Source organism: Pogona vitticeps, chromosome 4 (genome assembly GCF_051106095.1).
Source record: "Pogona vitticeps strain Pit_001003342236 chromosome 4, PviZW2.1, whole genome shotgun sequence".
Lineage (NCBI taxonomy): Eukaryota > Metazoa > Chordata > Lepidosauria > Squamata > Agamidae > Pogona > Pogona vitticeps.
Genome location: NC_135786.1, coordinates 17,851,629 through 17,923,717, shown reverse-complemented (window position 1 = coordinate 17,923,717; position 72,089 = coordinate 17,851,629).

Sequence of the window (72,089 nt, the reverse complement as noted above, 5' to 3'; positions counted from 1 at the left end):
AGGAGCTGGAAGGGTGCATTATGCTCTAACTTCTAATGTATATAAATAAAGGATTTGGGACTCTGTATGATTCCTGACTCAGAGACTGTTTTCAGGATCAGACGAGCCATATTTTTGTAACTTCTCAGGTTGTTTACTGCATCCTTTGTGAGACCATCCTTGAAGATGTTTCTGTTTATAGTTAGCTTTTAATTAGAGTTGCTGTTTTTATTGTGGGCACTGAATAGCTGGATGTGCAGCTAGTCTTTCTTAGAGAAATGTGACTAATCTAATTCTCATTGATTCCAGTCTGTCTACTTTAGGGGTGTGAATCCAGATGCTTCTCAGTTTCAGAGCTTTCTATGGAAATTTCTGTCGATTCTCCCCTCCCCCACTTCCTCCCCCTGAGATTTCCTGGGCAACAAATGTCCTCAGATACTGTTCCTTAGACACAGCCCAGAAATTGGTGCTTTTCCTCTACACAATTCCTTATCAGTGCCTACGTAAGGCTTACCTACTGCTGTGCAAGCAAACAATGAATGTTAATAAGATTGCCTGAGCACCAGTTATTATGGACCATTGCTTGCAATATTAAAAACAGAAAAGCAAACACTGAATGTGGTGTTTGCTGTTCTGTTTTGAAGAGACAAGCTCACCCACTCAACAATCATGGGTCTTTTTTTTCCTGAGTCGTCTTCTACTGTGGGATCCTAGTTTTTGTTTATCTGCAATATGAATAATATATTATATTAATACATTATTATTATAGAACACCACATAGCATTTTGATTTTGTGATGATCTTGCTTGTCTGCCCTGCAGAGCTGGATTAAGACCTTCGGAGGCCTTAAGCACTGAAAAAATTATGATGCCTCCTACGAATATAACATGTAGCAGGTCCCTTGGCTTCAAATATATATATATATATGTATATTGTTCACAGCATATGCATGAAAATATGGTAATTTAAATGTATTGCATGTGGCAAAAAAGGACCACATATTGTATGCAAAATCATACATATAATCAAATTACCAGCTTCCAGCCAATCTTACATTTTCATGCTTTGATTACTGTACACAGATTTTGTCAGAATCTGTAAACTGAAAAGCTCAAACAAGAGCTCTAAACCCCTTTGGGGGCATTTTAAACAGTGGCTGTCATTTATTTGGCTTGCACATATAGCACAGAGGCCATTGATCTAAAAAATCAACAGCTCTTTTTATCCGTATCCTCACCCAACCTCGCAAAATACAGAGACCTTTGGGTAGAGTGGGCGGCATATAAATTAGATAAATAAATAAATAAATAAATAAATAAATAAATAAATAAAATATAGAAGTGATTTTTTTTAAAAAAAGCAATGATGATTGATCATTTCATTCCAAGTTTTCTTGAGAGTTCAGTCTTTATGTTTTTTAGTTTTTACTGGTTCATACTCAATTGCTTTAGGTAGGAGAGTGGTTTTCTTGGGACTCTTGAGGGAGGGAGGGAGGGAGGGAGGGAGAGAGCCAAAGGTGAGGGGTGGATGGATATGGTTTGTTAAGGAGGGTGCACCATTCACACCATGGTCCATAGTAAATCTGGCACTGAAAAAAAACCTCCTCTGTGTTGTCTTCTTCCCTTGTTGATGTCCCAAGTATGTGCTTCTTTTGCTTAATGTTTTATGTTAGTAGCTTCGATGACACTGTCCAACCATCTCATCCTGTGTCGTCCCCTTCTCCTCTTGCCTTCACACTTTCCCAGCATCAGGGTCTTTTCCAGGGAGTCTTCTCTTCTCATGAGATGGCCAAAGTATTGGAGCCTCAGCTTCAGGATCTGTCCTGATCTATCCAGATCAGGATCTATCCAGAGTACACCAGTGTAAAGTTACACAACAGAATTTTGCCTATTTGCATTTTTTCCTTTCTTGCCAATTCCCAACACAAGATTACATTTGACAATCCCACATTTCTTGTGGCTAATGTATCAGCCCTGACAGGGTTGCACTTGCCAATTTCAGACTCCTCTAATGAACAGTTGCAATCAATTGTGTATCATTCTGTACACAACTAGCAAAACCATTCGAAACTGACCCGTGTAAAAACCTAAAAGAAATGAGAACAACAAAGAGATTCAAAAACCCTCTGGAATATAGGACTTCAGGTCCAAATAGCAGGGGACTGTCAAACTTAATCTTGCGAGGAAAGATAAAAAGGGAAAGAGAAAAGACAGAAAAGAACAGTGCTAAGCTGCTACTCTGGGAAATTTCCGAGTCACTGTGAGGATCCAAAGAGGATTCCCCACTGGGACAAAATGTCAGAAACTACTGAGATGAAAAAAATTGTCAAGTACTTATTACATGCACACTCTACTTCATGTTAGGGATATCCTCCCTTGCTTGGTACAGTCTTCTCCTTGCCAGTGAGGGCAATAAAGAATTTGCAGGCACTCTCACTTTAAGCAGTGAAATCAGCGTGCAGGTTGCTCAGTCATTTGTGCGTATTTGCATAAATTGCTCTGTTTGTGTGAAAACTAGGATGGTGGTGTTTTGTTTCATAAATATTTAAGAACCTGTAGCCCTTTGTTAACAATCAGACCTTCCTCCTGTGTTTGCTTCGTGCATATGCTTGTTCTTTGCTTCTCATGGCAACAGGACATTAGTTTCGGCCTGCCACATTTTCTGCAAATTGCAGGGACCTTAATTTCAACCTAGCTGGCTTGATAGCTCAGTGGTTTAGGTATCTGGCTGGAGAATCAGAAGTTGGGAGTTTGATTCCCCATTGTGTCCCCTGGGAGCAGAGCCAGCCTATGTGGCCTTGAACAAACTGGAGAATCCCACTGCACCTCAGAATGGCAAACCTGTTTTGAGTATACTCTACCTGGAAATCCCTGAAAAGGGTCAGCATAAGTCAGAAATGACTTGACTGCACAGGATAATTATTATTTAATTACAACGTGTTCCTTGTCTTACTCTCAGCTGTCAAGGATCCTTATAGCATTTTCAAATTCTTTGTCAAGGTGTCTTACTAAGCAGAGACAACCAAAATCGACAAGGGTTAGGAACAGAAATGTGCATGAACCACCAGTTCGTGATGGTTCATTTACTGGCAGAACAAAGTGTTTAGCACTTCCTAGACCCACCTCCTCTAGTCGACATCCACTAGGAGACAAAGCCCAGGCTTCCATGCCCTGCCTCCTCTGTTGCTGCCTCTGAGTGGGCAGCTTCTGGAGGAGGCAGGGCTGGGAAGGACCCAACACCAGTTCAGTTGAAAAACGGAAAGTAGTTTGTGCCCATCTTTATTCAGGAATTTTGTGAGTATCCCCCTCCCCATTTCTGCCCTGATTAAAGTTTTGATCTGATGGATGCAATCCTATGTTTCCTTCCTGTCTTGTTTTTTCATTTATTTTTTCTTTGCTTCCTGGACTATTTTTGTGAGACAAATTAATAAATGCACTGTCTTCTACACAAACAACCAGAACCTTTAACATTGGCATACATGATATTCTTCTCCAAAAGGTGTCAGTTGGTCACTCATCTTACCATTTTCCATCTGACTACATTTTCAATGGATCTTCCCAAAACATTTAGGATAAATGAGATGGGATTTTTACCTTTTTCTAAACTGGAAGTCTTTAACATTGTGTAAGGTGTATAATTAGGTCTCTGCTCCACTTAATTCTATTGTGTGTTCAAACAGGCACTTAGCTGCTTAACGTTTCTGCTAGTATATTTGCTCAGCATTACTTCTTTACCATCTTTGCATACTGCATGAGAGTAAGTAGTAATTACTTAATTATAAGTAATGAATTACTTATAATCAATCCCCCTTTTGCACCAAATAGTACAAAACTCTGTAATATGTATCATTTATTTATTTTATTTATCTGTCACTTTTCTCCCCATAGGATACTCCAGGCAGCCAACAGTCAATTAAATCTACACAATAATCAGCATTAAAAACACAATTGGGAACTGTTAAAAAGAATTGCCCATATATAGAAATATGGAAAATCACAATAAAAAACCATATTAAAATGTATTTAAAACATTTTAAAAGTCTCTGAATTCAATATATTACAGCAGTCCTCAAACCCCTTTTATCACTCATAAGTCTGCTGGAAAATGAAGGTTTTTGCCTGATGATGGAAATGCAAGAGGGATGGGACCAACCTAGCTTTTCTGGACATTGCATCGCCAAGCTTGGAAGCAGCCACTGAGAAAGCCCTCTTTCATGTCACCCAGAATTTACTTGTGAAAATGGTGGGACTGAGAGATAGGCTTTTCCAGAATATCTTAAATGTCAAAGAGGCTCAAATGGGGTGACATGGTCCTTTAGGTAGCCTGGATCCAAGTTGTATGGGACTTCATAGGTCATAACCACCACTTTGAATTAGGTACAAAAACAGTCTGACAGCCAGTGAAACTGTTAAAAAACATATATATTCCATATAACCAGTGCCAGTTAGCAGCTGGCTGCATAATTTTGAACCAGGTGAAGTTTTCGACCGCAGACCCCATGTAGAATCATTATAGCAATCCAGACAGGAAGTAATTAAGGTGTATGCCACCATAGCCAGGTCATACATCTCAAGAAATTGACAGAGCTGGCACACTAATTTTAACTGGCCATGGCTGAAACCTGTGAATTCAGGTTTAGAGTAGAATTTCAGTGCACACACAAGCTGCATGACCTGACTTTTCAAGGGAGTGAAACCAAATCAAGTACAGATTGAATCCTTATTTCCTGCTCTGTCTTTTGATTGACCAGGAGCACCTCAGTCTTGTCTAGATTAAGTTTCAGTTTATTCGCCTTCATCCAGTCCTTACTGACAACAGAATGGCTTCCTTAGAATCAGAGAGAAAGGACAGACAAGGTTCGGTGTCATCAGCCTGCTGATGGGACTGAATCTCAAAACTCCAAACAAACTAGGAGATCTCAGAAGCCAATGGCCAGGATGTCAAACAGGGATTTCCCCAACACCACCTTCTGAAGCCAGCCCTTCAGAAAAATTGAAATCTTTGTAAACCACTGCTTCCTAGATCTATCTCAGAAAGGATGCCCAGAAAGATACTATGGTGGATGGTATTGAAAGCTGATGACAGTTCAAGTAGAACCAACTCTTTCCATTTCCTGGAAAGAGACAACACAGATTGTCCACCAAAACAAGAAAAGCCGTATCTGTTCTCTAACAAATCTGAATCCAGATCAAAGTGGATCTAGACGATCTCCTTCCTTCAGGAATGACAGGAGCTGAGAACCCACCAAAGATGCTAACACCACACTCCATCGCCATAATTTCCAGTACTCCAGTACCCTGCTCCAGTTAGAACTGCAAGCTCAGACAGATAACTTTACAACTTTTGTTTTGAAACTTTAATTATTTCCAGTCGCATTCATTGTCACTACAAACCTAAGATATTCAATACTTGTAGCAATTTTTTTTAAGTAGCTGAAAGGTAACTATTTAGCATCCTTTGAAAAACAAGAGTTGCTTCTTTAAAATGTAATGATAATAATAAATAAGTATTGGAGGGTTTAAATGGGCAAGTTCAATTCATCAGTCTTAAAAGCAACTTCCCAATTTATGTTCCTGAAGAGTAAACTTAGGCATCCTCTGACCATATGCAAAGTTTCTTCCATTCCCCTCCTAGGTTGCCCATAGACCAGGAAAAAGAGTGTGTCTTTCTACAGAATCTCTGGGGATTCCATCTGGTCTGATCAGGAGCCATCACTACTTCACTCTGAATACCAGCTCTAGGCTTCATAAATGTCTCACTAATATGCAGCTAAATCAAAAAAGGAAGGCTTACCTTAGAAAATGGCTGGACAGTGTCTGCGAAGCAACCAACATGAATTTGGCACAACTCCGGGAGGCAGTGGAAGACAGGAGGGCCTGGCCTGCTCTGGTCCATGGGGTCACGAAGAGTCGGACACGACTAAACGACTACCTTAGAAAATATCTTTTGGATATCAATTGCTGAATGAAATGCTAATCTTATCCACCTACATTCTGACAGTGTCAGAAACCCAGGAGACAAAGTGCAGTAGTCCATTGACAGAGAAAGAAACCCTTCTATCCAACTTAAGATGTAATTATTTTCTCTAGCTCTCAACTAACTAACCAAGACATGGTGTTGTGGTTACAAATCACAGAAGCAAACTGTGGGAAGGCCAATGAGATAGCATTCTCTCTCTCTCTCTCTCTCTCTCTCTCTCTCTCTCTCTCTCTCTCTCTCTCTCTCTGTGTGTGTGTGTGTGTGTGTTTTCATTAATCTGTCACATTCTCTGAAAAAAAAAACACTTGGTTGAGGTAATAAATGATATGGAGTTGGGTAAATTTCAGTGCCAAAAAGAAAGAAAGGGTTTAAGGCTACTTACTGTTAAAGCACGTACATTTATTGTATTATTGCAAGAGCTTGGAAGTCAGTTGTCACGAGTTACAGTTTTACCTGAAACTGATTATTTGCAGAGGTGAGGGAGGTTAACAGAGAGAAATGCTGTTCGCTTTGCATTCTTTCTCTGCTACAAAGAAATAATTTTCTCTATCATTTTTCATTGGAAATGGGAAAGGGAGAGGCTAATGGTTACCTTGATTGTATGAGGTAGCCAGAGCTACTGCTTCTGTTTCTAAAACTTTAAAACAGGTTCCTCTGCTGCTCAGGATAGAAGGGAACCCTGCATGATGCAATGGAAGCAAACTAGACCATAGATCTAGCAATATAGGGTAACAGTGATACCTTTTTGCAAAAGTTAGAGCATCATCACTGCAATAAATATAAATTTTGAAGTTCTTTGTTCCTCCTGCAAGTTACAACTGAGTATCTGAAAAAGAGAAAAATACACTATTGCTATTGTATGATGTAGCCAGTACCTCACATGACTACTTTTCTGGTTTGAGTAAGCATCAGCACGACTTCTGCCCACTCCAAATGAGTAAGGCAAATGCTTAACAGAAGCATAAGCACCAAATCACATGAAGTACATGTTCCTCTCTATTCGGCACATGTTTGACATTGTCTTTAAGAAGGATGCAGACACACTGGAATAGGTTCAGAGGAAGGCAACGAGGATGATCAAGGGTTTGGAAACCAAGTATTATGAGGAGATACAGAAATAACTGGGCTTATTTAATCTTGGGAAAAGGAGAATGAGAGGAATTATGATATCACTTTTCAAATACTTGAAAGGTAGTCATATAGAGGAAGGACAGGATCTGTTTTTGATCATCCCAGAGTGCAAGACATGTAATAATGAACTAAAGTTACAGGAAACCAGATTTCAGTTGAATGTCAGGAAAAACTCCCTAACTGTTAGAGCAGTATAACAACAGAACCAATTGCCTGAGTATGTAGTGAACACTGGAGGCATTCAAGATAAAGTTAAACAGCCATCTGTCAGATATACTTTAACTTAGATTTCTGCACTGGGTAGGGACATGGGCCCCTTCCAATTCCATTATTCTATGATTTACATTCTGATGATATATTTTATTCTTCCATTTCATCCTTCTACATATAGAGGTTAAAGTCTTTATGATCACTAACCCCTAAATCATCAAAGAGGATTTAGCCTAGACAGGTCTGAATTTGTTCAAAGATTTACCAAAACCCAACACCAAAACACATTCCCAAATTGTGCTCAAGTATCTATGATTCTTTATATCCATTGCCTTTATATCCAATTCCCCAAGAATGCTCAGGATCAGGATGCAAATGCCTTTGTTGCTGTTGTTTCAACTTATATACCAATCCATAGTGCTAAAGTGCTCTCTGGGCAATTTAGCACATAATTACTGAAACAACAACTTGTCTGCCCAATGATCTGGGTACTCATATTACTAACCTCAATAGGAGGGAAGGCTGAATCAATCCTGAGCCAGCTATCTGAACCCCATCGGGATCAAACGCAGGTCACTAGCGGAGTCTTGACTGCAGTATTGCACTTTAACCACTGTGTCACAAAGTTCTTTGTCTTTGTAATCTCCTGGAAAGTGATTAAAATGCACAAAAGTAGTAGTTCCCTGCTTCAGTCTGGATTTTATAGAAATTTATAATGTTTGTAGGCCAAGTAGCATTTAAACTTTCAAACCAATTAAGTACAATAATTGAATGAAAAGCATTGAATGAAATACTTTTCTTACACAATAGGATGGTTAATTTTAAATTGAGTTTTAAATTGGAAGGTGACTCCCACTAACTGTCAATCAAAAAACTGTTTATCTGAAGACCTTTTTTTATGGGGTGGGAGAGGGATTTTGTTACTTGCTTTAAGACACATCGATAGAAAGAACAAAGCTTCTGCAGAATAATAGTGGAAAAATAACATGTTTCCTGCCCAGAAAATGTCAAAGTGAGTGACAAAATTTTTCAGGTACAATAAAATGCCTGTGTTTGATCAAAATGGCACCAGAAAGGTAAGCTATTTTTATTGACCATAACAGTATTTTCTTGCCTAATTAAATTGAGGCTCAGAAAATTCTTTCCTAATCAGTTTTCTATTATATAAGCCTGTGTGCAAAATGAAGCAAACAATAGCAGGAGACCAATTGCCCTCATTCTTTTGTTCACTTTCATAAACAATGATACTTAAGAAAAAGAAACAGTTCCCCAACAATTAATGACTGATTATTAATTGTATGCCCCTCTAATTTGGCTGGATGAAACTGTTCTTTACTTCTTGAAAATCAGTAGTCTTGAAATTGCTTGGTGAGCAGTTACAGAAGGAATTACTTGGTGTGCACTTATATAATTTACGTGAGGGGGGTCAACTGATGGTTCTTCAGATGTTGGTGTACTGCAGTCCCCCTCATCTCTCATCATTAGCTATGCTGATTAGAGTTGATGGTGGCTATGAACATGAATCCAACCAAACTCTGGGAGGCAGTGGAAGACAGGAGGGCCTGGCATGCTCTGGTCCATGGGGTCACGAAGAGTCGGACATGACTCAATGACTAAACAACAACAGTCTAACAACATCTGGGCAGTCACAAGATGACCACTTCTTATATGAAGGGAAGCATGGGGGGGGGGAAACAACTCACCTCTGGAATATGTTCATTTATAGTGTCATCATGTCAAAAGTGACTTGACACCACATAACACAATAAACTCAATAGTGGTCATTTAAAATCCTTAGACATCTTATGATAGCATTGGAATGTCGTGCTATTCTTGGACAGTGGAGGTAGCAATTATTTTGATTCCTGCAAACTGGAACTCTGGAGTTGTATTTTAGAGCATCAGTGTTGATGGATAAACTCTTATATTTAGGATAGTTCCCCCAGGCGTACATTCATCTCCTTTTCCTGTGTCTGTTCCCCATGGTGTTAGATGTTATTTTTACACGATAATAAATAGAATACGTTTATATTAATTATCAACTCAAAAATAACTCCTAACACCATGAGGTGACTTGTGTGTGAACTCAACGGCACTTAACACTTTCCAAACAGATATGCCAGGAAAGTAGAGCAGAAGAACAACGGCTGATAAAAATAAAAGAGCCTTTGAAGAAATGATCTTTTGTAAGTTTTTAGCCATAAGGTAAATAGTTTGGGATGAAAACATTCCAAAAGTGAATTGAGAAAAATGTTAAAGGAGAGCAAAACATATACCAGTTTTTAAACTGAATGTTGCAGTTCATAATTTGACAGTATAGCACAGACCTCTGGTTCAGCGGTTTGTTTCCCAGTTGAACAGCTGATCTGGGGTTTGGTACCCCTACAGTGGGCTTCCATTCAGCAGCAGTGTCGTGCCTTGCCTCCATTTCTGTAGCATATGTCTAAAGATGGAATGAAACTTTTATTTGCTTCCTTTTTTAAAATTGAGAACTCTCCAACTCCTGTAGACCAGACCCAACATGTAACAAGTTCATAATGAAGATGGGAGAAAGCAAGGCTGGCAGATCCACCACTTCAGAAATGTTTGAGCATTTGTTGTTGTTTAGTCGTTTAGTCGTGTCCGACTCTTCGGTGACCCTATGAACCAGAGCACGCCAGGCCCTCCTGTCTTCCACTGCCTCCCAGAGTTGGGTCAAATTCATGTTGGTAGCTTCGGTGACACTGTCCAACCATCTCATCCCCTGTCGTTTCCTTCTCTTCCTGCCTTCACACTTTCCTAACATCAAGGTCTTTTCCAAGGAGTCTTCTCCTCTCACGAGATGGCCAAAGTATTGGAGCCTCAGCTTCAGGATCTGTCCTTCCAGTGAACACTCCAGGTTGATTTCCTTTAGAATGGATAGGTTTGTTCTCCTTGAAGTCCAGGGGACTCTCAAGAGCCTCCTCCTGGACTGCAAGGAGAACAAACCTATCCATTCTAAAAGAAACCAACCCTGAGTGTTCACTGGAAGGACACGTTAGGGTTGCTCCAAGTTGCTTCCAATTGATGGAAACCTTAATAGAGTTTTTGAGGTATGGGGCATGTTTAAGGGGTGATTTATCATTGCCACTCCTGGTAAGTTTCTATGACCACGCAGGGACTTAAATCCCGGTCTCGTACTCTACCCAGTAGAATACACAGGTTCACATACTAAAGCTATCACCTCTTTCCTCAACCCCTCCCCCAGAGCCTCTTAAATTTTACCATGTATCTGATGAGCCGACACAACATGATTATCTCCATCCTGAGATCAGGATTTGCTGTTTGTATGAGGTTGGGAATTTCATTCAGGTTTTGTTTTTTTACAGCAGCCTATGCTTAAATTTTTTCTCATGATAATCCTAGCCACTGTCATTTAGCTTGAGAGGAACTTTGGCCAAAACTAGACCTAGTTAGGCCTCAGAGCCCTCTAATTTAGGCATTTTCTCCAGATGCAAGGGACGTGGTGGCGCTGCGGGCTAAACCACAGAAGCCTGTGCTGCAGGGTCAGAAGACCAAGCAGTTGTAAGATCGAATCCACGCGATGGAGTGAGCGCCCATCGCTTGTCCCAGCTCCTGCCAACCTAGCAGTTCGAAAGCATGCAAATGCAAGTAGATCAATAGGGACCACCTCGGTGGGAAGGTAACAGCGTTCCGTGTGTAAGTCGCACTGGCCATGTGACCACGGAAGATTGTCTTCGGACAAACGCCGGCTCTATGGCTTGGAAACTGGGATGAGCACCGCCCCCTAGAGTCCAACACGACTGGACAAAAATTGTCAAGGGGAACCTTTACCTTTACCTTTACCTCCAGATGCATCAGATTCAATAATATTCCATATTTTCATTCAGTGGAAAATTTTGCTCCTTTCAGGAAATCTGTTTCTTCTTCCCGTATGCACACTGTACCATAGCACGACAACATGTCTTAGTATGTTGAAGCTGAGCATCTCTTCAGAAGACAGTAAAATTAGATCTTCCCCCTGCTGTTTTGTTCCCCCCTCAGAATTATGACTTTTAAATGATGTACATTCAATTAAGAATGATGACAGAAAATTTGCTGGCAATTTTCCTCTGAAACCATGTGTTTTCTCCTTCCTCCTCTCTGACCTTTTCAGCAAATTGCCATACCACTTGAGCAAACAATGGAGAGCGTTTAAAACTATTATCTGTACAAAACCTCCTATTTGTGTTCCCTTTTAAAATATTCAGGCACTCAGTATTGCAATTATGTAGATAGGTCTTGCAGTCATAATCTGAAGACAAAAAAACAAGCAGAGAACACCAACTATTTAGAAACCTACAGCCCAAACCACACATGGTAGTCATCAAAACCATGGTGCAAAACTATTCCTAAAGTGCAAGAAGTAGCATTGGTGTCTGTATGGATGTATGTGCACAAACACATCACAGAAATCATCTTGGATTTAAAGCCCACTCCTGCTGTTGGTGCTGCAGGTTAAACCGTGGAAGCCTCTGTGCTGCAAGGTCAGAAGACCAGCAGTCATAAGATCGAATCCACCCGATGGAGTGAGCCCCCATTGCTTGTCCCAGCTCCCACCAACCTAGTTGTTCGAAAGCATGCAAAATGCAAAAATGTGAGTAGATAAATAGGTACCACCATGGTGGGAAGGTTATGGCGTTCTGTGTCTAGTCGTGCTGGCCACGTGACTATGGAAGATTGTCTTCGGACAAATGCTATCTCTGTGGGTTGGAAACAGAGATGAGCACCGCCCCCTAGAGTCAGACACGACTGGACAAATTGTCAAGGGGAACCTTTACCTTTATCTTTACTGCTGACTCTTGTAATGATTTTTAGCAAATACTTGAAGTTGGTTACTAAGTATCTATCAGAGGTGTTTTTGCCCACTGGATTCTCCAAATAATGTTCAGGCCATTATCTTTTTGTTTCTCCCAAGGGTCAAAACACAGCTTCCCAATGCTCTGAGCCCCCACTTCTCATATCCACCCACCAAAAAAAGTAAAACTTGCATGTATAAAAATACTTTTTAAAAATTGGTTCAAAGGGTTCTCTTGTGCCTAAAGAAGAAATAGGGGACATTTTGCCATGTTTTTTTATCATCCTCCCCCAGCACTACCAAGGAACTCATACTTCAAAGTGTAATGAATTCAAGAATTGGCCATCAGAGGCTATAAGGAGGGCTGTTCTGTTTTTAAAAATGCCCATTTTTGTATGGATTTTTTGGAAGAAAAGTGGAGATCATTGGACAGTGTGCGTGGCATCCTTAAACCTCAAGATTTCTAGAGGTTGCCCACCCTCTTTGAAATACTGTAGCATATTTACTTGACATAAGATTGCCCAGGGCATTTGCAGAATTTTAGGGCTTACTCAAATCTTGTTGACATAACTTACACCATATGAAGCTGATGATATCATCACCAGTAGTTATTTACCAGAAATGTGACCTGATGCTGCTGAGGCTCCCATGTAATCTCTTTCATCATCAGGAAGCTATGGAGGCTGCTGAATAGGAGGGGGAAGTCTTAAATTACTGAAAACTGCTTCTGCCAGGATGGATTTACTGGTGGCAATGATTTTCAGTAAGTAAAGACTTCTTCCTCCCATCCTATGGCCTTGATGGCTTCCAACGATTAAAGGGATTGCATAGGAGCCTTGGCAGCTTTGGGACAGAATTTATTTATTTATTTATTTATTTATTTATTTATTTATTTATTTATTTATTTATTTATTTATTTTATTTCTATCCCGCCTATCTGATCGTATTCGACCACTCTAGGCGGCTTACAATAAAAAACAATGATATAATTTTTACAACATTATCGGTAGAACATAGTAAAAATAGAGAACAAAATAAAAGGAAAAATCGTCAAGGGTTTTCTATTGGGAAGGCCTGCCTATACATTTAATTTCTGGGGAAAAAATGCCACTTTTCCTAGCATAATCAGCCTTAGCTGGTGTATGTTGCACTAACAGTTACTGCCAATATGGAGTATTTAGGACTTAAAGTTGTGTGTTAGATAATGTCTTGTAATCCATAGTAAGTTTTTAATGTTTGATTTTCATTGTGTCAAGGTCTATAGCAACCATTCTCATTTAGGACTTAAAGTTGTGTGTTAGATAATGTCTTGTAATCCATAGTAAGTTTTTAATGTTTGATTTTCATTGTGTCAAGGTCTACAGCAACCATTCTCAATGCTCTCTGGCAGGCCCTGGCACATGCGAAGGGGGCCACAGACTAGAAACAATTCTTCTCCAACCACCTTATAAGGGTTGTCATGCAAATGATACAGTCCTGATCCGGCCTATATTTCTTTCATATTTTGTTTATGGCCATGGCCAAAAATAGGTTGAGAATGGCTGGTGTACAGGATACCATCTTGTGCTCACTACTATTCACAAAGCACAATATCACCTATTCATAAACTGGAGGTGGTGGTTTTTGTTTTGTTTTGTTTGAGGAATTGAATGTATGACAAACTCTGTCATGCAGAGAGAGAGAGAGAGAGAGAGAGAATATCATGTGCTATCAAGTCAGTTGTAATGTAGTGACCTTTTCCAGGGTTTTCTAGGTAAATCATACTCAAAAGTGATTTTCCGTTCCCTTCTCCTGGGGACACTCTGAGAATGAGCAGCTTGCCCAAGGCCACACAGATGGATTCTACTTACAGGAGGCACAGTGGGGAACTGAACTCCTAACCTATGGCTATGTCTTTAAAATTTTTCTTTTCTAAAAAATGTTTTGGCTCAATGTTTGTTCTAATACAATTTATTCATTTTTATTTTTAATTTTGTCAACACTAAAGGACCACTAAACATTTAAACTGAGTCAAAGCTCTTTAAAAAAAGAGAGCTAAAGTCACATCCAAAGGGGGGGGGGAATTCAAAGAAAACAAGAAGAAGAGCCAGCAGCAAACTGATTCAGACATACATAAGTGCACACTTATTTCCTGTTAGGAAGATATTAGAATTGTTGCCTGACAAATTTCATCATGCAACATTAAGCTAAAACAAACTTCAAGCCAGTGTCTTAGCATTCTTCTTAATCTTCAAAAATGCTCCAGGGCTCGGTTCTGGTTGCTAACACAATACATGACATGTTCACTTGCTAATACAATACCTCTTTGGAAGTTTCTCCAGAGACAGCTTTGTTTAGTGGAGAGGCCCTGCAAACTATCCTTCTCTCGCGGTCAGAGCTGGTTTTGCTCCTAGTGCAAATTTCTAAAAGCGGCATTGATGCAAGGTCTTCTTCCTCCTTGGGAGGAAGAAATGCCAATAGCACAGTTGGTCCATTCACCAATGCATACCAATCCAGCCTCACACAATGCTCACCAGAAAGGAGGAGGACCACAGTGGCACCTTTCCCCCTTAACACTGCCATCGGGCTGTTCTTTGGATAGCTATGAAAAAACAATTCCTTTGAGCCAATTCATTGTGGGAAATGTTGGCCAAAATATCGCCTGTACAGAAGCGGCTAGGCTATATTGGTGGAGAGCAGCAGTGGGGAGAAAGAGGATGCTGGTGGTGAAGGAAGCAGCCATCTCAGGCTGAGTGCTTTGCTGCCTGAGGTGACTGCCTCAGTTTCATTAATGGCCAGCTCAACCTGAACAGGATTTCTCAAACTAAATCAACCATCAGCAACAGCCGGCTTGTAGCTTTCAGTTCTGTGAATGTCCCATGGAAGTGGTGTGTGTAGTAAAATAGTGGTCACTGGGACCTATGTAACCAGGCATTAAAGTAGGACTGGGTTGCTGAGAAACTTTTACTTCAGAAGCCTATATGTTTAGGTATGTTTTCTGTAGTATCCTGGTGAAGAAATATGTTGGAAGCCTCTGTGTAGAGCTCGTTGTTTTTAAAAAAATACCCTCTTCTGGGATAGGATGGGGAGTTTACAAGCGTTTATATCCTTTGTAGAAAGTGCAGCAATGACTATTAAAGCTTTTATCAAGTGAAAACCATCTCAGTGTTACTTTCGTGCTTTGGAAACATTACTTTAAAGATACAATAGACCTGCAGGGGATTGGTTCAAATCCCTGGTTTGTTCTGGCAATACATCTTGGAAACATGTGTTTCTGCTTGTTGTTTTTAATTTTTTAATTTAATTTTTTTAATTTAATATTTTCAGGCGGTGGATACCTGAAACTGCAGATACTGATCCCATAGATGTACTGGTGCCATTTTTCCTACTTGCTAACAACAACAAAAAAGGAACAGATGTACCATCAATGTCCTGAAATTAAAGTGTTATTTTCAGGTTCTTCACATTATAAGAAAAGAGGGCATACATCATCTAGAAGGAGGTCAAAGAAAAACATTGACTTACATTTTAAAAAAATTATTTAAATGTAATTTCAAGGAATCTCACCCAAGTAGGGCAGACTGTATCCATCTGATTGCTGTGCAGGTGCTTAAGGTGCTTGAGTGGCTTCTTGATCGACTTCTTTATGGTTCTCTATTATTAAATGATATTTGGACTGGAGAGGTTTTCAAGTAGAGTGCTGTCCTTCCTAAAAGAGGACACCAAGGCACTTATCCAAGGCTCCGCTCAAAGCTAGAAGTAGTCCAGAAGGTACCATAAAATATTTATCTGTGTGGAGTTAGACAACAAGCCATAGACAGGTAGGACATTAATGTTTTATTGTTGAAGCCATTCTCAAGCTTGGTAGAAGTTTGATCCCTCTGCCACATATGATGGGTACTTACGCATGAGGCAAAACAGAGACAAAAGATGGCACTGATTTGCATAAAACCTGATATTCTAATTTGTATGTGCAAAGGTGAAATTAGAAATTATCTTAAATTCAAAAAAGAATCACAAAAGATCTCAGTGAAGTGGGGAACACTTCAAGCAGGTGATTGGCTACTATCCATGTGCTACATAGTGTTAACGCACAGTTTCAGGGTCCCTAACCATCCTGGAACTCCCTGGAAAAGACCCTGATGTTGGGAAAGTGTGAAGGCAAGAGGAGAATGGAATGATAGATGGACGAGGTGGTTGGACAGTGTCATCGATGCAACCAACATGAATTTGACCCAACTCCAGGAGGCAGTGGAAGACAAGAGGGCCTGGCGTGCTCTGGTTCGTGGGGTCACGAAGAGTCAGACACGACTAAACGACTAAACAAGAGCAACAAACCATCCTCCTTCAGGTTCTTTACAATTAATTCAAATTTAGATAGGACAGTCTGTCAAAGGGAGAACTCTCCAAGCAGATGAACTCTCCAATTGAAGAGGATGAACTTTCTAATTCAAGAGGATGAAAGTGATGGTCCCACAGATTGCTTTCCTCTTCCTTTCCAGAGTGCCACTAATTTGTTTTAAGGCAAAGTCAGACATGAACAATCAACAAAGGCAAAGCTTAAAGCAGACTCCAATAGTTGTTTGCATATATATCTGTGAGCTGCATTGAAGCTTCCACTGATTTATTAGGATGCCTGAACATTTTACGTTTTACGGTGTAACGTAATAATACATGGAGTTCCACGTCAGCCAGCCAAAGTTAAGGATTTAACTTATGGAATGTGATGAACATTTTCAAAGCGCATGGGAATCTATATCTATGGTCAGATACGTCAAGTGCCTTATTGCCTTGGATTTAGACTGCAGAAGCATTATTGACTGCATCTTTTACAGATGGCTTGAACTATTGAGTGATCATGTCCTAATATTGGCAGCTGCAATGATGGTGGATTTTCCAATCATAATAAAGTTATCAGGCCTATGGAGCATTGCAAATCAAATTAACATGACATCTGTACTCCAAAATGGGAACAAAAGGTTCATTTTGCAGCTATAAATCAGATGGTTGCCTAAACAAAATCATGATAATAACCAGGATATTCTGCTAAAATCTTTGAAACCCTTTAAAGATAATTTCTACAGCCATATGGGAACCAGAGTGCTAATAATTTAATTGTGCACCTTCCCAATGCATTCAGTTTGAAATGGGCTCAGCATTTCTGGGAATGTGCTTTATAAAAATTGTCAGTGGTAATAAATAAACAGTTCACTGCTCTGATACAAAACGTAGCTGCAGATATGCTAGGCTTCTTCCTGAGAGAGAGAATTAAAGTGCTATCTCACCACAATAAGTATTCTTGAGTTATGGCTTCAGTAGCGGAGTTAATCTTCAGGGTAATAAACTGCAGCAAATATTTCTGCTGAAACAGTGGAGGAATGGAATGGAGATGTTTTAAAAGGAATATAACACAAACGCACTGCCACAGAAGCATATGGTTTGATGGTCATAGAGCATAATACCTGTGCAGAATATAGATTTAATCTGAGATAGTTCAACAGGATGCTATCTGGGTGACAACTGAGTATATGAAGCTGCCTTATTCTCATTGATCTCTCAAGCTCAGTACTCCTCCTGGCAACAGGTTTCCCATCGGTTGCATTGCTATGGCCTCCTGAGATTCCTTTTCAGCGGCAGATTCTGGGGACTGACTTTTTGCTTGCAAGGCATCTGCTGTAACAATGAGGACCTATTTATTGTTGCTGTTATTTGGCGGTGGCTGTGCTGCTGCAGCTATTGCACTTGAATCCAGCATTTCTGTGGCAGCATATCTCACAGAAGTGGGAAACCCTTTCAGCCCATTTGCAAATTCAATTCCAAACAGTCGCTCAGGGACTGTATTTGAGTCATGGGAGGGATGAGAGACAAAACGGCATGACTAAATTTGCATGGGAATATTTTATCTCAAAGCTTTTACTGCACATGACTAAGCCTTAGGGGAGGCATTCCAGCTTTGGAGAACAAGGCAAATGATTCAACACCTGGGAAATGAAAGCATTCTGGAGAACCTCAGAGGGCCAAGCTATGACCCTAGCAGGACCAAATTTGCCCCAAGGGCCTCAGATTTGTCACATCCCCTGCTAATATTCCAACTTTAAAGCACTGCCCCGGACATTGCTGCATTATTTACATTTTCTGAGGGGCAGAGAGACGTCTACAGGGCAGGAAAACATGGACATTAGTACTAGCATATCTTGTCATTAGGTCCCTTTTCCTCCCATTTGCCAATAATCCTTTTAAATTATAAATTCTTGGAAGGATTGGATCTGCAGGATGCTTTCTCTAAAAAATCTGAGAGCTATAACAAGGCCAAAGGCTGCCTGTTTTTAAGAAGTGGCTTCACTGCCAGGGTTATTCTTCTCTGTGCCCAGAACTTGAAAACAACACATCAAATTTAACTAGTTGTGTGTTGATTTGGTACCCCTTGCCCCAAGAAAGCTTAACGACATTGCTTAGCCCAACTTCTCTTGGTGCCCCTTTCCAGGTGCTTTTTTTCAGACTACAACTCCCAGAGTTCTCAGTCTGGCTCATAGATCCAAGCTCTGATCCTTAGGGAACAGGCTTTTCTTGAAGTACTACTAACTCCATATCTCTTCTAACCCAAACCAATATAGCAGAAACACTTAAAGCCTGTCTGCTCGATGGAAGGAAATGTTTACATTAGTTTTGCACAGAATATTTAGTGTGTTGACAGGGAATGAGTAAAACAAGTGATGTCCTCTTTAGATCTGTGTTTTGGTGTGTAATCTAACCCATGTGCCATTTGAAAAATCAAAAACTCATGGCAAGGAAACAGAATAGGTTGACTGTCTTCTTTGTATTTCTCAGTGGTTCAATCACTCCAACAAAATATGGATACTTAGTCATTAGGGGTCATCTTTATGTCAAAATGAGGTTCAAATTGCTACAGGGAACTGCCTGAGTCCTCACTATTAACTGTGTACAATGACAATGATATAGCACCCCGGAAAGAGGATCTGAAAGGAGCGCTGTACAGTCTTCCTTCGATACTTCCAAAAAAAAAGAAAAAAGAAAAAAAAAGGATGCCACAAGCAAATCCTTTCAAAAGTAAAGAGAGAAGGGAAATAGATTCCTATCTCTAGTCAAGAGGCAAAACATAAAATCATGTTTCATCTCAGAAAACCCAAATGACAAAAAGAATGGTTTCATATCTGGAGAATCACGGAAACTGCAAATAAGGCTGTTGAAGGAAACAAAGAGAAACTCTGTGTCATTCCATTCAAGGGCCCGTTATCAGGTTGTTTCTCTTATTGCCTATTTTCTGAAAACTTGAGATGGGGGACTTTGTTATCAAATCCTCATATCACATTGATGGTTTCTGTCTAAATCCAGTTTTCCCTCAGAGGTATCTACAGCATGCCCTTTGGCCATAGTCAAATTTCATCATGAGTTTTATAAGTTCTGAGTAGGCACTGTGTATATTTATTTTTCATGTTTCTCTTCTACCTGAGCAAACCATGACAGGTGTGTGTATTAATTATACTTTACCACACCCATTATCCTGGACAATTGTGAGAAAAAAAACATGTATGCCGGAGAATATCCATGACCTGAATAAAACCTGAAACAAAAGTTACACAAATCAAAACTGTATCTCATGGATATGACTGTAGTTCCTCAGAAAGTCATAGCTTCCTAGCCAGGAAATGGATACTATCCCACAATTCCCCTGGGCAGAAATTCCTACATTCCCACGCTAATCTAATTGAGGTTAATGGAATGAAATCCAAACATTTCACCTTAACTGGGAATATTTCATTGCTGGAGGTGATTAAAAATTCTTCCTCCCATCCCACAGCCCCCATGGCTTCACAATGATGAAAGGGATTGCATGAAAGCCTAAGAACAGGAGTAGGAAATGTTTAATTTCCCCAACAATCAGCCCTGCTTATGTCATCATCAGCTCTACATAAGCATAGCTACCCCGACAGACTTTAACTCAATATAATGGACAGAAAAACAAAACAGCATAATGAAAAAGTCTAGTAAAGCCTCCCTAATACTTCTGGGTTTTCATACTTAAAGGTTTTTGCAGGCATTTCAGAAGTCATAGCCTTCCTGTTCTCTCCCACTCTGCATTCGATCCAAGTGGGTGTTTGCCAAGATACTTGAATCTCACTATCCATTTGACTTACCTCTAACTCCAGTGAATTAGACTGACTGAAAGCTGTTTATTTAGAGATTCTGAAAATCATTTCCAGCAGTAATTCTAAATATGCATTTGAGGTGGAAGAGACTAAGGGCTCTCAAAATGGTGCAAAGTACAAGGAGTGCTTTGTTATGCTAAAGACTTTCCTGCTGTGAAGGCCTGTCACTTCCACCCATTACTCAGAAAGCAGCAATTTACATTAAATAATTTCAGAAAATAACTACATGAGTGCGGCATGCAGTACATTTGATTGTCTGGAACCTACAGATTTTGCTTTTTATGTCACCACCATAATAACACCATTTATCCACCATCATCTCAGAGAATATTTATTTATTTACTTACTTGCTTCTCTATTAGAAATGGAAACCCACAAAAATGCATAGAAAAATCTGTTCTAATTACCTTGTTCTAAACATAGCTCTTCAGAAATTAACACCATTCATTCGCCTATTGTTTTTATCAACAATAGGACACTTTCCTGGTAAGATCTGTCGTCATGATGTACATTAAATTAAAGGTGAAACTTGAAGACCTTCTAATGTGTTGTTCTTATTATCAGGTTTAGTGTTGGACATATCGGAATGAGTTGTGTTACTGCTTTGGACTTTGTCATCAACAACTGATTTGGATTTTTACAGTTGAAAAATTTAGAAATGGCACACTCACATTGCCCGCCCAGCCCAGAATAAAGAGATGAGACATGCAACATAGGGTAACTGGGCCACAATTGTATTAACTTTAAAAACTTTAATTCCCCTTTCACAAGGGGGCCTATGTAGTGCAATACTGGTCTGTGTCCATAGTCAATTTTGACTCCATTCAAGACCTTTCTTTAGTGGATTCCTAATCAGCAAGTATGCTGTTCTACTATACAGCATGCCCCTGGGCATAAAGTAACAGAAATACCCTGCTTCCCCTCCCCTCAGCTAACTTCTGCTAATTCCAACCTGAGAGGGGGGTACTTGGCACCCCCTAAATGCCACCTTTTGAACTCATTTGAACCCATTCCCTTTGCACTACCTGCTGTTGTAACCTATGTAAGTAATTCTTCAGGCTTTTAATTTTTCATATTTCTTTATTTATTTTATTAGATTTACACCCCACCCATCAAGACCAAAGGTCTACTCTGGGTGGCATTACAAATTTAGAAACAGTAAAACCAATAAACATTAATTGAAATAAGATCAACTGCGGGTCCTGATGGCAATTCTTGTAGTATATATTTTAATTGTATTTTAATTGTTTTATCTTTTTTACTGTAGTTAAATTGCTGTAAGCCGCCCAGAGACCTTTGGGTAGTGTGGGCGACGTATAAGTTAAATAAACAAACAAACAAACAAACAAACAAACAAACAAACAAACAAACAAAACAAAACAAAACAAAACAAAACAAAACAAAACTTACCACTACTGTGCTCGCTGGTAAGAATGGGATGGGCGAAAAACCACCTGTATCTAGGGTCAATTCAGGTACAAGTCAAAAATTCCCATCCGGCCCTGGAGTGACCAGCTAATCTCATTCTTACTATATAGAGTGGGCGGGTGGGCCAACTCCTTTGCGACAAAGAGGGTGATGCAGGGCTGAGCAGCCCCTTTCAAAGTTTCTGCTCTCACCTGCTTACCCAAACCTTGCGATGTCTCATCTCCTCCAGCTGGGCGGGCAAAACAGCCCTGCATCAGCAGCTGCATGCCTCACGAAGAGGCCGTTACCTCTCTTGCACTTGGTAGAGTAAATTTCACACATATACATACTACTTCTTGGCTTTCTCCAGTCATTCTGGGATAATAGTCCTGCTCACTTTATGTACTATGCAAGACATGCATAGCTTTGTCATCCAACAAGCCTACACTGTCTGCTGCTGGAAGCAGGAATCTCATTCTTCCTACTCATAGGTTGAGCTCTAATGTTCATGGATCTGGAAACAAAGTGTTGTTGAGGATCACAGAATCACAGAATAGTGAAGTTGGAAGGGGCCTACAAGGCTATCAAGTCCAGCCCCCTGCTCAATGCAGGAATACAATCAAAGCATATCTGCCAGGTGATTATCAAGTTTTTCTTGAATGCCTCCAGTGTTGGAGCACTCACCAACTTCTGAGGTAACTGGTTCCACTGCTGTACTGCTCTAAGAGGATCATTTGGAAGAGATGAGTATGTGCATCCTAGAGAGACATGAGAGGTATCTTAAATATCTGAATGGCTTTAAGGAAGAACTTGAAGTAGATAGTGGCTGTTGCTCTAAAGAACAGAAAAGATAAATATTAGAAGAAACTTCCTAATGCTAAAAAACTCTTTGACAGTGGAACAGACCCTCTCAGGTGACGGTCAGCATCCCTTCACTGGAGGCATTTAAGTAAAAAATCAATGTCCAGCTGTCAGGGATGCTGTGGTTTGCATCTTGCATAGTCTACATTGCATAGCGCTAGGGTTATACTTAATGATCTTCAAGATTAATTTGCATTTTTAAAAAATATAATTCCATGACTGCTTAATGTTGATATTAAATTATTAAACATACTAAAAAGTAAGATCTCCCTGCCAGGTCAGTTCTTCCAACTAGGACAGTATCAGAATTAAACTACTGGTCTTGACCTTGAAAGCCTTTCAGAGCATGTCGAACTGCTTTCTCCCAGACAAATCTGCCCAGATATGAAGTCCTTCTTCTGGACATCTTTCTAAGTTGTGTGCTCCCCTTTCAAACACTATTTTTAACAGAGACGTTGTAGTGCAGCCTATGGTATTCACAGTGTTTGGGACAAAGATGGGTGGATAAAGAAGAATAGAAATGTAGATTATAATATAGATGGGACGAAGAACTAGGTTCAGAAAAACCCAGTATGGAATCAATGAATAAAGAAATAAAAACAAACATAATAATCAAAACAAAAGAATGAAATAAATGACACAAAATAAAATAGAAAAACAAAATTAAGCACTGTTGTATATTTTCTAGCATACAGATGCTTGGACAGCTGGGAGACAAACTCCCAGATATGAAACTCATTTGGGAAGAAAAGACCTCCAATTCATAGGTGGCTCTTTCTCTTGAGGAGTTCTTCTCTATAGTTGAGCGCTTCACCTAGGGGACTGAAACTGAGTCCATGACTTCTTCTGTTTCTGTGTGGACTGGATGATGTCTCACCTCTCCTTGGTTTCTCAAACACTCAGGAATCTAAGTCTGTAGATTCCTGAGTGTTTGGAATTTTGGGTTTGAGGCCTGTGAGACAGGGCAGTTATTCTACCCTGTTGAGTTCTAGATTCTTAGGTTCACCCTTTCTGGATGGCTCTTTTGACAGGAGCATGACACTGATGTCCATTTTGGCTCATTGAGTCATGGCTGCCTTGGGATTCATGAAATATATTCATTCTTTGGGTCTCACATGAACAGATTAAGACTTCCTCTGTCCCTTCAGTACTTTACCATAGGGATGTATAGAGGTCTCATCACCTCTTTTATGCTAAAATAAGCGGAACACAGATTGGGCTGACCCATCCTGTGCCCTTTTGCTCACACTCTGACTCAGCCCTTGTTAAAGTTTGTGATGGCCTTTATGTTTCTGGTCCTCACCAAAAATGTCATTTCTGTGAACAGGGAAAAACAAACAACAAAGTCAGATAATACACTGAAAGGTGGAAACAGGACAGAAGGGCATCAATACCAGTCTCCAGAACTGGGTGCTCCAATGATGATAACAACAACAACAACAATGAATTTTCCTTTTTTCCCCATCTGCCAAGAAAAAGTCCCAGTTGGCTTCCAAATGCAACTGGGAAAAGAGAGACAGACAAAGACTTTATAAGGGCAATGAAAACAGTGGTTTCTGTTTCCCTCTTATCTGGACAAAGCAAGGAGCCTGCCTTTCAACACTTTCCATCCTTTTTCTTTCTCCACCACCCTTCCTGTTCTCTGGATCTTAAATTAGTTGTACTGCAATACTTTACAATACTTGACAGTTTTTTCAATGACTTTGTAGGAGGAAAGGCAAGTAGCATACTCTCCTTTTTCATCTTTAGTTTCTCTTTTTATCTGAGGAGATCTGTGGGCATGTTGTTCAGCCCCATGGATGAACAGTGTACTCTAGTAGTATTGAACTACAACTCTCATCAACCCCAGCATGGCCAGAGATAATGAAAATTCTGGCCTAACACATTTGGAAAGTGCCAGGTTGGGGAAAGCTATCCTGCAGAGTCCAGTGGTTTCTATCCTGCAACATCTTTATTGTCAGTGCTACACAATCATGTGTTAGCCAAAACTGTTGGGGTGGAACCATTAAGCGACAATCCAGTGGAATTCTAGTATAAACAATGTTTTGTTTTTGTAAAAGTTTTAATTTGTTGCAATATGTTATCTCCATGCTTATGATTTATTGTTACTCAGTCTAGGCTCTTGAGAATGGGATGGATTGAGGGAAAAATATTGAACGGATGCTAAATTCCTAAATTTAAACTGCAGGAGATGCTTTCATCAAGATTTTTTGAATGAAACTCCCAGGCCTCCTATAGAAGTCATTGAGGCATGTACATTGTACAGCTGTGGTGGGAAGAAGCGATAGCATTGAAAAGTTTCCCTTGGAGCAAGGAGGCTGTGGTTAATATTTATTTGACTATATTCTCACTTGGCCTCATCTGACTACATTCAGAGCCAACCCAAGCTTGACAGGACACAGCAACAGATATAAACAATTGAATTGATAACTTCTTGTTAGAGTAAGCAAAAAAGAAAACTATGATGCCAAAGCTTGGCATTAATTTACGGCCAAAGAGAGTGTGGCCAAAATGGAAAGAGGTGTGGCCAGAAAGGCAAGGCAGTTAATTTCATGTCTTTTTATTATTTTTAGTAAATCACACTATTTTTGTACGATAATAAAATTTAAAAATATTCGAAGTTGCTATATTATGCGTGTGTGCATATATACACCTTAAAAGAGGTGACATAAATATATACATAGTATAAGCATTTAATTGGGGGTGGGGTGAAGTTCACCATGCAGTTCTATACCCAAATAAAGGACATACAGATGGAGTTTGACCCACTCTGTACCTTTTAGGAGGTGTTATAAACTCTCCATTCCCAGGTCTATGGTATTATCTATGCATGTCTCAATCTCAGTTACAAACTTGGTCTTCCAAATGAGGAGGGGGGAATGCAAATAGCCATGACTTAGGGGGGGGTATACAATGCTTAAATATCCACCCAAAACCCATATAATAATCCTTTCTCCCACAATAAAACACAGACTAATAGTATAATAATTTCAGTTTGTTGTTGTTTAGTCATTAAGTTGTGTCCAACTCTTTGTGATCCCATGGACCAGAGCACGCCAGGCCCTCCTATCTTTCACTGCCTCCTGGAGTTGTGTCAAATTCATGTTCGTAGCTTCAATGACAATGATGTCCAGCCATCTCGTCCTCTGTCGTCCCTTTCTCCTCTTGCCTTCACACTTTCCCAAGATCAGGGTCTTTTCCAGGGAGTCTTCTCTTCTCACGAGACAGCCAAAGTATTGGAGCCTCAGCTTCAGGATCTGTCCTTCCAGTGAGCACTCAGGGTTGATTTCCTGGGTTTACTCTGCACTATATATGTATGAATGAAATGAATTCTGATTTCCTTCAGAATGGATAGGTCTGATCTCCTTAGAGTCCAGGCGACTCTCAAGATGATCCTCCAGCAGCACAATTCAAAAGCATCAATTCTTTGGTGGTCAGACTTCTTTATGGTCCAGCTCTCACTACCATACATTGCTACTGGAAAAAACCATAGCTTTGACTATGCAGACCTTTGTCGGAAAGGTGATGTCTCTGCTTTTTAAGATGCTGTCTAGGTTTGTTCATAATTTCAGTACAGTTTAGCAAACTGAGCTGAATGAGATGAAAAGAAGATCCCAGAAGGGAAAAAGGCTTCCTGAACAGTTATACAAGTATGTTGCTTGGCCCTACAGCTCTACAAAATGGCTGGCAGAGCTGCCACATGGGTGACCTCACTCTGATTCATCCATAATATTTCAGTTCACTACTTAAAAGGCTTAGGCTTTATTGGGGTGGTTCAGCACTCAGTTGCGTCCTTTGGCACCAGCAACTCCATCTAGTTCATTACTATCAATTTCGCTTTTCCTCAGTTAAATTGCAGGCCACCTTTTTTTCTATGCCACAAAGAATAAAAAGGATCTGTTGTGAGTTTCCATAGCCAAGTGAAAATTCAAAGCCTGCTCTCCAGAGTCCTAATCCCTCACTCTATCCACGACATCACACTGGCAATCCACAATCCCTATTGGATAGACAGACAACTGTTGGATAGCTCAGTAGTTTAGGTAACTAGTTGAGAAACCAGAGGATGGGAGTTTGATTCCCCACTGTGCTTCTTTGACAGGGGCTGGAATCGATGATTCATAGGGTCCCTTCCAGCTCTGCAATTCTCAGATATTATACTCCGAGATGTTATCTATGTGTGGCTCACCTGGGAAAAAGGCCCCAACTGAAAGGCTTTGAAGTTCAGCTAGGTCTTACTTCCTGTTCAGAAAGGAAGTTCCACACTAACACTGGGGCAGTAACAGGAAACTTGGATAGAACTAGGTCAGAACCTCCCAGTTGAGGTCCTTCTTCCAGGTCAGGCACAATTAAGTGTTTGTCTGTCTGGTAGCATTTCCAGAATACAGAATTATGGGATTTGTGGTCCACAAGTTAAAAAAACCCCTCATACCTAATTGTCAATATATGCAAGTGGGCCAGGAGCTGACAATCTGGAGAAGGTGACAAGAGAACTTAGACGTGTACACCTGGTTGGCTTGATCCTCCTAAGACTTCTGTAAGTGACCTAAGCTGTAAATAAAAGAGGATAATGCAGCATGCAGAGACTGAAAGATGTGTGATTCCTGGAGACCCTGTGGTAATGGCTTCAGGCAGGGGGACTGCATGGAGAAGTGACAAAAGATCTGTATGGTTAGCTTTACAGTAGTTGTGGAGTCTAAAACACTTCAGATAATTAGTATAATAAATATAGAGGGATATTAAAAAATTGGAAAGAAAACAGCACTGCAGAACTCAGTATCATTTTATCATATCCAGCAATGTTTCTCCAGCCGGAAAATTTAGCCATAATTCAGGGGTGGTCAATATCAGTGTTATTCTTTGCAATGAAACAACCTTGAAAGTTGCATATACTGGTTTCCTTACGCCTCTGTTTTTCATTCACTCTTACACCATATCTCCCCACCTCTTTTTAAAAGAATATTTTGAGATCAATTATGCCTTCACATTGTTTGCATTTGCATTTCTTACTTCCCTTGACATTGTTTGCTTACTGTTTTGAACATCGGTTGTAATAAATATTTGTAGCAATAGTAGAGGGTGTCAGATGTTAAGAGCTGTTATTTTCTTTTTCCATAATAAGGAAGGTAGTACTTTGAAAGAAAAGAAGTCTGTGTCCTCCTCTGGTTGGAAATGTGCAAAAAAATCATGGGCGGTCCAAAACATATGAGCAAAGGAGAGAAGAATATAGACCCAGCAACAGCAGCAGAATAGTTCTAAAGAGGCCACATTGTGGGAACTATTGAATTACAGTGATTGTTCAAAGAGAAATACAATAATTACACTCATATACTTATGCCCCACATAATGCCACATTGCTAACTTCTGTAACAGAATCTATCATTTCCTCATTTAACCAGGGGGGCTTTTTATTGCAAAAGATAATAACCGTGGTACAGCAGGCTGGTAAGATGCTTACATTCTAATCTAAAAATCTAAACACTATGTTACAGAAACTGTAGATTGGTTTCCCATTCACTCATGAGTTCTTGGAGGATTTCAAAGCAATAACTGAAAGTAATTGCTGAATTTATGGCCCAGAAAACAAGGCTGGTATTCCAATTACAAGTAAACAGTATCAACCACCTCTAAATAAAGCAGATCCATATATAGAAACATATCAGGGATCAAAAATTGTTACTTCTACATGGGAAAACAATGCATTGTCAAGTATCCATTTGAGATTTTCATAGTGATGCCACCTAATACCTGGAGATGCTTTGATCTTGGCCAACATAAGTGATGCAGTCTATGGATAATCTTGTTGTATTCATTTCATTCATACATATATAGTGCAGAGTAAACCCAGGAAATGAACCCTGAGTGCTCACTGGAAGGACAGATCCTGAAGTTGAGGCTTCAATACTTTGGCCATCTCATGAGAAGAAAAGACTCCCTGGAAAAGACCCTGATGTTGGGAGAGCGTGAAGGCAAGAGGAGAAGGAGACGACAGAGGATGAGATGGCTGGACAGTGTCATCGACGTGACCAACATGAATTTGACCCAACTCCGGGAAGCAGTGGAAGACAGGAGAGCCTGGCGTGCTCTGGTCCATGGGGTCACGAAGAGTCAGACATGATTTAATGACTAAACCCACTCCAGCTATGATCGGTGTTGGAACAGTTTGACTGGGACAACAAAATGAGAATACATATTACTTAATCTATTAATTTATTGTTTTCTGTCCCATCAAGTCATAACTGACTTATAGTGACTCTAATAGGGCTTTCAAGTTAAGTGTGATATTTAAGAAGTGATTTTAACAGTTCCACTCCCCCATTGTTGAGCGAGAATTTGAACCCTGTTCTCCAGAGACTTAATCTGTCATTCTCTCCATTATATCCACTATTTTATTTATTACTGCCAATAAAAATGTGTCATTATGCACCTGTAAGGTGTGTTTTGTTTTGTTTTGTTTCAGTGGGTGGTATTAGTATTAAAAACAAGTATGAATGACACAGACATAGTATGACCTCAGTTATGAAAACTAGAGATATGCATGAATTTGGCAGTTTGTGCCAGTTCATTTATTGGCCAAACAAGGTATTCAGTGCTTCAAAGCCCCATGTCCTCTGATGGGCACCCACCCAGAGGCTGCGTCCAGAGGAAGCAGGGCAAAGAAGCCAGGCCACTGCCTCCAAATGAGGACCCACAAGAGGAGATGGGGCTCTGAAATACCAAACACTTGTTAGGCTGATAAACAAACTCACACAAACCACTGAACCAGCAGTTCATGCCCATCTATAGTGAAAACTATATAGTTCGGATTTTTTTTAAAAAAAATCATCTATATACACCATGTTTATTGAACTTCTTAACAATAAGCAACTGATGCTCGAGGGACATGAGGCACTCTCAGTGTGACATCAGAAAATAAGGAGGAATGAATTAGCCACTTTTACTGGGGACGACAGAGGATGAGATGGTTGGACAGTGTCATCGTAGCAACCAATATGAATCTGACACAACTCCGGGAAGCAGTGGAAGATAGGAGAGCCTGGCGTGCTCTGGTCCATGGGGTCATGAAGAGTCAGACATGACTAAACGATGATAACTGTTGCTTAGATTTATTTTACAACAACAGCCTCCAGTTCTTGTCATCAAGAAACATGACTGAAAACACAAGAAACCCAAACAAAACTTTTAAGAACTGCATACTATAAACCTTGGTAGCACAATTTTCTCAGTCTTTCTTTCTCTCATAAGTGAATTTTTGCAATCCCTAACTCCATCTCTCTTGGTAAATTATTTTGAGTAAAAACAAATAGTGTAAAATTACTTCAATCCAGGGCAGCTCATGGAGCAGAATACTTCATCCCAGAATTTCAAAAGAAGCCCCCCCCGATCCCAGTCAAGAGCAGTAGTCAGTTAAATCATTTAGATAAATGAGTCCTAAACAGCTCTAGAACACTATATATATATTGTTCACAAGCAGTATAATTTCGCTTGCTTCAATTGAAATATATTTATGAGGAAATGAGCCAACTACTTTGTCAGATTATCTGTAAAAAGAAAATGGTGAGTGACTCTATACACAGCAAATATGGCCATGCTTGTTATTAAAATTCAAGTTGCAGTTAGGGTAGCTTGCAAAAGTCGGTCATGATGAATGATGCCACCTGAAAGACCATGGGAGGAGAAATTTCTCATGTCTCCAGTCCTGGCCATAAGGTTAATTAGCAGAATATGGAACATAGAGAGGAAAACGATCATATACCTTCCTGCTCAATTAACCTGCACACCTAAAAGGAAATATTGCACATTGAGAATTATAACGGCACATAAGAGGTACAGAGGTGGTAGCCAATAATGTGGATGAAACATGATACAAGGAGAGGGCTACAGCATCTGTGAAAACAGGACTGTGGTGAAGATTGATAAAGCTAAAGTACTGATGTCTTCTTAGTTACTAGCAGATATTGTATGCTGGTAAAATGGAAGTAGTGAAGTTAATGGAGAATCCTTTGTGATCATGAGTTGTGTTGGTAGTGGCAGTAGAGGAGGAGAAGGGGAAAGTTCTAATTTAGGAGATCTGGGGAGGAAAAAAAAATAGGACAAACTTCTCGACAGTAGCACTGATTCAACAGTGGGATGAACTTTCTTGGACAGTGGCGAATTCTCTTTTATTGGAAGTTTTAAACAGAGGCTGAACAGCCATCTATTGGAGTGCTTCATCTGTGAATTTACCGCTGGATAGGATGACTCGAGGTACCTTCCATCTATGCTGCAAACATTAACTGTTCAAACACACCTTAGGAGGCCAATTTCCAATTACCTACAAGGTGGGAGAAAAAGAGAACACTACTACAAAAGGGCTTTTAAATTATTTATCCTGCAGAATAAAGGGGTACACATGGGTTAATACTCAAGCAATGTATCTTGGAGTTTACAGATGTGGACTAGTGTTTATATACCCTACTAGTCACATATCATTGACTTTATCTGCATCTGGCTAGTATAGCTGACTTTTGTCATTGCTAACTTCTGCCCTCCTTCCAAGATCTTTAGACTTCTCTCTTTCCTGTCTCATCTATAACCTTTCTGTGTCACCCCTTTCTTGCTTTCATTATTTTTTTTTTAACAACACATTCTACACATTTCTTTCCTTATGTTGGTAAAAAGATCAGGACTTGATACTTAGAAATTTCTTTAATATCTAACATGGCAAGCTAATACAAAATGGTACTACTTATACAAGGGATGACTGAAAATAAATTTCTTACAATCTCCACCATTCTGTGATTCTCTATCCCGAATCTGTCGCATTTTGAATGTGGACAACCTCTATATGTTGAGGGGAGTATGCTAGCTAGCCCCGCCCCCTTTCATCTCCACATTCAACACAAGTAAGTGATAGTCTGAAGGAATGCTACTGCTCTATCTGCATAGGTCCTCCACTTGAGCCAGAACCAGAATGTAATTTTCTGGACAAGAGTATTCCCAAGGTTCTGGATCATCCTCGTAGGGGTGAGATCCACAAAACCCACAACTACTGCTATACGAGCTGCTAACCTGTTGCTATACCGAGCGTCTCGCTTTCATGTCAGTTATAGTAAGTTTTTCTTACTTTTTAAAAACAAATCTCCCAACTCGGTAGATTGAAAGTCTGAGTCACATCCCCACTGCCTGAAGCAGAGGTTTCAGGAGAGGAGAGAGTTATTATATCTCCCTCGCTGTCAGTATGACTCAGTTGGAAGCAATATTGCTTTTAAGCTGGAAGTGTGTGGATTCCTATCTTACATCATAACTGACATTATAGTACACAACTGGGGTTGCTTTTGAACAGCCAGAGAGAAGTCGGTTGATAATGAAAAATGTGTTTGTGTTTCAGCCATTATTTAAAGAACAGGACTCTTCCTTTAAAACTTCACATCCACATGGCAAGTAGCTTTCTTTCTTTCTTTCTTTCTTTCTTTCTTTCTTTCTTTCTTTCTTTCTTTCTTTCTTTCTTTCTTTCTTTCTTTCTTTCTTTCTTTCTTTCTTTCTTTCTTTCTTTCTTTCTTTCTTTCTTTCTTTCTTTGGCTATTAGTCTGCTAGTTACTATTTGTCTGTCTACCTAATCTTCAAAGGAAGAAAGGGGAGCCCTTTCTTCCTTGTGGGACCCAAAGCAATATGTTTTAAAAAGAGATGAATCTTAGTCCATATTCTTCTTCCATTTGTAAAGTTTGGATATACAGTTTCTCAAGTTAAGAGGTTTTCTACCATTTCTTTCTTATCTCCCATAACTTGCTCTGACCATGTACCACAAGGTACAAGGATGCCACAAGGACAGGAACAAAAAAGTCTACCTTTTCCCAAGAAATACCTCTTTATGTTGATTGGCATTGTGATTCCATATTTTAGAATAATTGCTGTTTATTCTGTTACAGTGGGGTCTTGACTTGAGAACTTAATCTGTATTGGAAGGCGGTTCTCAAGTCAAAAAGTCTGTAGGTCAAGTCTCCATTGACCTACAGTGCATTGAAAACCGATTAATCCCGTAACAGGCCGTTTTTGTTCCATTTTGGTTTTTTTCTGGTCTGTAAGTCAATTCTCTGGCTGCAAGTCGAATCTAAATTTTGCGGCCAGAGAAGTCTGTAACTCAAAAAGTCTGTAAGTCAAGCTGTCTGTAAGTCAAGGGTCCACTGTACTATAGTTTGTTTATGATGAGCTGTTGGTTGGGAGGGGACAGGAGAAACATGGAGTGAAAAAAGTTGTCATTAGCTGCAGCAAGAGGGCGACAGAAAATGAATCCATGGCTGGTAGATTGGTGGGAGACAGCAGACTGCACTTGTAACACTTTTAAGTTCTATTGGCCTATTTATTTACTTACTATTTAGATTTAAAAAAGGTAAAGATTCCCCTTGACAATTAAGTCCAGTTGTGTCTGACTGTAGGGTCAAATTCATCTACATTTGTAGGCTAAAGAGCCAGCATCTGTCTGTAGACACTTTCATTTGACCAGCATGACTAGACATAGAATGCCATTACCTTCTCACTGAGGTGGTACCTAATCATCTACTCACATTTACATGCTTTCAAATTGCTAGGTTGGCAGGAGCTGGGACAAGCAACAAGAGTGCACACCGTTGAGTGGATTTGAATTTCTGACCTTCCGATTGGCAAGCTCAGTGGCTCAGCAGTTTTTTGTCTGTTGATAAGTCTTACAAATCCAGTTTCACAAAAATCAGTATTTTCTTATTCAGTTATATAACAGGTAACACAAGCAATTACGACAAAAAAATGCTACAATTTTACAAGTCCTTGGTGGCAGCACCAATACAAAAGTTACTTGTAGAAATTGCAAAGTTCAAGTATCCTTTTGAATTTCAAATTCATACAAAAATCCAAGATATCTTCCTCAACTGGGTTGGGTATCCAGAACATAGAATAATCAACTCTACATGCAGAATCTTCAAAACCCTAGGGAAAAAAAACCCAATTCACTATGTGGACTCACCCCTCCAAAAGAAACATATAGGAATTATACCTAGACCACGTTGTGTGTGTGTTTAGTCGTTTAGTCGTGTCCGACTCTTCGTGACCCCATGGACCAGAGCACGCCAGGCCCTCCTGTCTTAGTGGTCTAAGTGGCAATAACAGATCTAGCCTCATCAGTTCTCCCACTCTTTCTGATTCAAATCTCTTATTAGCAACCCTGCTTTTTCTTAGCCCCACCCATTTGGGCTGGACCAATCTCTCACAGGGATTACATACTCACAAGATGACATGGGGATTTGGAAAGCGTGAACATGTTATTTCACATGTACATGTTATTTCTCTTATAACGAGTTTGTCTGGAACAGAGATTTTCAACTAGAATTCCATGTACCACAAATCCGACACAGAGGAATCCAGGCTCACAGGGTCAAAGTGCCAGCACAAAGTACAAGCATCAACCACCACATATCTCAAACTTTGCTGTACCTTCAGAGCACAGAGCAAACTGCATAGTAATGAGGGAGAAAACAGCAAGAATGTGTTTGTTGACTTCATGACATAATATTTTTCTTAGAGCTGGATCAATACAGTTCTGGAAAAAACTTGCCTGGTGTCATTGCATGTATATGCACACATATCAACATGTCTTGTTCACTGTCTTTATTCTTTATTTTGATTTATTCCCAAAAATACAATCAGTAACACATTGTCAATATACTGTGAAACTCTTGTCATGTTATTTGCCTATCACACTTCAACAGACAAACATATGCTTTATGTATTTTTGAGAATTAAAAAAATAGACACAAAGGCTCTTTTTTTACATACTCTCATGCATTTGATTTAAAGATAATACCATATGGACAGAGATCAAGGTCCTTGAAGCTGACCATTCCCAGTTATCACCTGACCAGCCAACCCACTGACACATAGTCACCTGGTTACACTTCCTCTCCCATTATAGGAGATGCATTGTAATTCTGTTTAAAAGATAAAGGGGAAAAATGTCTAATTGAATATTTTTTACATATTTAATGAAATTCTGTTTCTTAGGGCAGCATGTTGCAAAAAGAGAAGGTCCATTGAATTAGGAATGTGGTGAGTCAACTCCTCTATACACACCATTGGTTCAATGGGCCTACTCTAGTAATGGCAGGATTTCAGCCATAAATTAGTAGGAAATATCCTATGCAAATCAGTGCCCTCCTTTTTCCTGTTTTTTTCTGGAGATGTGCAAGCAACCAGCATAATAGTAATATGTGCAAAGGCAGACCAGCTGAAAACAGCATGCATTTCCACATAGTCTCTGCATGTCAGTGCTGCCCACCAGTCAACTTTTAAAAAAAAGTTTATTATCTTCTACTGCTGTTGGATGTTTTTTTCCAAATACAAAGCCTTAAAATGAGGATCTTACATTGTAATTCTAATTCTCAGTGGATTTCAGGTTGCTGTGGTAGTTTGCTTGTTTGTTTGTGGGTGTTTTATTTTTGGAAGCTATCAATATTTTTAAGTGCAAGTACAGTCTTAAAAGCAGAATTTGAGATTACATGTCTTGTCATTTTTGTAAAACAAAAAAATTCATCATGGCATATTTCAGGATAGTTTAGCATCAGAGGAATACATTAGCTTCACAAAATGAAATAAACACATCGAACTCACATTGTACAACACGAAGCACAAAATATTGCACTTTCCATTTTTTAATGTCCTGTTCTTCTTTTTATCAAAACTATTTGCCAATGCCGTATATTTCTTAAACTGACTTTCCGCCAACTGGTTCACGTCAACGCCTACCTGTTTCTGTACTCTGTGGACCACTGCAATCTCTACTTCCTATAAATAAATAAGTATATCAGGTATAATACATTTTCACTGTGAATTTCAGATGAAGCATGCACCCCTTTGGATCTTTGGTGTTTTTTTTAAATATACAAGGGGGCTGACTATTATAAATTTTAATCAGCTTGAAAAGCCATTTTTCATTTCATGCTTAGAAAGCTCCCTTGCTTGAAAAGTGGCTTATAAAATGAAAAATTGAAAGTAGAAATAATGACATCAACATAGTTCTCAAGCAGAATCAGAAGAATGGTGTAAGGCACTATCCCCTGCAGATAATTAGATGGATGAGTACAGATTTGCAGTTTTCGAAGCCTTGTTTCTTTGTCCCTAGTGGGACAAAGAGAACAATCATATGTGTTCAATGCCGCTGCCACCAGAGGTCTCTACTTCTTTAGGCACAAACCAACACAACTATTTACAGTGGTGCCTTGCTAGACGATGATAATCTGTTCCACTGAAATCGCTGTTTAGCGAAATCATTGTCTAGCGAAAAGCATTTCCCCATTGGAATGCATTGAAACCTGTTTAATGTGTTCCAATGGGGAAGAATCATCGCTGTCTAGCGAAGACTGGCCATAGGAAAGCCGCTTTGCGAACCGCCAATCAGCTGTTTAAATCGCTGTCTTGTGAAGCTTAGGTCCTGAAAACACCTGTTTTGCAAGCACGGAGGAAGCTGTCAAAATAATCGTCTAACGAAAATTGGTTTGCGAAGCAGGGACCAAACATTGTCCAGCGAAATTCCCCTATAGGAATCACTGTTTTGCAAATTGCTATAGCGATCGCAAAAAGTCAATGTCTAGCGAAAAAACTGTAATGCAGGGTAACTGTCTAGCGAGGCACCACTGTAGTTGGAAATGGCTGCAGTCTGCAAGAGGCCTCTGGGCAGAGGATGTGGCTTCAAACACCTCCCCAGTCAGTTTTTTGCAATTTATCACCAGACTCTGTAATAGGAATGTGTACCAGCTTTCGAGGAGAAAAGGTGGTCAAATGCATTTAAACAAGGATATTTATATAATAATAGGGATGAATACAAGATGTTCCCAGGCACCCTTGGCTCAGTTAGGCCTTTCCTACAAACTACTGAAGTTTGCCCCACCATTTTGCAGTTTGTGATTATCTTTCTCCCTCCCCAATGCTATTTTCTGCTTTCTTTTGTAAGTATTCTTTTCGGAACAACTCATGGTTGCAAAAATAAATACACAACTGGAGAATCCATAAACATAGGCATTTCAGAGAAATAAAGTGCATACAAAAGAATGTGTACATTTAAAATTGTAAATGATTAAAAATATGGGCAAATGGAAAAAGGAACTACACTAAAATACACTTTACGCAATGGGGAGAATATGTAAGTTAAGTAAAATAGATAGATAAACACACTTTAGAGGGAATGTATTAAAATGTCAAGGAATTTCCATACAGAAAAAATCATTAAAGCCTCACAGTCTTCACTTGATGCAAAACAAGGATGGAAATTATTATTATTATTATTATTATTATTATTATTATTATTATTATTATTATTATTATTATTATTATTATTATTATTATTATTATTATTATTAGTAGTAGTAGTAGTAGTAGTAGTAGTAGTAGTAGTAGTAGTAGTAGTAGTAGTAGTGTAGTAGTAGTAGTAACAACAACAACAACAGTTGCTGATCTCAGAAATCACACCATCAGAGCTACAAAAAGCAGCAACATTAGGAACAGCTAATGCAGTGACTTCACCAATATTTAACAGATACTTAGGTTTTTTGTTAAAACTTGTATCTGTTAAATAATACCAGTGAATGTTTTTATAATTTTGACAGTGCCTGGAGTTTTTAATAATAATAATAATAATAATAATAATAATAATAATAATAATAATAATAATAATAATAATAATAATAATAATAATAATAATAATAATAATAATAATAATAATAATAATAATAATAATATAATTTTGCCCTCAAGTCAAATATGACTTACGACAACCCCTTTCAGAGTCTGGAGGCATTCTGGGACTGAGCAGCTGGCTCTTCTCCCAGGAAGCACTGTGGGGAATTTAACTCCCGACTTCTGGCTCCACAGCCAGATATCTAAACCAGTGGTTCTTAACCTTTGTTACTCGGATGCTTTTGAACTGCAACTCCCAGAAACCCCAGTCAGGACAGCTGGTGGTGAGGGATTCTGGGAGTTGCAGTCCAAAACTCCTGAGTAACCCAAGGTTAAGAACCAGTGATCTAAACAACTGAGTTGTCCAGTAAGCTATTTCATATCCCTAGTATCCCTATTAATTTCCTTCATTAATATACCTCATCATCAGAGCCGCCCTTCCTATCAGGTAGGTTGAGGCAGCTCTTGGAAGCAGCATATTTGGAATGCTCTCTGAAGTGTGTTTGTGCATTGAGTTATAACTCCTTTACACGTAAACAATATGTCAAGTTACGAAGCAAATCAGCAAGCAGAAAAATATAGAAGTTAAAAACAAGAATATGGCAACCATCAGTTCATAATTAAAAATGTGCACCATAGACCAAGGATTATGAGGGGATTTGGAGAAAGGGACCACATTTCCTTGTACATAATTCTTTGTACTGGTCCTACAGGGAAAAAATACACAAATATCACTCAGGGGAAACAACTTTACTGGCTTGTTGTGGAGAGAAATCCCCATGTATCCCATACTAAATTACTTGGAAAAAGGATGAAAATACATGTGCGGTTCTTCAAGGTGAGTAACATATGTTTACAGTCAAGAGGGAATAGCCTGCTGGTGAAAAGAGGAAAGCGGAAGACAGGACAATCATCTTGATTTTTCACACAATTTCTCCCTTTATGGTTGCTATGCAGGTAACAAAGCTAAGAACAGGTATGCTCTACTTCAAGTCTCCTCACTCATGCCACATTTGTGGAGTTCCTACAGGTAGTTTCTTGTATTTATCCATGAACATTTCCCCCACAGTCAGGAAAGAACCAACAATGTTCATTCAACTTTGTTTGCTAGGAAGGAATACGGCATGGCAGCATGGCAAATTTTTTTGATTTGATTGAGTTGTGCCGGAATTTCTGCTTAGCTTCACCCTTTCTTTCAAGATATAAACTGGAGTTGTCATGTAGGACTTGCTGCTAAACAAAGCTTCATCTGCCAATTCCCCCATAATTTATTGCACAGCCTTCCTTGCTTGAAAGAATGGCACAGATTTCTGTGATGGAAATGACTGATGCTTTGTAGTGCTTTCCCCCTTGTTCTGTTCTCCCACAACTCCTTGCTGATTCAATTTGACTGGCTTATTTGTTTTACAAGTACGGCGCTGCAACATATAGCATGCTAACAAAGATGGAGTGGCTCTCTGCGCTCTGAAAACGAACAATTTGGGAAACTACGCCGAATTGTTGAAAACTGCCAGGAATTGCTGTGCTTAACGGTGGGAGTAATACAATAAAACCCTGTACATTTTGGAGACAGAATAAAAATAGAGAGCCAGTGGGTTTTTTCTCTGCTCCAGTGATGCAGTTATGCAGCAAATAAAACTTGGTTACAAAGCAACACGTTTGTGATCAGTAAAGATGAACCCTGGAGTATGAGAAGCTTCAGCTTGGATTATCACTGGTAAAGGATCACAATGGAATGGACTACCTGAGAAAGTGGTGCTCTCTCCTTCCCAGGAGATTTTTAAAACAGACTTTGGACAGCCATCTATCCAAGATGCTCTAGCTATGGATTTACTGCATTAACAGGTTGTTAAACTTGATGAGATTGGCGCTATGATGCAATGATTTGAGTATCTACTGTGATGGAAGGCCACCACTGCTTTATGTGAGTGTGGAATGAACTGTGAGTGACAAGAGTTTGTTCAAAGGCATGCTGTATTCAGAGGATGTCCTGGCAAAGTGTCACCTGGTCTCTCTGAACATCAGGGAGAGGGAAACTTATGGGTAATGGGCAAGAACATCATAGCCATCTCTTGCTGGTGACTATAAGCTGCTCAATATTTAAAATTCCCTGTAATTCCTTAATGCGGCATTGCTCCAGGGAATCACAGGAAGTTTAAAATGGAAGGTGGCTCACAAATGTCTGCTGATGGGTAAAACTGAACCTCTGTAGGCAGTAATATTGGTATACAAACTAGTATCCACAGTGGTGTAATGGAGTTGTGAACTAAGACTCAGAAGCCCTGGATTCAAATCCCTGCTTGGCCAGTGAAGGGAGACTTATTGCATTGTCTTCCTTGTGTTAATTAATATCCCAGAACTCTTTAACACCTTACTTACTTTGAAAGCCCTATTATGGCTTCTGACTTGACTGCACAACACGCAGCAACGTGTTAGACCACAGGTTGATGGCTGCCAGAGGTGCTATGCTCAGAACAAAGATAGGGCTGCCACACCAGCAGCATCCCATTTCCTGAAATTTCCAGGGCAAAACCTGAGACCAGGTGAGTTGGTGTTTATGATATCACAGGGATGTGGCCTTTGAAGTGTCACAAGTTTTGTCACTGGTGCTCCATGCTGCACCTTACTCCGAATGGGTCCAAGTGCATATACACACTGTGTCTTTCCCTAGTCTTCTCCCCTTACTCCTGGCTTTTGGGAAACACCATCACTGCACAGGCATAAAAATACTTCCAGGATGAACCAGTGAGCCCTGGTGTTAGTTGTGAATGAGTTGGTTTAAAGCCACTTTCTCCTCCTGTATCACTGCCTGGCTTGATATTTGCCTCCCTTCCTGGAAACCCCGGAGAATCATAGCAGTTTCTTGAGATTCCAGTGGCACCTTGAAAGCTGTCAGCCAGGATCCAGAGGAAACTATTGTGCGGTACATAGAGCAGTATTAATTGTATGTGTACAGAGAGGAGATCATCCCAGGGAGTCAAGTAGATGAGGGAGAGCAAGATATAGCCCAAATGTTGCCCACAGCACCCAATTGTTGGGCTTTTTTTTTTTTTAAAAAAAAAATTTGGATCAAAAAATTCCTTGTGCCTTCTGTGGACGTGTGAGGCAACGTAGCTGTCACATACAGCACTGATGGTACCTGTCTGTCATGGGTTTGGAGGGAAAGTTCCATCCTATGGGGAGTGGAAGGCGGGACATCAGGGGGGAGGAGCTGTACTGTATATATATTTGGAGCTTGTGTGGAGAAGGGGGAGTTGGAGTCTGTGTGTCAGACTGGGTACAACTGTTGGTCAGTTAGTACATACCTGATAGGTTCAGGTTTCTATTTAGGTAGCCAGAACTGATAGGTTCAGGGTCTGTGCGTTACCTTAAAGGGTTCAGTGGGAACCAAGCTGTTGTATGTGTGTGATTGGGACTATGCCACGTTACATTATCCTATTTACCTGATTCTTTTGTTTACCCTGTTTGTTATTTCAATAAATCTTGTTCTTTTATTTATTAAAATCCATTCCTGGTCTGTGTGACTCCTTACAGGGAATGGTTGGTGGCAGCATAAGTACAGGGTGGCATACTCCAGTAGGTCTGGGGTTGTCACATTGATTGGTGTCCAGCGTGTGGGATACGACTAGTCCAGTTGTCCAGTGGTCCAGCAAAGCCTTGGCAAGTGTGCCCAGAGCAAGGGGGGTCTAGTCAGGGACAATCTGAGGGCGCGTAGGTAATCTTCTAGGCTTACCTCACGGGGAGGTAGGCTAGTGGAAGAACGTGCACACTTGGATTGGGGGGACTAGATTAGGGAGCTCTGAGGCAACCTGTTTTGGCGGGAAAGGGCTGAGGCAAAACTGTGTGAAGTAACAGTGATCTAGCCTGTCTGCTGAGAGGCCTAGCAGAGGGGGTGGATTCTGCCTGGCAACAGTTGCAAGTTGGTGCTGAAGGAACAGCAGCAGTCTATAGAAGGCTGTTTCTGAGGCAAAAGGAAAAAAGTCGTCATTTTATTTTGAGGCTTGACTTTTGAAGGCAGCCTGTTCTGGGGGGGGATTATGCCCTTGACTAGAAGCCAGATGGCAGAAATGGGGGAAGTGAGAGAACCACAGGGAGAACAAGGTTCTGAGGAGGAATTTGGCTCAGTGCAGGATGAGAGCACGGGAGAACTGACCTCAGAACTCAGAAAAATGCTCCTAGCCCAACAGCATGAATTTAGGATGAGACAACTTGAAATGGAAAGGGAAGAGAAACAGGAAAGGGAAAGAGAGAAACAGAGACAATTTGAGATAGAGAGAGAGAGAATGGAAAGAGAAGAAAGATTGGAGAGAGAGAGGATGGCGTTTGAGTTAAGAAAATTGGAAATGATGAATCAGAACAATAATAACAATAGAGATTCTGAGGTGGGCCCATTGTCTAAAACTGACTTGAAGAAATTCCCTGTGTACCACAAGGGAGATTGCCCTGAGGTGTTCTTTTCCCTCGTGGAAAGAGCGTTTGTGGACTTCTCAGTAAGGGAAACTGAGAAGATGACCATTATGCGATCTTTAATCAGTGGCAGCCTGGCAGAAGTCTATGCAGAGATGCCAGTGGAACTGCTGAAGGACTTCGCTGAGTTTAAAAAACTGGTGTTTGCCCGACATGGGATAAATGCGGAACAGCTGAGGCAAAGATTCAGGTCACTCACAAAAAAACCAGAGCAGACTTTTACCCAAGTGGGGGCCCAACTGGTGAGGTTGCTAGAGAAATGGCTGTCTCAGGAGGGGACAGAGACCTTCCAGCAGCTCAAAGACCTGATAGCGCTGGAACAATTTTTTTCAGTCCTGCATGGGGAACTAAAGTTCCATGTGAGAGAGAGGAAACCTAAATCGGTGGCAGAAGTGGCAGAGATCGCAGATTTTATTTACCAAATAAGGAAGCCCTTAGGTGCTGAGGGGAAAACTGTGGGTAAGCCCAAAGAAACCTACAGCAGGTACTCTCAGGGACCAGGGAAAAACCAGCAAGGGGGAGGGGCCCATGTTGAAGGGAAGCCCTCAGACATGAAACCACCAAGACCTCAGATTTTGGAGGGAAAACCAAAACCAGATGAGAAAGACTCCAAATACAGCAGAAAATGTTATTTCTGTCAAGGAAAGGGCCATCTAATCTCAGAGTGTGAGAAATTAAAGCAGCTAAAGGGAAATTTGCCTCATGAGTTGAGTGGAACCAAGCCAAAAGCTGTGTTCTGTGTCCAGACAGAGCAAAGCTCCTTGCCACTGAGGGAGCCTGTTGCCATGGCTACTCAATCTGAACCAGTTACATCTGCTGATCAGGCTGGGGAAAATGGTCCTCTTGTGGAGGTCAAGCGCTGCTTACTAATTAGGACAGATTCACAATTGTTTGAGACCGCAGGGGTGGACGTAGGAATACTTGACCATCAGTATAGGGGGCTAAGGGATACTTGTTCCCAGGTGACCCTGTGCCATCCAGACATTATTCCTAGGAAGTATATAATCCCAAATGAGAGCTTGAAGGTGGCAGGGATTGAGGGGCAGGTGATCTCACTGCCAGTAGCTGAGGTACCTGTGAGCTTTCAAGGCTGGAGGGGAGTTTGGCGGCTAGCGATTTCATCGACTCTGCCAGCAGCCGTGCTCGTGGGAAATGACCTGGCTGAACATGTGAAACGGGTGCTAGTGATTACACGCTCACAAGCTACCATGGGGACAGTTCAGGGGGGTACTGAAGAGCCCGAGGTTGAAGCAGGTGAGGGTAGTCCCGAAGCCGTGGCAGAAACCTTAGCCACGGACAGCAAATTTGGCCAAGAGCAAAAGGCAGACGCCACTCTCCGAAAGTGTTTTGAAAAGGTGACAGACACCCAGCTAACACCTGAAACCCCAGCGAGATTTCGTGAGAAAAAGGGAATTTTATATAGAGAGACCCTGATGAATATCTCAAAAGGGGGAGATGGGATCAGAAGTCAGCTAGTGGTATCTGAAAAGTATCGCCCCATGATCTTACAAAGGGGGCACTCTGACATGTTTGCTGCGCACTTAGGGGTGAACAAAACACAGCAGAGAATCACACAAAATTTTTACTGGCCTGAAATAGGGAAGCAGATCAAGGAGTTCTGTAAACAATGTGATGTGTGTCAGAGGCAGGGGAATAACCGTGACAGGACCAAAGCGAAGTTGTGCCCTTTGCCTGTGATTGACACCCCGTTCAAATGTATAGGAGTGGATATTGTGGGACCTTTGCCCAAGGCCACAAAGAGGGGGAACCGGTTCATTCTCACCATTGTGGACCATGCCACGAGGTACCCCGAAGCCATTCCCTTGACTAACATTGAAACTAACACAGTGGCAGATGCCTTGGTGGGGTATATGTCCAGGATGGGATTTGCCTCAGAAATAATCACAGATTTGGGCACATCGTTTACATCAAAGCTCATGAAACGGTTATGGCAAATCTGTGGAATTAAACACAAGGAAACCACTGCCTATCACCCTGAAAGTAATGGGTTAACGGAGAAGTTCAATGGGACTCTGATGCGCATGATTAGGGCTTACTTGGCAGAGAATCCAAACAATTGGGACCAGAAGCTGCAATCCCTTTTGTTTGCATATTGATCAGTGCCACAAGCCAGTACCGGGTTCAGTCCGTTTGAACTTTTGTTTGGGAGAAAAGTAAGAGGTCCACTTGATTTAATCAAACAAAATTGGGAGCAGATCACCCAGGATGACCCACAAGATGTTGTGATGTACATAGACACTTTAATGAATGACCTGAAGAGAAACCTAGAGCTAGCAGCAGAAAACCTGCAAGCTCAGAAGGTCAGACAGAAAACCTGGTATGACCAGAAAGCCAGGGAGAGGCACTTTAACCCAGGGGAGGAAGTGCTTTGGCTTAGGCCCTGCAAAGAGAACAAACTGCAGCTGGGTAGCCCAGAAATAAAATACTTGGGTCACATAGTAGGGGGAGGAGTGATCAAACCCCTAGAGGCCAAGATGGAAGCAGTTCGTGATTGGCCCAGACCCAACACCAAGAAAAAAGTCAAATCATTTCTTGGGTTGGTGGGCTACTACAGAAAGTTCATCCCGAGGTTTAGCGAGATGGCGACTCCGCTGACCGATCTGACGCGGAAGAAGACTGATGACCGCATCCCGTGGACCAGTGACTGTGAGGAGGCGTTCCAGAGGTTGAAGCAGGCGCTCATCCAGTATCCAGTGCTGCGTGCTCCCAACTTCGACCGGGAGTTCATCATCTACACCGATGCGTCTAACAGCGGGGTAGGAGCAGTTCTTTGCCAGAAGGATGAAAATGGTGACCAGCATCCAGTGTCCTACCTGAGTAGGAAACTCCAGAAAGGTGAGAGACCACTCACCACTGCAGTAGTTAAAGACAATGAAAACCCATAATAGTAAACTTATGAGGTGGGCTTTAAACCTGCAAGATTTTGACTTTGAAGTGAAGGTGGTCAGAGGGTCAATGAACTGTGTCGCTGACGCCTTGTCAAGAAGACCCGACGAATGAAGACGGCGAAGAAACCATGGACTATGTATATTTTGGTGACCAAAAGTTAAATGTACCTGTTTATTGAACAGGCTTGGTTTGTATTAATAAAGGTAACTTAATGTATTGCAAATATTAATGTTTAAAGTAGGTATGGGTTATGGGATTGTATGATAATGTATAACTGGTTTTCTGTTTTGATCCTGGTTGTTTTTTTGGAGAAAAGCACTTTAGCTTTTCCCCCGCAAAACAACTTATAAAGAGGGGAGGTGTCACATACAGCACTGATGGTACCTGTCTGTCATGGGTTTGGAGGGAAAGTTCCATCCTATGGGGAGTGGAAGGCGGGACATCAGGGGGGAGGAGCTGTACTGTATATATATTTGGAGCTTGTGTGGAGAAGGGGGAGTTGGAGTCTGTGTGTCAGACTGGGTACAACTGTTGGTCAGTTAGTACATACCTGATAGGTTCAGGTTTCTATTTAGGTAGCCAGAACTGATAGGTTCAGGGTCTGTGCGTTACCTTAAAGGGTTCAGTGGGAACCAAGCTGTTGTATGTGTGTGATTGGGACTATGCCACGTTACATTATCCTATTTACCTGATTCTTTTGTTTACCCTGTTTGTTATTTCAATAAACCTTGTTCTTTTATTTATTAAAATCCATTCCTGGTCTGTGTGACTCCTTACAGGGAATGGTTGGTGGCAGCATAAGTACAGGGTGGCATACTCCAGTAGGTCTGGGGTTGTCACAGTAGCCTTATTTGGAGAACAGCTAGAGTGTCTTCAATCCCATTTTAAGATTTGAAAACAATGGTTTCTCAGTCAAGGGAGATGTTTTCATTTTTTAAATAAAGAACATCCTGGTTTTGTAAGAAAAATGGGGGCAAGGGTTGTAGGAACCAGGATCCAGAAATGAGTGTATAAGTCCTAGAACTCTGGAGACTGTACACCCTTGATGAAGAGACAACAGTGAGGTAGGTTAAGCTGAGTAGCTGAAGTTGAAGTCAACCAGTGGCCTTTATGGTCAGGTGGGAAACTCAGACTTGGTCTCCGAGACTTAGCCCAGTATTCTACAGTGGTGCCTCACTTAGCAATGTTAATTCGTTCCGAAAAAAATCACTGCTAAGTGATTTTATCGCTAAGCGAAATGCGGTTTCCCATTGAAATGCATTGAAAACCGGATAATCCATTTCAATAGGAACGAATTGCCGTCCTTAAGCGAAAATCGCATAGGAAACATCGCTAAGTGAAACACGGTTCCCCAATTGAAATGCATTGAAACCTATTCAATGCATCTCAATGGGGGGAAAATACAACAACAAATTAAAAAAGAGTCAGAACAAAGTCAAATTTGGTTACCAAAGGGTTTATTAAGTGCACTTTAGATTTCAAACATTTTAAACAGTAAACTTTAACTTTATAAATAACAGAAAAACATTTAAAAAACAGCAAACATGAGGCTGTTTAAACCATCGTTAAGCGAAACAGGGGACCTAAAATTTAATCGCTATGCAAAGCACGGTCCCAACCATCGCTAAGTGAAAATCGCCCATAGGGACCATCGCTAAACGAAGCACAAAACGCTCTGAAAAAGTTGTCGCTAAGCAATTTCGTCCCTAAACGGAGCGCCCGTTAAGTGAGGTACCACTGTAATTTGTTCAGCACCCAAGCAGTGGATTGTCCAGTTTATCCCATGAGATTTAGGAACAAACTGCTGTGGAGAAAGTAATGAGGAAGAGATTGCAAAAAAAAAAAAAAACCTTGCTACACTGGTCCTGAGTCTGGTCCTATTGAGGAGGATACATTTCAAGCACATGATCCAAATAAATGATCCATCGGATTATTTCTGAGCCACACCAATGACGTTTCCCCATCTTTATTTGATACCAAAGGGAAAATAATTGAAATCACAAATATACATAACTTGACAATTTAAGTGGATGTCAAGTCCATGTGCAATATTAATATGTCTGACAGTGAAAACCAGATAAAGTTTCATTTTAATAGACTTTGTCAGATTTAGAGATTATTATAAATAATAGCTAGTGGCTTCATTTTTTTTTTTTTAAAGATCAAAGTTACTTACTGAACAAGCTGAGTACCTTTTGGTTGATAATCACAGAAGGCTACTGAAATAGATGAAGCTGGCACCACAGAGATGAAATTATGTAAAAGCAGTGTGCGATGGACTGAATCCATCATTTCACCCACATGTACATGTGCACACAAACACACACACACACACTCATGTGAGTTCAGCAGCACTGAACATTTTGCTTTGAAAAATTAAACTGGAAGCTTTCATTTCCCTCCCTGCATGTATCCCCTGGTTCAGCTTGGAACAGGAATATATTCAAAGAAACCATGACAGTATTTTCTTAAGTTGAAAGGGCCAAGGTATGATCTGCCTTCCAATCACAGCAGCATATTAAGAAAAAGAGAGAAAAGAAGAAGAGGTATCTGGACAATGGATGTTGACTTATTTTTTTTTTTAAAAAATATTTGGTTAAGTTACTGTCTATTTATTCTATATTTTGTTGGGTTTTATTTTATATTTTGATGGGTTTTGTGCGGGCTGTTTTCTTTCTTTCTTTTGTGAGGATGGGCCAGGAAGATGGACTTGTGCAACGGTGACAATGTGCTACTGAACTGCCTGCAAAGGTTTGAGCTCTTTCTTTCCCATTTATTGCTGTCTGGCTGTTTTTGAAGCAGACTGATTTTCTGGATTGCCTTTACTGTTGCCTGCCTTTGAAATCTGTTGCTCTGCCCCTGCATTTTGCTATAACTTTGACATTCCTTCTAGGATCTTAGGACTAGAACCGTAGTACTTTCACTCCCATTTATAAATGGGAGAAAAAGAAATAAAATAACCCCAAAGAGGTGGTCATTTCCCCATCAAATCAAAGAGATCAGTGCAAGGAAGAAACAAAAACAATTAAGACATACCCCAACGATAATGGAATGAACTATAAATTAACGAAATATTTTTTTTAAAAATCAGGGAAAGCAACATATCCAATTCCCCCATACATAGATGGGTGAAAAAATAGCAAAATAAGCACATACGACAACAACCTTCTGCCTCTTCCAAAATTCAAATTTTTATTTTATTATATTTTATTCAAACAATGAAACCAAATAAAGCAAAGAAAGTAAAAAAAAATGCTATCAAAACATCTCAAACTAAAATAACTAAAATAAGAGGAGATTTCTCCTTTCTACCAGTAATTGATCCTTTCTCTTCTACAAGTCTAGAAGAGGCCAGGCAGCAGAAGGGGGGGGCGGGAGAGGGAGGGAGGGGAGGGAGAATGTTTTTACCACTCTTATTGTGGAATGGCCTGGTATGAAGACAATTACATATAAGGGCGCTGAATGCAGACTTCTTAGTAATATCCACCAGCCCTTTAATCATGTTACTTCCTAACTCAGGACGATCAATTCACAGAGCTTCATCATGAGTTATAAGATTCACCACAGTGAAGTATTCTGAACACTTAATGACTGGCATTTTAGACACCAGTGAAGTCCTCTGGGCTTGCCCATTAATTATAAGTCAAAGAAGTTCCCAATCTATAATTCAAGTTAATACCCCTTGATTTCGTCTACGTCAAAGAGATACATCTCATCATCAACTCTCACCCTTCAGGTTTGGCTGTGATGTATAGCTCTGATTTCAGGCTCCTAGCAACATCTGGTACCTTCAGAGATTAAATCCGCCCCAGGCTGTGCGCTTGAACATTTGGCATCACCGAGGCTACCCCCCCAAGCTCTTCAGAGTCAGAGACTCTGGAACAGATCACAGTTCCAATGAGTAAAGCAAGCCTTAACATTCAAGCTTCTAGTTCTATCAACAGGAACAGTAATAACATTTTTCCATAGCTTTAGTGACCACTTCATATCCCTTCACCTGGCCCTAGTGCTTACTAGAGTCAAGGGAAGTCAGAGGAGGCTGATATCCCTTCCCCAAAGCATCATTTTGAAGATGTTACTCTGCAGGAGGTCATGTGAGTGGAAGAACTAAAGTGCATAGATGATTTCCACCCCTCATCTCAATTAAGATCCTTCAGAATCTCAGCAGTGGAACTGGCAACGTTTTCAAGATGGGGGATACCTGGGTTATCAATACCACAAGCAAGAAGGGTCTTGGAATTGTTGTAAATCACAAGCTGAATATGAGCTAACAGTACGATGTGGCTAAAAAAAAAGGCAAATACTGTTTTAGACTACATTAACAAAAATAGAGTCTCCAAATCCTGAAAGGTGTTTGTTCCCCTCTATTCAGTACTGGTTAGGCCTTACCTTGAGCACTGTTTCCAGTTTTGAATACCACACTTCAAAAAAATATGCTGACAAATTGGAACAAGTTCAGAGGAGGACAACAAGGATGATTAGGGTGCTGGAAACCAAGACCTATGAGGAAAGACTGAAAGAGCTGAGCATGTTTAGCCTTGAGAAAAGAAGAACAAGGAGAGATATGATAGCACTTTTCAAATGCTTGAAAGGCTGTCATTCAGAGGAACAGCAGGGCCTGTTCTTGGTCAGGCCAGAGTGCAGGATATGCAATAATGGGCTCAAGTTATAGTAAGCCACATTTCAGTTGAATATCAGGAAAAACCTCCTAACTGTTGGATCAGTATGACAATGGAACTAATTACCTTAAGAGGTGGTGAGTACTCCAACACTATAGGCATTTAAGAGAAATTTAGACAACTGCCTGGCAGATATCCTTTGATTTGTGTTCCTGCCTTGAGCAGGGGGTTGGACTCAATGACCTTATAGGCCCCTTCTAGCTTCATGCTTCTATGATTCGAAACACAGGATCAGACTGGAGTCCCAGAGCTTCCCTGAATCATCTGTGTGTGGAGGAATAATGGTCTTAATTGGGGACCTAGTGACAGGCCAGGAAATAATGGTGCTCAAACAGCTTTGCCACTGTTGAAAGAACATCGATCTTGTTGTGCTCTCTGCTGGATGTCTTCTCCGCTTGCATCACCCTCCTTTTCCTTGATCCATAGTACTCATCTTGACTAAGTAAGGTTTTGAACCATAGGGTAGGAATAGCAAGAAGGAGATCAATGTTAACAGCAACTATAAAATCAGAAGTAGATCAGGTTATGGTTTCCAGAGCAAACAGGCTTTAGATGTCAGGGAGCCAACGATTCAATTCAAAAATCCAGAAGTTTAGTAAGCATTTATGATAAGCTGACAATGTACAAAGACAGAAAGAAGCTCATCAGAGTACAAGGTAATACTCCTAGTATGCTTGATTTAGGGACGTGGTGGCACTGCGGGTTAAAATCGCAGAAGCCTGTGCTGCAGGATCAGAAGACTAAGCAGTCATAAGATCGAATCCACGCGATGGAGTGAGCTCCCGTCGCTTGTCCCAGCTCCCGCCAACCTAGTGGTTCAAAAGCATGCAAATGCAAGTAGATAAATAGGGACCACCTCGGTGGGAAGGTAACAGCGTTCCGTGTCTAAGTCGCACTGGCCATGTGACCACGGAAGATTGTCTTCGGACAAAACGCTGGTTCTATGGCTTGGAAATGGGGATGAGCACCGCCCCCTAGAGTTGAACACGAATGGACAAAAATTGTCAAGGGGAACCTTTACCTTTTTACCTTTTTATGCTTGACTTTATTATGTGCTGTCAAGTCAGAACCCAGTTATGTTGGCCCTAAAAGGGCTTTCAAGGGAAATTGGGTAGTTCAGGAGTGGCTTTTTACAAGTTCCACATCCCCAGTAACATTCCATGGCTGAGAGGGGATTTGAACCTACCCCTCCTGAGTGATTCAAAAATCACTCCTAGGCCTCTGTCATTCTTTCAACTGCAGTGCATTGGGTATCCTTGACTGGTAAAGGTTAAAGTTTCCCTTGAAAATTTTGTCCAGTCATGTCCGACTCTAGGCAGTGGTGCACATCTCTGTTTCCAACCCACAGAGCTAGTGTTTGTCCGAAGACAATCCTCTGTGGTCATGTGGCCAGCGTGACTAGACACGGAACGCCATTTACCTTCCCACCAAGGTGGTACCTATTTATCTACTTGCATTTTTGCATTTTGCATGCTTTCGAACTGCTAGGTTGGCGGGAGCTGGGACAAGCAACTCCGTCGCGTGGATTCGATCTTACAACTGCAGGTCTTCTGACCTTGCAGCACAGAGGCTTCAGTGCTTTAACCCACAGCGTCACCACATCCCTCCTTGACTGAATGTATGTATGTATGTATGTATGTATGTATGGATGGATGGATGGATGGATGGATGGATGGATGGATTGATTGATTGATTGATTGATTGATTGATTGATTGATTTATTGATTTATTTATTTATTTATTTATTTATTTATTTATTTAATATCCCGCCTATCTGGTCGGTTAAGACCACTCTAGGTGGCTAACAGCATAAAATAGTATAAAAAAATTTAAATAGAAGAAACCTTAGGAGAGGGAAGAAACAATAGGAAAGGGAGAGGAGAGGGCATCAGGAATTGTCTGGAGGGAAGGCCTGCCGAAACATCCATGTTTTTAGTTGATTTTTAAAGATACCCAGCGAGGGTGCCACGCGAATCTCAGGAGGTAGGTTGTTCCAAAGGCGAGGAGCCACCGCCGAGAAGGCCTGATTTCTTGTCTTTACCTTCCGGGCCTCCCTCGGCGTTAGCTCCTCAGCCTCACCTCCTGGCTTGCACGAGTGACACGGGTAGATCTTGGTGGGAATAGGCGTTCCGCCAAGTATCGAGGCCCTAAACCGATAGAATGTCACATACCTAAGAGATGAGAACCAATTATCTGAAAATTTCTGCATGGACTCTATTTGGTTGTCTATACCATGTGTACAAATAATTTTTTTCATGATAGAGGAGCAATGGTACCATGAAATAAACCACCTCTTTTGGGTCATTTCATTTGATTTTTCTGGTCCAAAAAAAGCCCAAAATAAGTGGTAAAAAAAACTCCAAAATAACAGAAGTCAGTCTACTCCAAAAGCAGGCAACAGTACAACCAGCAACAAGAAAAAGCCCTAAAGAACACATATAGCCACTTTCCGCAGCCTCAAGAATGTATGGATCCACCTTCTATGTACCTTAAGGAAAGAGGAATATAAAAAAAACTTGTTTTTTGATCCTGCACAGGTTCGAACTTCTTTTTCCCATTCCCAAAAAACTCTCCGTGAGGGTTCACTGATAAAACCAGGGCATGCTACACATGTACTTATGTGGAGACTTTGTGAAGCCAGTATCGCCCTTAGGCACATAATTCTTAGAGTCATAGAATCATAGAATAATGGAGTTGGGAGGGGCCTATAGGCTATCGAGTCCCACCTCCTGCTCAATGCAGGAATCCAAATCAGGAATCCAAACCAAAGCAGATCTGGCAGATGATTGTTCAATTTTCTCTTGAAAATTGTTCAGTTTTCTCCACTGCTGGAACACCCACCACGTCCTAAGGTAATTGGTTTCATTGTCACACTGATCTAACAGTTAAGAGGTTTTTTCCTAATATTCAGCCTAAATCTGGCTTCCTGTAACTTCCTCCTGCAGTTTCAGTTCAACTGGGCTGTGCCCCTGCTTATATTTTCTGCTGTTCATGGTTTAACAGTACCCTCCCCTCCTTTTCATGGTGTTTCAGAACTGTGGTGGGTGCAGGTGGGTAGGCATGCCAAGAAGGTGGCGGACAGGGAGAGGGAAAGAATGAGGATCTCACCGTTGCTACCAGAAATTTCAACAGCATGGATGGTTTTCTCTGCAAGTGGCAGAGTGAGACCCCAAGCCAGCCTGCAAGGGATAGAGGGTTACTTCTTGGCAGCAGGCTCTTCATCTTCTTTCTCTGGGAAGCAGTCAGTAACACAAAGAAATCACTACCAACTGAGTACTTCCAATAAATCTTTTGCACCTTCAAAATCTCCATTTCCCCACTGGACATTCTCATTGACTGTTGACAGCAGTCCTTGACACCTTATTTGATTAAATATTTCCTGAGTGATTCAAAAAACGCTGGGTGAAAGAATAGAAAAAAAAGAAGAAGCGAAACAAAAGATATATGAATGTTTCATTCATCCTTCTTTCATTTAAATATTCATTGTTATGAAGCTTTTTTTCAGGTTTCAATGACAAAGCCTGAAAATAGTGAGTGATCCGCTTTTACGAGCTTTTTCATTTCTTTCAGTACTAAAGTCTCATCCTACCCTGGATGAAGTAGCATCTTTTTATTTCATCTTGCTATTTCTTCCTGTCTTTAATTTTTGCCATGTGTGAACTTCATTCTCTTAGATTTTTGCATGGAGATCCCCAATAAACAATGGTTAAAATCCAATAGAAAGCTGCAACTAGAGAAGGCTCCTTGAATCAGTGGAATTTTCAGCTCATTAATAGGAAACAGCAAAATAACAGCTATACGGCAATGTTCACAAAGTGCACAGAATATTGCATGCATGTTTTCTCCTTTGTCCAAGAACTTGTACAACTCTTGACAAAATGAAATCCCCACAATGTTCCCACCACTGGTGCCACCTTTGTTATCAGTCATGTCTCCACAAGCACTATTGTGTTCTTAGCCTCTGAAACATTTTGTGCTACAGAACCTGCCTCTCATCAAATCAACCTTGGTTTTCTAGAGGCAAAGGTTAATTGCAGAAGTTTGGAGGACTCTGTTGTGTAGTTTTCCTGGTTTTTTTTTTTTATAGGAACTGAGACACAGATGCTGCTAAGACTCACATTTCTTCACTCAGGATGTGTGAATTTTGGGGGCTCATAATATCCACCTGAAATACCTTGTGATCATAACCATCCCAGGCACAAATTCAGCTATTAGTCCACCACAGATGAGACCCAATCAACCAATAGAATTTATTTAACTTATTCAACAGGTCTGTTCTGGTTGGAAATAACAATTGTGTTTAGACCTGCAGATTCTTTTTCATCTTGTAGCAGAACACTGCACAATCAGGAAGTGGAAATCTCTCCCCAGTATACAGCCTCTCCCCAGTATACAGTTTCCCCAAAAACCTACCCCAGAAAGCCAGAGAACCATTTTGGAAGTAGTAAAAGAGGCTCATAAAAAGCTTGTGAAATATGAGCAAAATGCAAAATACAAAATAAAAAAAAGCCTTTTGTATCCTTGCCTAGTAGGAAGATGACTTTTTACCTAAGAGCAAAAGAAATAAGAAAAGAAACACCCAAATATTAAAATGAGTTGTTTATATTTCAAAAATGCAAATTAACATGGACATGCAGCAGAACTGAAAAGAATTATAGGAAACACTATTCAGAGATGATATAGGCTAGAAATCCCTGCTTATCCCTGTTTTGACTAGGTTTCAGCTATACATGGAGAGTGGTAAGTAAGAATAAATCTACAGCATTATATGCAGGTATGTTCCAGGGTTCCAAAATGTTTATGTAGTACCATTCTTCCAAATCTTAGATGCTTCATAGGAGAGGAGCCTGCAGATTGGCCTATGTTTAAGCCGACACATTTAAGTTGAATTTTCTGTAGAATATAAAGAATTGTGCTGAAGAATTAACCACTTAGAAAAGAGTTTGAATGGAAGTGGTCACCCAAAAGCAGATTTTAGGATGGTGGCTAGAGATGGCCACGAAGCAGAAAGCCAGTGGTTTGTGGCTCATGGCTAATCATGAATGATGAATCACCACGAAAACCCGGCAGAACAAACTGGTTCATGGTTTATTTTTCTGGTTTGTGCTGGGAGGAGGGGGGCTACCTGCTCCTGTTGCCATTACTTCTGCCTTTGCCTCCACTGGCAAACGTCAGTGGTAGCAGGCCCAGCTTCTGAGCTTCCCTACCAGGAAGCCAGGGCCACTGCTCCTGTCGTGGTAGTGGAAGGAGCAGCTAGGTGGAGACAAAGGGGGCAGCAAGAAGAGGGCAGGTGGGCATCCCCTTTTAGCAAAGTAAACAAAATGCCAAAGGAAAAAAAGTTTGGTGGTTGTTGTGGGTTTTTTGGGCTCTTTGGCCGTGTTCTGAAGGTCGGTCTTCCTGACATTTTGCCAGTCTCTGTGGCTGGCATCTACAGAGGACTGGAGTAGGAATGTCCATGCTCTGTTGCTGTTTGTTGGATAGTTGAGTATTTATAGCTGTGGGAACAGCTTTTGTCCTATTCAGGAGATAGGGTGATCAGTGTGTTTTTGTTGTGGTTGTATTGTTATGAAAAGGAGGAGAGGTTATCTGTCACTGTGGTTGATGGGTGTTGTTAGCTGGTCTTTTTTGTGCAATAATCCCTGGGTCCTTGTGGCTAGGTAGAGCTCCTTGACCTTTTGCAGGCTGTATTTTTCAATATTGGGAGCCAGACCTTGTTTAGTTTTAGACTTTCCTCTTTTGTTTTGCTTTGTCAAAACAGGATCCCTGAACTGGGTCATGAAATGAACCATGAATGAGACTAGTTTGTCAGATTTTTTGGTTCATGGTTCATTTCATGCCCATCCCTAGTGGTGGGTGATATAGAAAACTAACAGGGAGGTAGAGCAGCCCACAGAATCCCTTGTAATGCAAGCTTACAAGGTTAAAACATGATAAAAGAAATTCAATAGTGCAGGATCAGATGTATAGCTCATGGAAAAGAGAGAGAGAGAAAACACCACACAGCCGCATGTCCCATTGGATGGAAGCACTGAACACGGTGTCAGTTTCTGGGTCAATGACTCGGCTGCTAGAAAAACAAATTACAAGAGCACAAAGCAGAAACTTATCCCCAGTTCATCAAATCAAGTGGAATTGACCTCTGGTGAGATGATCTTGATGGCATTATGTTGCTGGTTGCTACAGTAGGATGTGCCTAATATTTTTCATGGGGAAAAAACAACAGCTGAAAAGTAGTGCTTTGAATGTAATGAATACAAAGCTGAAAATCCACTGAAAGGGATACCACTAAATTACACTTACAGTTTCTCTACCCAGAATTTTGTCCTACAAACTTTATATTATGTATCACCAAGTTGAAACTGACTTAAAGACCCTAATAGGGCTTTCGAGGAAAGTGAGAGATTTAAGGAGTGTTTTCACCAGTTCCATTCCCTCAGTGAGTTTCCATAGCTGAGTGAGGATTTGAATCCAGGCCTCCAGAGACTTAGTCCATCACTCTACCCATTATACCACACTGGGTATCCATCCTGCAAACTAGGATTTCAAAAACTGTCCAACGTGCTTTGACAGAAAGGCTCGGGGGGGGGGGGGGGAGAGAAATCAACTGAGTAATTTTTGCTAAAAACTCATACACACCAATGGCAATCTCAAAGCTTACGCTGGTCTTTAAAGCACTTGTGAAGTATGAGTTGTGAAGGCCTGATGCAGAGGTAACGAATCAGTTTTGTTAACATTTCAACCTGGCTGTTAGGTCGGAAAACTGTTCTGAGTATATTTAATGCTTTTTAAAGAATGGCTTATCATATTTCAGAGTTCACCTTATTTTAAAACACCGTGGCCAGTGTCATCCCCTATGCCCCCATCACCCCACCTCCCTGCTTACCCAGTCCATTCCACAGCTGAGGAGGGAGACTTGTCCACTTGCCCTCTTGGCAGAGTGGCTGGGCGAACAGGGAGGTGGGGCTATGGCAGCTGGACTATTGTCACGATGGGGGTGCAGGGGATGCTGCTGGCTATGTGTGCCATGGGTTATGTGGTCCAGTGGATTCTGGGGGTGGATGGTCACTGGGCTAGCCACCTGTGCCAGTGGGTTTCATACACAAATACGAATCCCCCATGTCTATCAAAAACTCTTATCTTTCTGGACTTCTGATCACCTGGAGAACCTACTGGGTTCGTTCACTTCAGATTTATCACACAAAAGCTAGGACAAATGGGGGAATCTAGCCTGCTCCCTCCCTCTATTCCCAGGTTTTGGGAACAAATAGGGTTGATGCATCAAAATGCTGGGTCAAAACACCCTTTTGTTCTAACCCTGTAGTTAAGAATAAGCCTGAATTTAACTAGAAGTAGGTCTCACTGAATTTAGTGGGACTTACTTCTGAGTAAACATGGATAGGATTGCACTTCCTGAGAAAGCAGGAGAAGAAAGCAAAGAGGAGTGAAACACAACTGATTTCTGTTTAGCTGTACTAATTCAGCAACTATTTTAACAGCACGAGCAATCACACTCTGAGTAATAATGAAATCTAATAACAGGCAAGCTCATGTACCGTATCACACATTATGGATCTTGGCATCAGCCCGGGTATATTTCTGGCAATCCATCGTGCCAAGAGGTTATGGATGGTTAAATACTTATCATGCAGAGAGCTATCTTCTGTTATAATGACAGTAATGAACTGATAGCTATGTAGGGGAAATGTTGAATGGAATTGATTAAATACAGATTGTCAGTTCTGTTTTCTGGATGGCTTTCAAGCCAGGGATGCCAAATGTGTTTTCTTTTTTCCACTGCATTCTGGAACAAACAGAGGGATAAATTTATGAAGCTCACTTGTTTTGACAGAGATGAAGTGAGAGAGGAGGACCTGATTCTGCTTTCTATCCTCTTTGCAAGCACATAGAATCTGCCCCTCAGAAGAGCCTGAAGTGTTCTTGTGAAGAGGAAAAACACTACTAGAGATGGTTAAAGAAAATTTGCCTGTGAGGAAAGTGAATTTTTGTACAATATCTCTCTACACACACACACACACACACACACACATACACAAGATGAATAGGATTCCAGCACCCTTAAGAGTATATCTTGAGGTGGCCTTGATTCTGGTTTATACCTCAGAAACAAGAAAGGATATGAAATAAAAACCAAGCAATAATTAACCAAGAATTAATGGCTACATTTCACTGTAAATTATGCTTTATCTCCTTTCTCAAACTTCATTAGTATTATAGCATTTTCTTTCTATAAATATAGTTTGGTGTATGTTTCTTTTAAAAGAGCAGAATGAGAAAAACAGATTATGAGATTATGCCTCACAAATCAGGACAGAATATCAGACCACTAAAGAAATCACAGACAAATGTTAGCTGGGATGCACAATGGGGAATCAAACTCCCATCCTCTGGCTCTGTGGCCAGATACCTAAGTCTGAGCTAACTAGAACCTCTCTTTTAATCTGTAATCACAGCTAAACAAACATCATATTTGTATAAGAATGTAAACAAAAATATAGCACTAATGGATGATTACATCTGACACGCACACACAAAATCTAAAGTTGAGGGAAAATGAAGAATTGCACTTCACATTTTATGATTTTAGAAACAGCTTACTTCAAACATGGACTATAATTCACCTCCTTTAAAAAAATAAATAGACTGACTTGAATTGAGCTCAATTTAGCATGATTTTATTGAACTAGAAGGCATAAAATGTACTTTAAATGTTTATGATGCCAAAAAAAAACTAACATCAAAATGTACACAGAGACTAACAAGGGTGCAATTATCAGTTTCAAGAAGGACAGATGGGAAGATTACTGAAAACAGCTCTGCTGTTTAATTGTGATCAACAAAACAATCTACTCTGGTCATTACTGGTTATGTGTGTATAATAATTATATGTTAAAATAATTGTATTCTGCCTTTGTGACTTAACTACTCATGCTATTAACTGATCCATAATTAACCAAAAAGTTTTATTTATTCACATTATATTTCAAAAATGTCATATCCAAAATGTGTCTAATTCTGAGCGATTGGGATATTTTGCCACAGATGGTAAGTTCATGCCAAACTGCACTGACCCATATGTTTGAAAGCAGGAATCCTGACATGGACTTATGGGTTATCATAGAGAAAGTACTTTTCTGTGTTGGGAATCACATTGTTGTTTATCAGATGATCCATAAATTTGGTGCCAGGAATGTTTCTTCATTAGAGCATGAATCAAAACAATGAGGACAGAAACGAGTTACTAAATAAGCATCATTAATATGATTCAGACTTGGACTTCCGGCTTGCCGCTGTGATGAGACAGCAGGAGGAGGATGGAGCTCCATCCCCTGGGCTGAATTCTGACCTGTTTGGGACCCCTCAGAGGGTTAAAACCACTTCCAAGAGGTGGTGAAATGGGGGAGAAGCCTGCTGATCATTGGAGGGGATGGTGGTTACTTCCATTTTGATCCAGGAAACTCCCCAATCAACCAAAGGGTGGAAACAAGCAGCTGAAAAGCTCACTTGCAAGTTGTTGGCAGCTGGCAATAGTGAAGTGATAAATCAGCTAATTAGCATCATCGTTACACTGGGTGAGAAATTTTTTTATAACTATAATGCTTTATGACTATCCATGGATGAGACAATCCCTATAACAGAAATAGTGTCTCTTATTCTCACCACTATAAAGCAGCGGTGAATCTGGAGAAAGGAAGAGACACAAAGAGATGCAAAGAAAATAAATTGGACACTAATTAGACATTTAATTATAATTCAAAAAAGGAAGTTTGCTATTACTTTGGTGTTAGAAACGTAAGAAATCTTCCTCTTAATATCATTATTAGCTAAACAACTCTGGGAGTTAAACTTTTTATGTTATGGCTACAGCTATCTACAGCATTGGCAAAAAGCCCAGAACAATGACCTTGGACACTCTATGGTGGTTCTGCCTTCTTTTTTTTCCCGTGAGGAATGACTGAAGTATAGACAAATTAACCCTCAAAAGTTTAATTCTGCCAAAGTGGAATTTTTAAAAACTGTATCCTGGGTTCTGAACTCGACTGGAGCACAAGTCAGGATAGAATTAAAACAGGAATGGACTGCCTCTGGGGCTGGATTACAAAAGACATGAGGCAATGCTTTAGATAACATTTATTATATGTTAGGAACATATTTAGTTATTATTGGTATAAAATACAAAATTGGCCAGTTAAATCGCCTCAAAATTATATAGATTTGAAACCAGAATGGCTTTTATTAGGTATTTTATTAGAGGATTTTGAGAACATTGTATACTATGAGAACAATATTATGATAGTAGCCAATACTGTACACTAAAATACACACATGATTGGTTCAATGCTTTAAACATGTATAGATTTTGAAGGGACAACTGAGAAGACACCAAGATGGAAAAACAAATAATTATAAGCAACCCATGTAACACTATGTTTAACAAGCACAAACTGAATGTAAATAGATTGAAAAAACTAATAAAATGTTAATTTAAATTAAAGATGATTCTGATTTATGGCAACCCTTGCCAGAGATTCCTAGACATCAAGAACTCAGCAGTGGTTTATTCGCCTCTGGGACCTTGTGGCTTGCCAAAGGTCACATGGACAGTTGGTAATGGCTGCATGAATATTCTTATCTTGCCTTTTCTATTCTTGTCTTCACCTACAGACTGATATTCTTAGGGGAGGCTTTGCTAGAGAATATCAATGAAGGTTTCTTATGCCATTATACACATTAACAAAAAGTTCTTCATACATTATTTAGTTTGGATCAGACTCTTCACGAGACCACACAAGTGGCACCTTTATTTGGCTCCTAAAACAGTCAACCATTTCTGCAAGAGTTGACTCTAGGCGAAACCTCCTGTTGCCTTCAGATTTCACAGCATACTCATGTGAAATTTGTGTTATCATGAAAGATTTGAGTAGGTAGGTCATGATAGCACTAGGAATAGGACTTAAGTTAACATGGCACAGACAAGTCAGGTATTCTATCTACTGCGGAGTAGCAAAGCTTCTATCTGGGGGCACTTCTTTCCTGTTCAATAAACATTTTTGTTAAGTAGATTGAATAAATATGTGTAAATTGCACAGCTCACAGTCAAGGTGGAGGAAAAGAAGTAAACTTCTTCTCCAATGTCTGGGCAAAGCACTTCTGTGAGTGCTTTGCCCAGATATTGGAAGTCCGGCATTATTTGATGGCAGTGAGTTTCACCTTCCATCCAATGTTAGTACCTATGTATTTTCTTCATAGTCAATTTTTTCACTATTATAAAAACATTTAGATACAAATCAAATTGGATAGGCTACAAATTGGCTCAAAACGAATCTGTTGTGCTTTGTAAGATGAATAATTTGGACCAAATTGAGGTGGATGGTATTTGGACATTCCTCCGAGGAAAGAATTCTGTAAAATCACTGGATAAACAAGAACTGCAAATTTAACAAAAACTGGGCTATATAGACCAATGCTCTGATAATGTACATTTCCATGATCCTAATGGATGAGTTGAGAATTATATTGCAGAAGTTGGAGAAGTGTAGACAATCATGTTGTGAATACACACATTAATTCAGGCCGAGTGTATCTAGTCAGTTCACCTCTGAATGTGCACCTAAAGAAATTCCTCAAATATCTTTCAAACCCTCACCTGTAGGTTATACTTTCCTATGAGTATTTTTTTTCCTTACAGCTGGAAGTTTCTTCATATCAAGGATGAGGATGAAAGATCAGCTTCTATATTGAGCTTGAAGAGAACATTACAGAGAGTGGTTTCAGGGGAGCTTTAATGGAAGGCAGAATGTAGTAGCTAAAACAGAGGAAGACAAGATGGAAGGAACATCACCTGTTCCACAGACTTACCTGATCTGCTGTTCATCGGGTTCTTCCTTTGTTCTAGATGAAATTCTTGTTTCCTGAAATGTCTTAATATCGGATCTGGTGGAACCATTTATTCACAGTGTATTGATATCTCAACAGAGAAGAAGGTGTTCTGTTATACTAAAATTGTAAAGACAGAGAATACAAGAAAAATGGAACTTGCATCTCTCTCTGTGGGAAGGATATGTGATATAATAAAATCCAAACAAGCTCTTTACTATTTCATTGTTCAAGGAGTCTTTGGAGCGTTTATCACTGAAAAGAAAGAGGGGGCAATTTAAAGAGAATTGTAAATTCCCTTTGTAAAAATGACATTTCATCATCACAAAATGTATCAAAAGTTTATCCTGGCAAGAATGTAGTAATTTTTTATGAATTTGAATGTATCAAACATATTCAGAATTATAATGTTCTAAAAGTGTTAGGTAATTAAAGTCCACCCCCTCAGTTAGTTAGCTTTTTGGAGAAATGGAAAAAGTTCTCTAATACTTCACAAAGCATTTAGTGAAGCCATATTTTGCCCAAGGGAAAATAAATAAACATTTTCCTGTTGCTGACAACACAGAGCCGGATTATGGTTGAGAGATCAGACTTCAGTTCTTCACTAATTGTACATGAATTTGTTAATTGAGTCTTAGACTGAATCCTTGGAGGGCATTTCAAAAACAGGAACTAGAGCAGGTCTTCAAATCTGTCCTGCTAGTCCAGAGACCCATGAAAAAGAAAATGGACACCCAAAACTGAGAAATCACAATAAGCTACAAAGTAGGGCTGTGTACTGGATACTGAATCCATCTGAGGAGGCAATTACATTGACAAATAATACAGCAAATGCTCTGGGATTGGGGGCATCAGATTGGTATTATTTTCAGTTTACTACATAAGTATAGAATTGTATAAGTCAGTGTGAATCAGCCTGGAGTTCCCCACCCACCCAAATCTGTACTTTTTTCCTCTGCCACTGGGGCTTCTACTTTTCCTGCAATCAAATGCATCTATATAATTTCAGGTAATCACTTGATCTGATGCATCTTCATGGCTGAGTGATAACCAGAAGTTTGCTCTCCCAGCTTCCTGGTTCAAGGTGGGAAAAGAGACGGTACAGTCATGGGAGTGTCAGTTCTCTCAACCAAACACCTCTTTTCTCCAACCCTGTTTTTTTAAGGCTTGGTGCCAGTGCTGGTACATCAGAGCACCTAAGAACAAAAAGAAAAAGAATCTCTCTCTCTCTCTCTCTCTCTCTCTCTCTCTGTGTGTGTGTGTGTGTGTGTGAGAGAGAGAGAGAAGTAGACTGACAGCTCTTGTTTACATCCATTTGCTTTAACTTATCAGATAGGAGTCAGAGAGGTGGGAAGTGACAACCAGCTCTTGATTTCAACTTGTTAAGGTAGCTCTGCTATAGCCCTGTATCCTGGAAATATGGACAGCTACAACAGAAGCTTCCTTAATAAGCTACAAACAAGTGCTGTTTGTCAGTTTCCTCCCCTTTGTCTGCTGATTCTTGTGTAGTCAGCTAAACCAGATTCATCTGAAGAAATCCAGCTGTGAATGCATCCTAGGAATGCATTCACAGCAGATCAATTCATTTTTCTCCTGCTGTACAATTGCACCCTGATTTCAGTGGTGGGATTCAGCCGGTTCGCACCGGTTCTACAGAACTGATACCTAATGTACTATCAGTTCTATAGAACCGTTTGCTGGCTTGCTGAACCCCACCACTGCTCCTAGCATACTGGAAACGAACTGCATGGCAGTTTAAAATTTAACAGCCACAACAAGCGATGACAGAGGGAGAGAGAGAGAGAGAGAGAGCGGGAGCAACCCAAAAAAAAAAAGAAAGAAAAGAAAAAAGAGCGAGCCAGCTAGGAAGAGAGGGGGGGACACTCCCCCTCTGTTGCCCTCCCTCCTTGCTTGCTTGCTTGCCTGTCTCCCCCCTCCTCCCTCTATATGTGTGATGGGGAGGGGGCTCGCTCTGCTTTGGGGCTTGTCCCTGCTGGCAATTGCTGCTGCCGCCACAGCTACTACTACTGCTTGGGTGGGTTTTGCAGTGAAGAGTCACCCAGAGGCAAAGGCAGCAGCGGCAGAGGGAGGGAGGGGGAGGAAACAAAGTGATGCAGTGACATGGGCGCTGGAGTGATTATAGCAGCTGGTGACCAAGCGAACCTCCAATCCCCAGATCCTCATCAAGCGATTTAAATAATCAGGTCCCTCCTCAGGATCTCCTTGCCCAGACACCAGCTAGCCATGCGCTTGGCCTTAGGCACCCATCCTTTGACACGTCCTGCACCGAGACTCCCCTTCCTTGGTCCCATGGTCATCTCCACGCTCTGTGAATCTGGACCCACCGCCTCCTAGTTCCCTGCTGACCTGGCTTAGAAATCCCACCATTCATCCAGAGGTGTCCCCCTCACCCCCAAAAAAGGGACTGGATTGCGGTTTTTACACTTGTTTCAGTTGTTGTTTGATGAGGGGGAAGATGGTCTGTCTTCTTGACGATGATCCTCGTGCCATGCATTTCTCTTCCGCCAGGTGAGGGACAGGGTTTAAGCCACAACACATAAAAGTACAAACCGGTCAAAAAGAAAATGAGAGAGAGAGAGAGAGAGAGAGAGAGAGAGAGAGAGAGAGAGAGAGAGAGAGAGAGAGAGGAGCCATCACTTGCCACACCTCAGAGCAGGCGTGACACTTGATCCAGAAATTTGGGGGTGGGGATTTGAGGCACCCCTGTCCGCTCAAACCAGGGGCCACCTATGGAAATATCTTCAATAACTGTTTGTCAGGTGTTTAATATTAAATATCTTCCTTTAAACATAATGTAGTTGTCTGTACTTCTTTTACTGTTCTTATTGCAGTATTTAATGCGTGAATTATTAAACTACCCTTCGGTATATCTTTTGTTATAGTTAAAATTATCATTAGGACATAGAACCTGTTGTTAATTTATTTGAATCCCACCACTGACTGATTTGGATCAGTTTGTATGAGGACTAGATAGATGTGGGACAGCAGGATTCAATTGAAGAGCAAAGGGAACTTAATTGATAATTTGAGCAAACTCTGGGACACAAATCAAGTTGGATGTGGTGAGTAAATTTAGCCTACAGTTTTAATTTTGGGGAAAAAAAGGAAGAGCCTTTTTGGTTTACCAGTGCATTGACTTTAAGCATTTACTAATCAGCTTGGATTTGAGACAAAAATTAGATCAGATGAAGCACAAACAACTCTGAAAGGAACTGGGATACATTATGAAACCTTAAATTGGCCACCAAACTAAATTGGGGAGACCTATACATAAACCAACATGACATCGAAAAACAGATATTCTTCATAACAATTAGAGACAAGCACTGTTTTCTCACAAATGTGCAAAAAAGGACCAAATCAAAGGTATCTCATTGTGATTCCACTGTGACAACTAGGGACAGCACTTTCAGTGTGTGTGTGTGTGTGTGGGGAACTATTCCCAATTCCATAATTTGGTGAGAATCTTCCAGGCTGAATTTTGAGACCAGGAGCCATCAAAACAGCAGGAGAAAGAGCTGCCCTCTTACCTCTATGTCATTCTAGGGTTGCTTCTTTGTGTCCTCTGAAAAGCACACCATGCCTCTTTGCAAGTCACAGGGGATCACAGTAACTCACAAAGAGGGTGCAAGAAGCAGTGCAGGAGTAGAGGAGAGAGAAGAGGGCTGCTCTACCTCCTGTTATTTTGATGGTTCACAGTCCCATAATTTAGCTGGTGGGGGCTGTCTGCCAATTTACAGGACTGGGAGTTCATTCCCCCCCCCCAGAAATCCAATCCTTAGTAGCTACAGAGTCAAGAGCCATTAGTCACCTACAGCATGCAACAATATACAGTGGTGCCTCACTTAGCAATGTTAATCGGTCCAGCAAAAATTGGCGCTAACCGAAAACATCACTAAGCAATTTTTAAAAGCCCATAGGAATGCATTGAAACCCCTTCAATGCATTCCTATGGGAAAAAAACTTACCTTTAAGCGAAAATCCTCCATACGGCAGCCATTTTCGCTGCCCGGTATGCGAGGAATCTGTCCCAAAACACAGCAGGCGGCCACGTTTTTTACCCGGCGGCCATTTTGGAACTGCCAATCAGCTGTTGGGAAAACATCGCTACGCGAAAATCGGTAAGCGAAACAGCTTACCGATCATCGCAAAGCGATTTTTTCCCATTTAAAACATCGCAATGCGATCGCTTTTGAGATCGCAAAAAACAAATCGCTATGCGATTTCGTCGTTAATCGGGGTGCTCGTTAAGCGAGGCACCACTGTACCCATGTATCTTTCCTGTTCCATCAGGTATCAGACCGTGTAAAAGAATTTGCAATTAAAGACATCCAGTCATTTGAACTGAGGACATGTAAATTGAAAATGCTGAGCTGCTGGGGCCAGAGAAGAAGGCGAGTGACAGCTTACCTTAACAAAGCCCAAGGTCTCCATAAACACTCTAGTTACTAAGGCACTAGAAATGGCTCACACTGAAATAACTGTGCAGTATATATCCCCACTTTACCAGCCATTTCAGATAGTATAGGGTGAAGTGAAAGACAAGTGTTTTTGCTGCTAACTAGGATCCACATTCTATAATGTCTTTCCCCCCTTTCCCTTTCCCTTACTTCATTTTGAAATAATGTACTAGTAGAATAGTATGTGTCTCTGTTTGTGTCTATGATGGGATGGATAGTTTTGTTCCACTTATGAGCTCTGATGGGCTTGTTAGAATTAGTGGACTAGTGTTGGTCTTTCATGTCGGAATTTTTTGTAAATTCATATGCTTCCTCTAATAGGTGTTGTTGGGGGAAACCTTTCTGGGCTGGAGTGACTGTCAATCTATCCAGTGCTAACCAACAGTTCCCTCCTATTTCTGAATTCAAAAGGGATCCCTGACTCTCTTCTCTGCTTTTCCCCATCTCTTCTGTCTGTTTGGGAGGCAGTGAGTCTGCTGAGGCCTGTTGTTGAGAACAGTCGCGTCTGTTAGTTTTGCTGTATATCAGATTCAAGTGTAAGTAAAGAAATGTGTTTTATTCTTTCTACTATTAATGCCTCAGAGTGAGTTTGAGATTATAGGTGCCAGTTGATGAGTAAAATGTTCTGGGCTAAACTGAGAAATGTGAAGCTACTTTGCTCTGTGAATCTCTGCACCTCTAAGGAATTTAACCAAAATTCAAAACTGCTACATTTCATCCCTCTACCTTCAACCTTTTTTCCCCTTGTGGTTGCACAAATCCCACTGACTGCTGATCTTTGCACAATTGCTTGTGAGTAGAACAAAATCTGTACTGTCCACTATATACCCCAAACTGATGGCTCTGTGTATCTCCCACCTCCATCCCAAGTCATATCTGTTTGTATTATTCTTATTTTGGAAATGATTTGTTTTCACAGAGAAATAAAAATGCACACATACTGTCATGGATCCAGACAAAGATTGGGTTGGATTGACACCAAAATGGATTCTGTGCCTAAGGGTATCTATCTGTCTGCCCTTATTTAAGTACACACTTGGTCATAGAAGGGACGTGGTGGCACTGCGGGTTAAACGGCAGAAGCCTCTGTGTTGCAAAGTCAGAAGAGCAGCAGTCATAAGACCGAATCCATGCGACGGAGTGAGCTCCTGTCGTTTGTCCCAGCTCCTGCCAACCTAGCAGTTCGTAAGCATGCAAATGCAAGTAGATAAATAGGTACCACCACAGTGGGAAGGTCGGCGTTTTGTGTCTAGTTGTGCTGGCCACGTGACCACAAAAACTGTCTTCAGATAAATGTTGGCTCTACGGCTTAGAAACGGGGATGAGCACCGTGCCCTAGAGTCAGACACAACTGGACTAAATGTCAAGGGAAAACTTTATCTTACCTAGTCATGAAACTCCTCCATATAACTAGTACGTAACGATTTTTCATTGAAATATACAAGACTTTCTCGAGAGGATGTATCCACAGCAAAATGGATTATAAATGGCATCCAATGATGAAAGCTCAAGGGGTCTGTGCTGCTGTTGTGGAAAGGGACATATTTACATGGATTCTGGTGCCCCAGGAGTGGTATCTAGCGTTTTTTTTTTTTTAATCTAGCTTTATACTGCTTGGGAAAGAAGTACAAGAAATAGTGTTGTTGCTTCTACAGAACTGCCCAGAGCACAATAAGCATAATCTATTGCACGAAATACCTTATGAACTGACTTTAGAAAGATAAAACAAACTGTATTTGTTACACAAAGGTTGAGAACTCAGTTTCTGCCAAGAGCAGATGTTTTGGACAAGAAGAACGGCATCAATGGATGCAACAAACAGTTCAGTTCATAGAGTTCAGTGCAATTATTCAAAAAACATGTTCAGGGGCACAGGCGGTGTCATCAACTCACAATTCACTCACAATGGCATGCATTTCTGCTTTATGAGATATTATTATTATTATTATTACTATTATTATTATTATTATTATTATTATTATTATTATTATTATTATTATTATTATTATTATTATTATTATTATTATTATTATTATTATTATTATTATTATTATTATTATTATTATTATTAACAATGTCAAGAGGAAATCACAAGACATGTCCCATCGACTGCTAATCTCTGGCTTCTTCTCTCTCACATATAGGAAGCCATCAGCCAGCTTCCTCACAGGAATCTGTAATCCCTCAGCCTTCCCTTCCAAGCAATGGTTTCAGACAGCCTGCCTAGGATGCTGGTGGCAGCCCCCTCACAACAGGAAACAACATGGTCCTATATTTAGTTAGAAAAAATGAAATACACAAATGGATGGCTCTGGGTTGGCAGTAGTTCATGTGAACAGATCTAGGGATCTTAGTAGGTCAAAAGCATAAACAGCATGAAGTAGCAGCAAAAAAAAAAAAAAAGTTAATGCAATACTAGGCTGCTTCAACAAAAGTATGGTATTCAGCTCAAGAGAAACCCAGTAAGCTGTTCTACTTTCATCAGACCTCACCTACATTTTCTTGACTGAATTTTCCCAATGGCTTGTTGTTTATTGATCTGTCCTAATTTGTAAACTGGACCTTGGCTTTGAAATCTCCTCGCTTGACAGATGTCTTTCTCTGGGAGGAATCTTGTCAGTTTCTTGAACTTGACTTGGGATTTTCCTTACTTGGATTATCTGTGGTAAATTCCTTCCTACCGGAATCATCTTTACCCCAAAACAGGATACTCTGGGCCAATCACAACCCCTTAGCTGGTTGTACCTTGTAGAGTTGTTGTGATGATAAAGACAACATCAAGAGAGTCATGCCTTGTGCTTGCTATAGGAAATAAGGGAGGTATATGTGTGTGTGTCTCAGTCTCTGTATGTGTCAGTATGCGTGGGTACAAAATATGAAGCATATATTTTTAGACTGACATATGATATTCAACCTGCCTAGCTGTAATGTTCTTAATTGTACTCTTTGTTCGTTTTAATGGTTTTAATGCATTCAGTTGGCTTTAGTGGCTTTTAAAATGAGTTGGTGTTACTTGATTGTATGACTTCACAGTTACATTTGGATGTGCTTTTTATTTTTATTTTTAACAAGATTGTAAGCCACTTTGGATGCTACTTTTTAGGGGAAAGGTAGAGAATTAATATATAGATTTTAAAAACCCAATAATGTTATCACACAAAGGAACACAACTGAATAAAGCAACAGAGAGGGAATAAAACACCAAGTTTTGAACTAGCTATTTGAGTTAGATATAATGAGCTAAGTTTTTGCTGTCTATACAAGAAAAAAGGATGATAGCACTTGTAGATGAAGATGTAATGTCAAGAGAGAAGAAAGGCTGGTGGCTGTGGGTTTGTTTCTGTATATTCTCTATTCAGCTTTAATGTATTTCTACAAACTTTGTGAAATAAATGCCTCCTTTGTTAACATTCACATTCCACATGGTTACTTTTATATTTATTTATATAGTCTCATATTCGCTATGTTCCTTCTTCAAGCATAAGCAAACAATATAGCCATTATTTACCTCTGAATTCCAGTTCACCTGTTGTTGAACTTACTGAACATTTAGAAAAGAATGGATAGGTACTTAATGAAGAAGTGTGTGTTAGGAATGTTGGGTGTTAGGATATTTTTCATTTTGCCCCACAAATGGGTTCAGGTTTCACCGAAAGGGAAAACAGAATCTGCAAATTCAATTATTTTGAGATTTCCATCTGCATGAATCCTCCTCCTTATATTTCTGTAAGCCCAGGAGATAGCAAAAGAGGAAGCTTTTGGAGAGTTTGCAAGAGGCTGCCATACTTGGCTACAAGGCAATGTGTTCTTCTAAGCATTACATATTGTTAAGTTTTACTTCGGCAGAAAAGTCTGAAGTCCAGTCTTCTTTTTCCAAGAGTACTTAGCCTGATACCTTTCAGAGAGAGAGAGAGAGAGAGAGAGAGAGTCACCAAAATCTCTTAGATTAATCTATCAAAATGTTAATGTGGTTTTGTAAGACATCTGAGAGGTTTCACAGCTGTACAGGAGGCCAAAGAAAGGCGAGACAGCATTGCGAATTTGGAATTTTATTTATAAAAAGGAAGTGGTTCCTTATTTGTTACTTTGAGGCAGCCAGATTGTCATTATTACTTTTATTGTCGCTCCGCTCCAGAGGATTTCATTGTATGTCATTAATGCATTGCTTTCCCTAAGAACATGCCAAAAATCTTCTTTGGTTCCCTCTAATGATCGATTCTGATATAGCTACCACAAAATTCAAGTTTTTTTAAAACATCCAAACCGTCCTTTATCTTCTTAAAACAATGGCAAAAACCTTTTAAAATTCCTGGCAACATGCCTCTAAAATGCCTTCAAATGTCCTTCAAAAGTAACATTGGAAATTAACTGGGAAACATTACTCATTACACCAAACAACATTGTACTTATTTCTTACATCACTTTTGGGATGTAAGTTGGTTCTGCCCTCATTACACGACCCCCAAAAATTAGTTTTATGGAACCACATTGCATGTAATTTATTACATCCAGGCATGGGACTCTTTGATCATTAGGACTCACAACTGAGACCTATTATGGAGCATGGCTTACCCTTAGATTAACCCTAGAGACTGTGCTAAGTTTATTTCCCCTGAGTGTGCATTCTATATGCTGATCCTTATCTTCCCACTGTAAACCCTGTTTTCTTCACCTAGAATAGAGGTCTATATATCAAAACAGTTTTTAATAAATGTAATATAGCTATTCTTAAAGCATAAATACAGCATATACATGGCTTCTTTCTGACAGTATGATATAAATTGTGTTTTTCGTTATGGGAAGGATAAATTAACAACAAGAGATAAATACCCTTTTAATAGCAGAACAGGGCAGTCTGATTTGCATGGACTTTACTGCTGACATATAATACTGGAAAATATTTTGTCATTAATTTACCCCATAAAATATTAACAGCACTGTGCAAAAAATTTACAAGACTTTCCATTTATGAATTAAAAATGCAGCACTAGTCAAAGCTACATGCTCCCCCAGGATTCACATTCTTCCTGGTAATGTGCACTAGGGAACAACTGAAATGTAATGCTGAGATTTGTGTAAAAATTTGAGAAAAGTCCAGATTAAAGATCTGTCTAACCCAACATTATGTGCCAACTGTAGCCAAACAGATGAGATGGTCAAAATCATAACATTATGATTGTTCCCTATCTTCCTCCCTTTACTCTCAAATTCTATTATTCTGAGTCATACAGCCTGTGAACCTGACATCTGACATCCGATGGACAATTGGTTTAAATACAAGGTGTCCATGAATAAGGACTTATACAAATAAATTAAGGAGTACTTAAATCTATTGGCTACAAATGAACCTCAAATACTTTTGTCAGCTGTGAACAAATATGCAGTAGGCTTCTCTGATTTGCCCTGTAGGTTCCGAGTTGGCTTGTAAGGGAATTCATATACAATGCCTCCCAGCGAGGTCTGAAACCTCCATGTTCTGTTAATTATCATGACTTTGGATGAGTGTGAAATTCGAAAATATATATTTTGTACTCTCCAGTTTTTTACTGGATAAAAGAGGATGCTTTTAAAAATCTGCCCACAAAAATTGTATGATCTTAACTTTAGAATTGCAGAGCTGGAAGAGATTTTATGGATCAGTCCAGCCCTTGTCCAAAAGGCACAGTGGGAATCGAACCCTCAACCTAAATCACTGAGCTATCCAGCAGGAGTCAATGGAGCAAAGTCCCTGTATTAGAGCCAGGGTTGCACAAGTGTCCCCTGATTAAGTTCAGGACCCAGTTCAGATATTCCAATTCGGGACTCATTTGGTTCAAAATCTGAATGTTGACATGTCACACTGCTGGCTTTGCTAATTGGAGATGTTGAACCAGTGAGAAACCAATGAGTTTCTGTTCTTTTGCGTTCTGATGGAGACAGAAGGCCAATAATGCCGTTAGAAGATCTGTATAGAACAGGCAACCAGTGTGATCCAATATAGCAAAAGGAAAAACAGATAAACTCAAACACTGCTAAGCTTGCCTGAATCCAGCTTGGCATTGTCCCCAGAGGCATCCATACAGGTAACTGAACCCCCTCTCCTATAGCAAAAGAACTATTTTGAAATGGGTTTTCACAGTTGCACAACCTTAATTAGAACATAAGAAGATAAGAAGAATGTTGGCTGTTGTGTGAACAGAATGCTGTACTGGAATAGTTCAGAAAAGTTACTTTTTGGGATGATAGTAGCCACGGTGAGTTGAGCAATCTAGGATTTGCAGCTCCAAAAATGTAACTTTCTCCAACTTTTTGGACAAGATACAACTTAGGTTCCATCTGCAACAGCTTTTCTTGCATTCTTTTCAATCAACCCTGATCACCCAAAAACCAGAAAAACAATGCTGTAAGCCACCCAGAGACCTTTGGGTAGTGTGGGCGGCATAGTAAATAAATAAATAAATAAATAAATAAA